The following is a 60,948-nucleotide window of genomic DNA, read 5'->3' as shown; positions in this document are numbered from 1 at the left end:
TTGGCAGGAAATAAGAATGAAAATCCAGTCTCAGCCCTGATTCAAATGATCTTAGAATATCTATTACACTTTTAAAAAGAGGGTCTATCTGAGTCATCTATTAGAATACACTTAGTGGCTATTTCATCGGTACACATGCAGCCTAGAGACAAACCCATTTTATCATATAACATGGTAAAGAAAATTTTGAAGGGTCTATTGAATCTTTATCCACCCACTAGAGATCCTGTCCCTTTGTGGAATTTAAATTTAGTATTGACTCAGTTAATTTCTGCCCCTTATGAGTCGTCATGAGATTGCTCCCTTTTTCACCTTTCAGTAAAAACAGCTTTCATTTTGGCAATCAATTCTGCTAGAAGAATATGTGAGTTGCATGCATTAATGGATGATCCTCCCTATGCTATTTTTCATAGATACAAGATGGTCCTTAGGTCATGTCCCAGATTAATTCAAAAGGTTGTTTCCAATTTTCATGTAAATCAATATATAAACCTGTATTTTTCCCAAAACCTCATATACATAAGCGAGATGCTAGATCACATTCCTTATATGAAAAAGAGTTCTCTCATATTACCTGGATATAATGAAGGTCTTCAGATGTTCTAAATTGTTTGTCTCTTTATTGGTTCTTCAAAGAGTAGGGCTCTTTCAGCTCAGTCACTATCTAGATGGGTCAGACTTGGTATTGAGGAGTGTTAAAGGTGAACTTCACTTTCCCTTCCTTCTTCTCTTAGAGCTTACAGTACTGGGGGGTGGCCATATCTACAGCATTTCGCAGACATGTTCCTATTGTGTTTTGCAAGGCCATTACATGGGCTCAATATGTACTAGATTTAGAATTTGTGTCCAGTGCTTGTTTTGGTAGGGCAGTACTTCAATGGTTGTTAAATGAGGGCTTCACCCCTCCTTCCTTATAAAGGTACTGCTCGCCAAACTTTCCCAAGAATAGGAATATTCAGACGGCACTGGAAGAAGAAATGGAGGTTACTTGTAACTGGAGTACTTGGAGATGCACTCTGCACATTCACATTCCCTGCCCACATTCCCTGCTTCTGCAGAGTCCTAATTGTATCTTTACTTGGTATTCTGCATTAGCATTTGGAAGGAACTGAGGCAGCAATGGCACCAATGCCTCTCCTGTAGCCACATCCCAGCTCTGATGCGAACTCGAGGGACAGAAAGTGAGGGGCAAGGTTTCTCTAATAGGCACTGTTACTAGAAGGTTCCACCATCCTTGCTGCACTGGATCGGCACATCCCCAAGAATATGAATATACAGAGTGCATCTTGAAGAACTCCAGTTACTAGTAACAGGTTTCAGAATGGTAGCCGTGTTAGTGTGTATCAGCAAAAAGAATGAGGAGTACTTGTGGCACCTTAGAGACTAACAAATTTATTTGGGCATAAGCTTTCATGGGCTAAAACCCACTTCTCTAAGGTGCCACAAGTTACTAGTAAGTACCTTCCATTTCCTATGACCACCCTTACGCTGGATCAGGCTGTAGATGTGATATATCTTGATTTTAATAAGGCTTTTGACACAATTCTACAACATATTCAAAAGGAAACTTGGGAAATGTGGTCTAGATTAAATTACTATGCTATATACTCAGTGCTTATCAGTGATTCATTGTCAAGATGGGAGGGTGTATCTAATGGGTCACGCACAGGTCAGTCCTGGGTCTGACACTATTCAATATTTTCATTAATGACTTGGATAATGGAGTGGAGAATATGCTTATAAAATTTACAGATGAAACCAAGTTGCGAGGAGTTGTAAGGACTTTGGAGGAGAGGATTAAAATACAAAACAATTTTAATAAATCAGACGGTCTAAAATCAACAAGATGAAATTAAATTAAGTGAAAGGAAGGAAAAATCAAAAGCATATATACAGAATGGGGAACAACTTTCTAGGCAGTAGTACTGCTGAAAAGGATCAGGGATTATAGTGGATCACAAATTGAATATGAGTCAATAATATGCTGTTGCTAAAAAGGCTAATATTATTCTGAGGTGTATTAACAGGAATGTCTTATATAGGACACAGGAGATAATTCTCCTGCACTACTTAGCTGTAAGTTTTGATTTCCAAATAGTTCTCGGTTTACAACAGCTTAATTTATAGAGCACTATGATGATTCATACTTCCTGCAATAGGCTATGAAGGCAATGTTGCCAATTATTGCCTGTATTCTGTATACATTGGCCAGATGGAAAGATTATGCTTTGGTGAAGCTGGCGCCATGGAATCCCTTCTTAGACACTCTGCAACCCTGAAAGAGTAGGAATATCTTACAAAGCAATCAGAATAGTCCAAATTTTGCAAGTCAGTGAAGGCTCATGCAGTTTTATGGAAGTACCAGCTCTTAGTCACATATTGTGGCCTGTATAATTTTTAAAGGTGAGTTTGTAGGTGACTTATTTTTATTACATAATGAACACCCAAAAAACCTACAGTAGAAGAAGGTTAAGATTCTGAAGGCAAGCACTCAAAAGTTAAGAAATTCTGGAATGTGCATCTTTAATTCCACAGGCATATGCATTATATTTGTGTTTAATGACATGATCACACACTATTTTTTCCATGGGACCCCTGCTCATCAATGAATGAGTAGTTCTTCAATATTTTATGTTTATCTGCCTATTTCAAAGTGTGCCCCCAGGCTTTATTTTACTGCCACCATCCCAATGCTGCCCTGAATACAGCATTATTCACTTCTTCAGGGACATTTCCATCGTCCTCTTGAAATAGGAACCGAGTGCTTCACATACAATAATGAATTTGTCTCCTCTGTAAGATTTGGTAAGGGTATTATATCCCCATTTTATAGCTGCATAACTGAGATAAATTAAGGCCAACTGTCCACTAATTTGGGATGCCCAATTTGTGGGAGACAGGGTCTAATTTTTCAAAGCCCTTAGCATTTGTATAGCACGTTACATGTTCAAAGCACGGCTCCAACTGACTTCAGTTGCAATAGTGTGTGTACTTCAGCACTTCTGTAAGTCAGATGCTAGGTGGACCCTTAAAATGAGAAACACAACTAATGGCCAGCTGTAAAAATGTTGGTTTACTGACTTGTCCAGCATCACACAGGAACTCTGTGGCAGAGGCAGGTGTGGTGTTCAGATTGAAAATCACTCTGAGCCAAGGAATCTGACAGTGTTTCCACTTCATTCGGTGTCTGACTTCTAACTGACCAGCATTGCACATGAGCCTTCTGCATAACACAACTTGTTCCAGTTGGCTCTTGCCAAACCCTCTTAAAGGTACACTTCCCCACAACAGAGATAGAATCCAGTTCTCCAGGGTGGCATTCAATTTCTATTACCATACGACTATCCTTTCTCTTTTTACAGTCACCTGCCTTCTTCACTACGTACCTTCCAACTTCTGCAACAAATGAGGCAGAGGCCCTACAGACAACAGCCTTTTTCATTACACAACCCTGATTTGTTCCTAAAGCACTGTTTATCCTGTGCACTGAATGAGGCAGGGGTCCCGTGGAAAAATGTGTAATCATGTAATTAAAGACTGCATCATAATGCATATGCATAAGAAGGCTGAATTAATGTGCTCAGTCCCTGCATTCCTGGGCTGGAGCGTGCTCAGTGCAGATTGATTTTCTGAGACTTTACCTGCCAAGTCTCTAATTAGGATGTGTAAACTGGAATATTTGAAGGCTTATATCTTGGATCCAATTTTCACAAGCATAGCAAAAGGCACAACTCTTGACAGCAGGGTGACCCACTTTGCCAAATTTCAAGCCCTTAAGAGCATAAGGGCTCCCATACTGGGTCAGACCAATGATCCATCCAGCTCAGTATCCTATCTCTGAGAATAGCCGCTACCAGAGCTTCAAGGGGAGTGTAAAGAACAGGGCAGCTGGAGTGATCCACCCTGTCTTCCCCTTCCAGCTTCTGGAAGTCAGAGGTTTAGGATTGCCCTGAGCATAGGGTTACACCCCTGACCATCTTGGCTAATAGCAATTGATGGACCTATCTTCCATGAATTTATTTAGTTCTTTTTTGAACCTAGTTATACTGTTAGCCATCACAACACCCAATGGCAATGAGTTCCACGGGTTAATTGTGCATTGTGTGAAAAATACTTCCTCTTGTTTGTATTAAACCTGCTGCTTATTAATTTCATTGGGTGACCCATGGTTTTTGTATTGTGGAAAAGAATAAATAATACTTTTCTCTGCACCATTCATGATTTTATAGACTTCTATCATATCTAGTTGGGTGAACAGCCCTACACTTTTTAGTCTCTCCTTAGCTGGAAGCTGTTCCATACCTTTGATCATGTTTGTTGCCTTTCTCTGAAACTTCTCCAGTTCCACTGTATCCTTTATGGGATAGGGTGACCAGAAATGGACACAGTATTCAATGTGCGGGCACACCATGAGTTGTGGCATTATGCCATATAGTAGCATATATGTGCCATATAGTGGCATTATGATATTTTGTCTTATTTTCTATCCTTTTCTTAACAGTTCCTAACATTCTTGCTCTGGCGCATGGAATGCTAGAGTTTCTCAATGGAAAAGTTGCAATAATTTTTTTGAACAAGGGCAAAACAATGTAGGCTTCCCTAATCTTGTTCCTTGAAATAACTCAAGCTTCCAATAAATAAATATTAGCCTGAGATAGACACCTTACATTGAAAATTTCAGCCTGAACAATGTGGAAAAGTTATAAGCAACTGAAAACAGGATCTTATAGTGGGAAGTGTGTGATGGGGTGTGCACCCTACATCAGTCCTGAAGAAACTGAATTAGGTGAGGGGGCCCAATCAGTCAGTTAAGCTGCAAATAGGGGAGATTTAGCTTGTGGGGAGGCCACTAATTCGAATGAAACTCACCTGTAAGGGAATAGGTGGGGCTTCTATAAAGTCAAGAAACTGACAACGGTGTGGGAGGCTGCATGGAGGAAGCCTGTAGTCTCTCTCTCTGAGGTTTAGTGAAGTGGGGAGGATAGGAACCCTCTGAGAAAGGATTTACTTAGTAGGCCTAAGAGAAAGGGGTCTGGAGAATGAAAAGCTTGGGAAAAGCACAGTAGGAAGTAGTCCGGGGTGAGAGTAGTAAGGTTGGTGTAGCCAATTAACTGCTTGCTACAGGGCCCTGGGCTGGAACCCAGCATACAGGGAGGGCCAGGGTTCCCCTCATACCTATTGGTAGAGCGGTGTTGCTTGGGGCAGTGAATGGGAAGACTGCCTGAGTCACTGCAGGATTGACATAGTCAGGGTAGTAGTGGGCATGAGGACTGCCTGATGCTGCATGTGCAGAGACTTGGAAAGACTTCCTCTGAAGGGGAAATCGCAGTGTGGCTTGGCTGGAGGGCTGAGTCACAAAGCAGCCATGGTGTGACTCCATCAGTGGGAGGAGAACAGCAATGGTGGAAGAGAAGAAAAGGGGCACTGAACCAGGCGGAGCGAATTGCCGGAAGGAGGTGCCACACTACACTGAGTAGAACACATGTGACAGTCAGTTAACCTTAACTACAGGTGGCATTATCAGCTCTGTCTATGATATTCTCATATACCAAAAAACTAGAACAGAAGCAATGATACCAAAAGAGACACCATTTTGTTAGATATGTTACAAGTGGGTTTTGTTACAAAAGGAGTAGTAATATCTAAGTAAGAAATTGTGAGGTATAAGCAACTAATAAATATTTATAAATTCATCAAAAATTAAATATGGACATATAATTAGTAAAATGCCAATATATTATTCTCTGAAAATACTCATACATATCTTAAGTCATGTCTGTTTTATGTTAAATACACTATGTAAAATATATACACTAAAGTCATCACAATTAATGTAAGCTATTCTAACTATTCCTGCAGCTAACTGTGATTACCAAATCCACAAAGCTAGTATTTTCTCCAGTCAGCTGATCTTCCTCATGTTCAGGAGCTACCCTTTTCTGTATCCACAGGCCTTACTCTGTCTTGCCTCTAGCTACTTCAGCAGCATCTGTGCTAGATCCCTCCAAAAATGATACCTCTCCCTAGGCTGAGTAAAAATAATTCATTCCCATACCTTTCCTGTGGCAGAGACCTGGTTTCATTTTTTTGGCCTTCTAAGCAGTTTGCAGATCCCATCAGATACCAGTACTTCAAATATTATTGCATCAGCAGAACTGGCTCAGGAGCCATTCTTAACTAGCATAACTGTTAATTTTGATCCATGATGTGGCTACATAAAACATCCTATTAATTTGACATTTTTCTTTCCTTGCAGTTTCCAAGGCAGTAGGCATCGCAGTAGGCATCTAAAAAGTTTCTTCTCACCTTAAAGTCATATAAAGGTACTCAAAAAACATGACCAAGTACTTGTAGATAGCTACAGAGTCTAAGTACTTTTCATTGTGTGAAGGTGGGGCTACAGCATTCTATTCTGTTTGTCTTTGCTTCCAATTGTGTTGTTAGCTTCCACTTCTTGTACTTCAGCAGTTCAATTTGTTGGTTTCCAATGGCTTTGTCCCCAGGAACAAGGCATAGGATCGTCTCATCAGGACTTTGGCAAAAAGTATTTACGTAAGCAGACAGATACACTTGAAGAATGCATGTAAAGTGCAAAGGTATCTAGCAATGGCACTTTGAAAAAACAGAAAGGACTGCATCTTAAGTTTTTTACCTAGCAATATCTTTTTCAAACTTATTCCAGCAGGATCTGAGACTAGATATAGTTTCCTTTAGTTCACATAATTCTTGGCAACATTTTTTCTTGGGGCCTTGTGCCCCTGTTGTGTCTTTGCTGGTTTGTGTAACCAATATGCAAACCTGTAAAAGAATAGTTTTTAAATTGTTAATCGAGATGAGCTTATGTTCCTTTCTGCAGAGAAATACTTTAAAACATAAAACAATCAATAAATATAATTAACCTAACTGAGCCAGAACACTGGGCTACTCACAATAAGGCCATAGAATCTTAGTCACTTGTGATCACAACCAGATCAAACCACTAGAGTAGGGCTGGGCAAACTTTTTTTGGCATGAGGGCCACACTGGGGTTGTGAAACCGTATGGAGGGCCGAGTAGGGAAGGCTGTGCCTCCATATACAGCCTGGCTCCCCGCCCCCTCCCACTTCCCGCCCCCTGACTGCCCCCCTCAGAACCCCCAACCAGTCCAACCCCACCCTGCTCCTTGTCCCCTGACCACCCCCTCCCTGAACCCCCTGCCTCTAACCGTCCCCCCAGGACCCCACCCCCTATCCAACCCCTTCTCCGTGTCTGCCCCCTCCCGGGACCCTGCCACCCCTAACCGCCCCCCCCGGGACCCCACCCCTTATCCAACCCCCCCTGCTCCCTGTCCCCTGACTGCCCCAACCCCTATCCACACCCCTGCCCCTGACAGGCCCCCCGGGACTCCCATGCCTATCCAACTCCCCTGTTCCCCGTCCCCTGACCACCCTTCCCCCCCACCTCCACCCCATCCAACTGCTCCCTGTCCCCTGGCACCCCCTGCCCCTTATCCAACCATCCGCTGCTTACCATGCCGCTCAGATAGGCAGGACTGGAAGCTGCGCCACCCAGCCGGAGCCAGCCGCGCTGCCCACACAGCGAGCGGAGGCTGCAAGGCAGGGGGGACAGTGGGGGAGGGGCGGGGCAGGACGGTCCCACAGGCTGGATGTGGCCCATGGGCCGTAGTTTGCCCACCTCTGCACTAGAGGCACAGTGGCTCTTTACACCAAACCAGAAAACTCAGTTTTGACTCCGAAGAAAGAAGCCACCTGCTGAACTACCAGCACACCTTCCTGTAGCATCCAGTGGTGCTCTGAAGGGTTCACATGCAAGTACTGAACTGGCCTAATCCTTGGTTAGTTAATGCGTATAAAAACCCCAAATCCAATTAGAGCAAAAGCTTTGTTATCCGGCATGTTGGGGGAATAGGGGGGTGCCAGTTAATCAAATATGCCGGTTAACTAAGAGTTATACATTACCAATTGTAGGGAGATGGGGTGTGGAAGGGGATATGGGCTCTGGGCTGGCAGTGTGGGGTCAGAAATTAGGGGTTCAGGGTGTGGGAGGGAGAGCCAGGCTGAGGACTGGGTGTGCGAAGGGATGAGGGCTCTGGCTGGGGGTGCAGGCTCTGGGGTGGGGCCAGGGCTGAGGGGTTTGGGCTGCAGGAGGGGGCTCCAGCTGGGGCTATGGGGTTTGGAGTGTGGGACGGGGTGTGGGTGGAAGAGGGGGTTGGGGTGGGGGGGGCATGGGCTCTGGGAGGGAGTTTGGGTGCGGGAGGGAGCTCACGGCAGGAGGTTGGGGCACGAGAGCGGTTTCAGGGTGTCAGATCTGTCCTGCACTCACCTGGGGTGGCTCCCCATAAGAGGCGACATGATGTCCCTGCTGCTCCTAGGCAGAGGCACGGCTGGGCGGCTATGGTAAGCACTAACGCTTTTCAAAATAAGTACTGTGATAATATTTTTGAATCATAATTTTTCAGTTTCACCCTTTAATAGTACAGTAAAAGCTGAGCTATCTGGGACTTTACCCACCAGAAAGCTCTATAGATGTCTGATCGTCATTGAAAGTCTGGTTGGCATGGGGCCGTCAGGCTCCCCACCTGGCTCCGTGTAGCTCCCCGGAAGCAGCGACATGATGTCCCTGCTGCTCCTAGGTGGAGGAATGGTCACAGGGACTCCGTGCGCTGCCTCCACCCACAGGCGCCGCCCCCACAGCTCCTATTGGCCGCAGTTCCCAGCCAGTGGGAGCTGTGGAGCCAGCGAGGGGGCCAGGGGCAGTGCACGGAACCCCTGTGACCATTCCTCCACCTAGGAGCAGCAGGGATATCATGTCGCTGCTTCCAGGGAGCTACACGGAGCCAGGTAGGGAGCCTGACGGCCCCGCACCAACCGGACTTTCAATGACGATCAGACATCTATAGAGCTTTCTGGTGGGTAAAGTGCCAGATAGTACAGTAAAAGCTGAGCTATTAAAGGGTGAAACTGAAAAATTAAGGTTCAAAAATATTATCAGAGTACTTATTTTGAAAAGCGTTAGTGCTTACCATAGAATCTTTCCATAGACGTCAATGGGCTTTACATCAGAGCCTTAAACTCTGTGTCAAGGGGCATACTATATAGGATGAGTTTTAGAACGTTTCATTTTGGTTGATGGTAGTAACCTTCTATTCTGAAGAGCCTTAGAGAGCAATGTACTTTCTTTTTTAGATAAAAATATGCAAGATAATTTGTAGGCTCTCCCAACAACTTACCTTTCTATTTTTGCTCCCCCTATCACATCTGCACTGTAGAATTTCTAATGTCATACATGAAACCACAGCAGTTTGCCATCTGAAATCTTTGTTGATCTTTTGTTTATTAAAGAATTTAAGCAAGTCACATGCCATATTCTGTAATGACCTTATTTCCTATGAAGAAAGAAATAAAGAAAAGAAGCCTTGAGTTTGAGTTCCCTTAGATTTTACAGTTTCAGTACGCATTAGCTTGTTTAGCTTGTTATGCTGTTCTCTTCCAATATATCATGTGACTAACCTGACTAAATTTTCAGATTCTTGTAGTGTATGAAGCATTACTAGATGTGTTGAATTCAGTCTGCAATTACAACTGACACTGGTGGGTTTTGACCTTGTCTAAAGCAAACTAATATATCAAATTTTAAAAAGTGATTCTGTGGTTATGACAATTACCTATGTGTGAATTTATAAATATTAGTATGTATAGTAATGAGATTTCCCCCCTACCCCCCATTAACAACTTTGGCTTCTACATGGGGACAATGTCTGCCACATTATTTTACAAATACTTCTTACTAGAAAGTGCAGATTATTTTGTAAAAGATGTCTTACATACATAGACTTAAAGATCAATATCTGAAGTGAAGGTTTAGTTGTATTGGTAACACCAGAAAAAATTCTGGTAGGAAAATAAAACAAAGCATTTGAAAGATTAACGTTTACTTGTAAGCTAACTGACACAAAGACGGCATCCTGTTCTTCATTCCATATTGAATGAAAATATTTTTTAAAAATCAGTATTTTGATAAGTGAATATAATCTCTGTAGTATGAGATATTGGCTTCTTTGGATACAGAATTACTATTTAAAGATTCAAATAAAAATCAAGTAATTATGTGCAGTATGCATAAATTTTAGGCCCAGAAAAGATTAAAAGGAAATTATTTTATTAGCTTTTAGGAGCCCACTATGCTTGACTCTGTACAAACATGGAAAAAAAGATGGTCTCTGACTCAAAGAGTTTATAAGCTAAATATAAGAAACTGATGGAGACAGACTGACAGGTATGGGAGGAGGAGTATAAGGAAACAATGAGACAATATTGGTCAATATGATAGGCTGTGGCCTCAGCACACCAGCAGTCTAACCATTGCAAGTTTTAAAATGAACAGTTCTATAATACAAATTCTGAATACCAGGACTTGCTGTGATTACAACATAACAGTACCCATCAACAGAATTTGTCACACAGGGATTGGATTATACAGAAAAGAAATCAACAACACACAAGGCAAGTAAACTCTGGGGGGAAAAATGTACTAACCTTTCTGGAACTGTTATTCTTCGAGATGTGTTGCACATGTCCATTCCAATGTAGATGTGTGTGCACCCCGAGCACAGTTGCCAGAAATTTTTCCCTCAGTGGTATCCATCGGGTCGGCTCTGGTGTGTTCTAGGGCCATGTGTCCTTTGGTATATAGGGCACTGCCAACCCCATACCTCCTGAGTTCCTTCTTTCCAGCCAACTCTGATAAGATGGGTAGGAGGGTGGGTCTTGGAATGGACATGTGTAACACCTCTTGAACAAGTTACAGAAAGGTTTTCTTTTTTGAGTGATTGCACATGTCCATTCCAACGTAGGAGATTCCCTAGCAGTTGTACAGGTGTCCCTAGCCTCTGTTTGCTGGAAGCTGGGAATGGGCGACAGGGAACGGATCACATGATGATTACCTATTCTGTTCATCCCTCTGGGGCACCTGGCATATGCCACTGTCAGAAGACAGGATACTGGGCTTTCTTATGCTCTTCTGTAGGTGGACGGCTCAGAGTTTACTGACATGCTGACTGCAACTCAGCTTGGCTAAATCCAGCATTGTCCCTAGCCTGCTGAGTAACGGCATAATGAGAAGCAAATGTGTGCACCAACAACCAAGTTGCTGTGCTAAAAATGTCGTGAATAAGGACCTGTCCTCAAAACGCTGCTGAAGACCCTTTGTGTCCTTGTTGAATGAGTGGTTAGGATGGGAACACCTGCTAGTTTGTTACACATGTGATCCATAATGTCATCCATACACGACATGATCCATAATGAAATTATCTGAGCTGAGATGGAGAGACCTTTCATCCCGTTTGCAACCGCTACAAACATCTAGGTGGATTTCCGAAACTGTTTGGTCCTTTCTATGTAGAAAGCTAGTGCAAACCTAACATCTAATGAGTGGAGCCTTTGCTCTTCCCTGTTTGTATGTGGCTTCGGATAGAAAACCAGTAGGAAGATAGCTTGATTGCTATGGACCCAGGAGACCACCTTTTGGAAGAAGAGCAGGGTGAGGACACAACTGCACCTTATCCTTAAAGAACACTGTGTACAGCGGCTCCAAAGTGAGGGCACAGATCTCTGAAACTCTTCTGGTTGAAGTAATGGCCACTAAGAAGGTCACCTTCCAGGAGAGGTACAGTAACAAGCAAGTTGCCAGTGGCTTGAACGGGGGACCTATAAGCTTTCATAAGACAAGGCTGAGGTCTCAGGGGAGGGGGGACTGGCTGTTGCACCTGAGGGTACAACCTCTCAAAGCCCTTAAGGAAATGGTTAGAAAGATGGATCGGTCACCCAAGGGTGAAAAGCAGAGATTGCTGCCAGGCGGACTCTAATCGATGCCACGCTTAAACTCTAATCGACTGCAGTTTCAAGTGCAGTAAGTACTCTAGAATGAACGGCAGTGACAATCACATAGGCGAGACACCCTTCTGGGAAGACCAAATAGCAAACCACTTCCATTCTGCCAGGTAAGTCACTCGGTGGAAGGCTTTCTGCTTCCTAGTACAACCTCAAGGACCTGCTTCAAGCAGGCTAGTTCTGTGGGGGTTAGCCATGGAGCATCCAGGTCATCAGGTGGAGGGACCCAAGGTTCAGGTGGAGCAGATGACCATGGTCCTGAGAGATCAGGTCTGGATGTAGAAGTAGTGGGATTGGTGACGCCACTGAGAGTCCAGCAGAGAGGCAAACCAATGCGGGCAGGGCCAAGCCGGAGCTATCAGAATGACCTGCACTTGGTCCCGCTTGATTTTCAACAGGACCTTGTGCACAAGTGGAATAGGAGGGAAAGCACAGAACAGGTGACCTGTCCATGGAAGAAGGAAAGCATCTGAAAGTGACTCGGGGCTGTGACGCAAAAGGGAGCAGAACTGGTGACACTTCCTGTTGTGCTTTGTAGCAAACAGATCTACCTGGGGAGTTCCCCACTGCTAGGAAATGACCCCAACATCTAGGCAAGGGATCACTCATGGTGATCAGACAAGGATCTGTTGAGGTGATCTACCAGCTCGTTTTGTGCTCCTGGTAGGTAGGAGGCTTCAAGATTAATCAAGTAGGTTATACAAAAATCCCACAACTGAACTGCCTCCCAACACAGGGGGGAGGAAGGCACAGAACATGCCCACCATGTTGTCTGTTAGAACCAACGCATTTTTGCCTGTAACATGAGGCAGGAATGCCCGACAAGCCACAAGGACTGCCCTGAGCTCCCTGATGTTGATGTGTAGAAAGAGCTCTTCTGGGGACCACAGGCCTTGAGTTCTCAGGGGACCCAAGTGAGTTCCCCAGCCCAGTGCTGATGATTCTGTGGCCAGGGATAGTGATGGATGGGGCCATGAAAATGAGATGCCCTTGCAAACCACCAGTGGGTCCTGCCACCGATCGAGCGAGTTGAGAACCAGGCGAGGAATTGTAAGGATCATATCCAGATGATGGCAGTTTGGTGAGTTCACCGAGGCCAGCTATGTTGGGAGAGGTCTGAGGTGTAGTCTCGCGTATGCACTACATAACTACATGTGGCCATATGACAACTCTGACAAACACAGATCAGATAAACTCTATTCTCTGAAACGGGGTAAGGTTGGATCTCTGTGTATTTATAAGCAGACCCAGGTCCTGGAAAGTCAACTGGATGAGGTGGATGCTGGACTCCTCCTGAGCCCTGGTTTGGCCTCTGACCAGCCAGTCAATGAGCTAAAGATACACCTGCACCCCTTGGATCCTCAAGAAGGCTGCTACTACTGCCATGCACTTTGTAAAAACTTGTGGGGTAGCTGACAGGCTGAACGGGAGAACTGCAAACTAGTAGTGCACATGATCCACTACCAATCTGAGGAACCTCCTATGTCCCTGAAAAATTGGTGCGTGAAAATAGGCATCTCTCAAATCAAAGGCGATGTACCAATCCCCTAGATCCAGGGAGGGGATGGACTCCAAGGAGACCATACAGAACTTTAGCTTCTTGAGATAACTTTTAACTGGCGCACGTCCAGGATAGGTCTGAGACCCCCCCATGTTTTTTCTGAATCCCAAAAGCCGGGAGTAGAACCCCCAACCCTTAAATTCTGTGGAACCTCTTCCATGGCTCCCACCTGTAGAAGCGACTGCACCTCTTGGGCCAGAAGTTGCTTGTGAGAGGAGTCCCTGAAGAGGGATGGGGAGAGGGGTGAGGTGGGAGGGAAGAACTGAATTGAAGAGTATATCCCACTTCTATTGTGCTCAGTACCCAATGGTCTGTAGTAATATGGGACCATTGCCTGGAGGAAGTGGGACGTTTGACAGAACGAGGAGTAATGGTCTCAAGTTGCAGTGGGGGAGGTTTAGATTGGATATTAGGAAAAACTTTTTCACTATGACGGTGGTGAAACACTGGAATGCGTTACCTAGGGAGGTGGTAGAATCTCCTTCCTTAGAGGTTTTTAAGGTCAGGCTTGACAAAGCCCTGGCTGGGATGATTTAACTGGGAATTGGTCCTGCTTCGAGCAGGGGGTTGGACTAGATGACCTTCTGGGGTCCCTTCCAACCCTGATATTCTATGATTCTATGATTCTAAGCAGTCCGCAAACAAAGGATAGGTTGGATCCAAAGTTTCTGTGACTGGTATGGTGTCCTTAAGTGCCACATCAAAAGGCCTACTTAGAGCCCCCTGAATATCTGGGAGGAGCGGGCACTGATGTTGAGGAGGACTGGGGTGAAGGCCTCTGCCTGAAGCCTTTACTCCTCTTTCTCTGAGAGTTCTGCAGGGCAGGCAGAGGGAAGAACCAGGAGGAATGTTGGAGCCTATTATGCTTCTCAAAGACACCAGGAGTGTAGAAGCCCAGGGACTTCAGAGTATCCCTGGAGTCCTTGAGGTCATGAAGCTTGAAGTCTGTCTGCTTTGAGAAGAGCGAAGTGCCCTCAAAGGGAAGGTCCTAGAGGGTCTACTGAACCTCATGTGGGAGGCCTGAGACTTGGAGCCAGGAACCCCTACACATGACCACTGTGGAGGCCATGGATCTGGTCTCTGAATCCTCAGCATCCAGGGCCACTTGTAAGGAAGCCCTTGCTACGAACTTCCCTTCCTCCACCAAAGAGGAGAATTCCCATTTGGTCTCTTGGGGCATCGAGTCCTTAAACTTTAACAAGGAATCCCAAGTGTTAAAGTCACATCTGCTCAGGAGTGCTTTTCATTAGTGATCCTGAGCTGCAAACCCTCAGTTGAATAGACTTTCCTCCCAAACAGGTCTAGCTTTTTTGTGTCTAGCTTTGGGGATCACCCTTTGTAACCCCTGTCACTCTTGCTCATTGGCAGCAGAGACCACCAGGTATCCTGTGGAGGTGAGGGTGGGATGAGGATGCAAAAACTCATATTCTCTAGCCAGGACAAAGTACTTCTTTTTCAGCCTTCTTGGCCATGGGAAGTAGGGACACCAGGGTTTATTGTAGGGCTTTTATTGGGTCCATGATGGCTTCATTGAGAGGAAGGGTCACAAGATGTCCACCAAAGAGTGGGAGGACTCCTGAACCCCCTCCACCTGAATGCCCAGGTTTTGGGCCACTCTCTTAAGAAACTCCTCTTGGGCCTTATAGTCATCATGAGAGGGTGATATGTCAGTTCCCGTCATGGCCTCATCAGGAGAAGAGGAGGAGGAGGCTTGCACTGGCAGGGAGCACTACAACTCTTTGCTTTTGGCACGAGCCAGGTCCCGTGATGCTGGCTCCTGGTACTTGGTACCAGAGCCTGGATCAGGCTCTGCTTGAAGAAGTGGCAGCACTCTACCCTCACAGCCACCGAGTATGAGCACCTCCATCAAGGACCCTGCATAAAGGGAAATGCCAACAGGTTCCAGAAGGACCACTGTGCAGGCACCTGCCACTAGCCAGCAGGCCAAGAACTCGATGGTATGGCCTGGCCCAGGTCCATTGCAGGATAGTGCCGACTTGCCTATTGGGGCTGGCTCCTGTGGGAGATATGTGACTCCACCTCTGACTCCAAGGACGAGAAGTCTCTGTCCAGAGACCACGGAGGAGCAGTTCCCATCGGTGCCAGTGACCAGTGTCAAGGCAGGGAAGACTGGAACTGGGCCCTCATGGCCAGCTTCCCTTTATACAGTACCAAGGGCTATGGAGTGGCCCAGTGCAGGTCACACTCTGTTCTAGTCTCCATGCCTGGCCATCCTAGGGGTCGGGGAATGTCCTCTCTTGAGTGGCATTTTCTTTTGTTTTTTCCTCAGCACTGGAGATGCTGAATGGCGCTGATGTGCCCGGACAGCGGCAGGAGTGCCCCTCAGTGACACCAAGGTGCTTGGTGCTGAGTTTGAATGGCTTGGCTCCAGTCGAGGTCTGAGCACTGCTCCTATTAAGATGGACTTCAGCCTAGCATCCTGGTCATTTTTGATACAGGGCTTGAAGTCCTGCAACTCTTGCAGCACTCCCAAAAGTAAGCTTCCCCTAAGCACTTAAGGCAACTGGAATGTGGGTAGGCCAGAGGCACAGCCTTGCTGCAGGAGCCACAAGGCTTGAAGCCCAGCCACCAAAGCATGCCTCAGTAACGGAAGCAGAGGAAACTAACTCTAACAACTACAAGAGAAACTATGAACAAAACTATATGTATAGAGAGAGAGGAAACAAAGTCCACTGAGAAAGACTTGCAAGAGAAGGACAGAGCATTTCCAGCGACCGTCATAGGTGGTAAAAAGGAACTGAGAGGACGTGGTCAGCAGTGCCCTATATACCAACACTATGGATGTGTAGCACTATAGGGCACCAGAGCTGACTTGACAGATACCGATGAGGGAGTATTTTCTGGTGACAGTGCTCAGGGCGCGCACACACCTATATTGCAACGGACATATTCAATCATTCAAAGAAGTTGTCTTTTACCTGAGTATCATTGCAGAAAATTGCACTGGGGTTTTCATGTCTTTTATTCCTGCAGCACCTGTCACGATACTCTTCAGACATATTTTCCTATAATAGATCATATGTTAAATAATGTAACAGTGTTCTAATCAAGTTGCCTTGGTTTCTCTTTCAACAGTTCATGAGCTTTACTCCTTACACTGCTTTTTGGGATGGCATCAAAAGTAGCAGTGGAAATAGAGAGTGCTGAATTTTTTCTTGGCAAGTAAGCTAAGGAGGAAATAATTTAACTATAGTTTGCAAGGGTAGCTGTTTATAATTTTGAAACTACAGATTCCACTTAATTACTTGATTCTTAACAGTGTTTTTTTTTTGTTTTTGTTTAAAGTTTATTCTCTTAAGAAATATACACAGGTTGAGATTTTCCAAGGCATCTAATGGGATTTTGGCATGCATCTTCTATTCACATGAAAAAAAAGTTGTGTCTAAATCCCCTAAATGTCTTCAGCTGTAAGTCTTTCCCCTTTGCTCCACCACTGTTTGTTGCCTTTGTTTCCTTCTTCATGTCACCCAGATGCTTGTAATACCTCTGGATCCCAATGGAAACACATTCTCTCTCACTCTTCTTTCTAACCCCCCTCTAAAGTCTCTCTGTACCTTGCAGAAGAAATGAGTTAATTCATATCAATAGTATGTCATCCTGTATTTTAACAAATACAAGAAAGGTTTAGTCATCTCCATCCTTTGGGTTTCCCTTTGTATTTTTGTTGTAACTTTGTCAGTGTTTCAGAAGCACACCTGAGCAAAACTGACTTCAAACTTTTGAGACAGTAGAAGTAGATTGTGTAAACAGGGAGGTACTCAACACAAAGCCCTGAAGAGTCAAATAGTCAAAGACATAAAACAATTAAGAGAGCATCAAACAGCTTTGTTTACTGAAGTGCTGAAATTCCATTCTAGACACAAGGGCCCGCCAGTCAGCAGGTCTGCCTGCCTTTTTTCAAATAGCTTCACAGTAATTGCTCTGGTTGGTAAGTAGGTAGGTAGGTCACTGGGTGGGACAAAAAGACAATGGATGAAACCCTAGCCCCACTGGAATCCATGGCAAAACTCCCCTAGACTTCAAGGGGGCCAGGATATAACCCACTAGCTGCCTGTAGTTAATGTCTCCAGCCACCAGATATGGAACAAAATCACAATGAGCATTGCCACATGTGACCTCTAATAGAAATCATAATTTACTCTTGCCATTCTTTTAAGCTCACCCATAATCTGGGGGGGAATGATCATGGGAACCTTGGTCCTTGAGAATTTAAGAAACGCATACCATAGTTTGGGCGAGAAATCAACATTATTCTCTCTGTGGGGTGACATTGCTTATTGACAGTCAAAGTTTTTATTTTATTCTTTAATATTTTTGCTCTATGAACCACTGCATTTACAGAAATCTAGATCAAAGTTAGCCTTGAGCATAACCTTGCAAATTCTGCTCCGAGTCAGACTAGACAGAGATTAGTAACTAAAAGGAAAGTAACAATATCTTACACACACTTCAGCAGCATGGTACTTATCAGAAGTATTAATTATGGTGGCTTGGTGAGGATAAGGAGGTAAAGATCCTTCTGCCTCTAGATTCCAGGTTCAAACCAGAACATAGGTTTTGTAGTAATGGAAAGTTATTTGCTATCACTCTATGATCTCAGGCAAGAGGTTAGTGGACACCTTCTACCACACAAACAGTATTACTAACAGTTATTGCTGGTAATCTAAACAGACAGACAAGCACTGATTAAACATGGAGACTGAACTAACCTCTCCAGAGCTGGGGTAACACACATTGGCTGCGAAATGAGGGAATCTGCTTAGTAGGTGCTCGTGCTACCCCTATTCTGTGAGATTTCAATATTCACAGTCCCATACCTTTCATGAGCACTAAATTCACAGCTCCTTAAATACAAGTTAAATAGCAAATACTTTCATTTTTTCCCAGTCTCCTGTGGAATTCTAACAACTAGGAATGATTCACTTGATGTAGAGAGCTGTTGACTTCAGCATTCTATTTAATGTGCTGGCACAAAGATATAAAATACTAGGTTAATAGTCTGGGTATGTCAGTCTTCTGGATTATTGTTATGATTATTATTTCCAAATGGGATCATTGTCAGCAATGAGAGGTAGAGATCAAGACTGCGGGCCAGTTTTTTAAATGTTGACTCCGGTTTGTGAATATATTCAACAGAGGGCATAAAACTTCAGGCAAAGTTATAAAGAGATGGAAATTATGGGTCAGATTATGTAGCTTCTATTCATATTGAATAGCATTTACAAACACAAGTAGTCTCAGTGACTTCACCACAACTATTGCATAAGTGCTCTCCAATGGGATTAGGTGTTATACAATCTAAACCTAAATGGTTTATATCTCTAACTACCTGTGGCAAGGACACAATCATCTGAGTCATATCATTCGCACCTGCAAATAACGGCATTCACAGCTAGGTGTGAGTGCAAAATTAGAGTCTGCATCGTTATATCCCGTAAAAAGAACTGCACACCCATTTTAATGTGTGCCTTTAAATGTGACATTTAGCATGAATTAACCTTAAAATTATTCACAAAAAGAAGACTTTTACTTTTTAAAAAAATTTAAAACAAAAGAATATGACTACCTACCAGCAAATCAATATCGTGGCTTAGGATATTCTCATACTTTTCACGTATTACAGTTGTATTTTCCATCACACAAGTAGATGAATTTACTGGCAACAGAACTATGAACAGTGGCAGAATCCCAAACACAGACCTAAAAAAAACTAGATTACAACAACATCAATTAAGTATATATTTAATACTACGGAGTATGCTTGATTAACTGTTATGTAATGAAGTCTCTTATAGTAGTTTATCTGGGATTTATTGTTCATCTCTACCAAATAACTGGTACATTACAGTCCATTTTGGGTATGAAATGTGAAAATGCCTTTAAACATACCTTGTCAGAAAAGTATCTTTTAAATGCGTTTTCAGAGTATGTTGCCCTCGGGGTATTAACATAAACTTCATTAATGCTAACAAAAACAATAACTATGTTGAGCGGACAATAATATCCTTTAGTGTATTGTTAGAAATCCTGAAGTACTACAGTATACAGCAGATGAAGTATACAAGTTTGCAAGTATAATTTTACTTTTAAAATATTTGGATTTGTGGGGGCATTTTTTAAAGTAAAGTTAGTGCTCATGAAAGACACTGTCTTATTTGCCCTCGGTTGGGAAGGTTGGGCCCCTCAGAGTCATGCAGGCTGCCAGTCCTAGAAACTAAAATAGCCATGTGCCAAATTTGCTTTGCATGAAGTCAATGCAGAAATCCAACTGAATTCAATGGGAATAGAGTTACAGCCATAGTCCATGTAACAGCTATTCTGTAACATACGTTTCGCCACAGCTCCCTGCCAATGGACCTTAATGCTGTCTTGGAAGGATTACCTCTAGGAATAAGAATATAGTTCAGTCTTCACGCCCCCTCAATCCCTCTCTGCTGATATTGTCAATTGTGTAGTGTTGATTGAGGATACTATAGAGTAGACAGCTACCCTGTAGAAACTGAATTGAGAAACTCTTTTCATCGCTATTAGTCAAATTTCACAGTCTTTTCTTGGGCAAGTTTCCCTTTGACTTTTAGTGAGAGTTTTGCTTGAGTAACAGGCAAATTCTTTGTCCCTGTCTTAGGTACTTCCAGGGCACCCATCACCAAAATCATAAGCCACTGAAAAGCCATCCAAGGGAAATAATTTATGGCCACTAAAAGTCAGGGCTGGATTTAAACAAGCCAAATAAAGGTGACAGGCTCAATATCTCATGACACATTCCCTGACCTAGTCAGGGCCTAAGAACGTATATACAAGAGCACATATAACACACATAGTACAGGAAGCCTGGGCACCTAATTTAGGGCTGTGGATTACACTAGCTGGCAGGGTGCGTAAAAGTTAGGCATTGCAATACTGAGTCTAAGACTCCTCAGTAGATCTAGCCCTAGGCACCTTTCTGCATCTTTAGGCTCCTAACTAACTTTGAAAATCTGGTCCAAAGAGCTTCGTAATCCCTTGAGAATAAAGACATAAATATAGTAAATATAAGGCTGTCAAAGCCTATAATTTATTAAGGCTGTATCTGCCATCTATGTATTACATAATATGTCCCTGATCCTGCACTTAAACCTCTGACTTCTACAGAGTCATAGAGTTTAAGGTCAGAGGGACACTAGATCATCTAGTCTGACCTCCTGAATATCACAGGCCACCAACACTGCCCCACACTCTATTCTAAATTTGGTTGTGAAGTTTTATAGCCCATAGGAAATTAGATGATTAGTATGCACCATTGGCAGAAGCCTTGTAATGGCAGGGAAATGATTAAGTGAGATGTACCCAGATAACCCTGGCAAGTGACTGGCACCCATACTCTGCAGAGGAAGACAAAGGAAACACAAGGTTGCTACCAATCTGACCTGGGGAAAAATTCAGTTAGACTCCGAGCATGTGAGCAAGAACCAGTCAGGCAAGCACCCGAGAAACAGAATGCTCAGTGACACCCCAGAGCCCTGGCCCACTCCGTCCAGTGTCCAATCTCCAGCTGTGGCCATCTCTGATGCTTCAGAGGAAGGCGACCAAAACAGAATGAAAAGCCGCAGCAGGTGGCCAGCTGAAGCCCTGAAGCATGTGCTCTTAGGAACATGAGACATAAACTGGAAGTGAGCCCCAGGGCTGCTGAACCCTATCCCATCATACAATCACACTTACACATTGTCCAGCTCTCTCCTCAAACTAATTAAGTTGTTTGCTCCCACAACTCCTACTGAGAGGCTGTTCCAGAACTTCATCCCTCTGATGGTTAGAAACCTTCTCCTAATTTCCAGCCTCAATTTGTTCATGGCCAGTTTATATCCATTTGTTCTTGTGCCAACACTCTCCTAAAAAGCTCTTTACCTGCCCTAGTGTTTACCCCCCTCTCCTCCCAATGTATTTATAGAGAGCAATCATAGCCCCTCTTAGCCTTCTTTTTGCTAGGCCAAATGAGTCAAGCTCTTCCAGTCTTCTCTCATATGATAAGCTCTCCATTCCTTGTTCATCCTAGTAAATCTTCTCTGCACCCATTCCAGTTTGAATTCAACTTTCTTGAACATGTATGACAAGAACTGTACACCATATTCCAAATGAGGTCTTACTAGTATCTTATATGATATTAATACTTTTCTAGCTCTACCAGAATATATCCAAAGATTGCAGTTGCCTGTTTCACAGCTGCATCACGTTGCTGGCTCATAGTCATCCTGTGATCAAGGAACACAGCCAGGTCTCTCTCCTCATCTGTCACTTCCAACTAATGAACCCTCAGCTTGTAGCAGAAATTATTATGAGACCTTAGGTACATGACCCTTGCACTTTGTATTATTGAATTCCATCCCATTTCCATTATTCTAGTCTTCAAGGTCATCCAAATCTTCCTGTATAATATTCCGATCTTCCTCTGTACTGACGTTGCCTCCCAACTTTGTATCCCCATCAAATTCCATTAGCATACCCCTACTTTCTGTGCCATGGTCAGTAATAAAAATATTGAGTAAGATTAGTCCTAAAACCAATCCTTGAGGAATGCTACTAGTAACCTTCTTCCAGTCACTTTTTGGCACAATCTGTTACATTCTCCCCCTTTAACCAGTTCCTTATCCACCTTACAATTCTTATACTAATCCCCATCTTCTCTAATATAACTAACAATTTCCCAGTTGTTTTATATTTCAAAAGACAAATAACAATGGTCTAAGTCTGTCATCTGTGCAACAAATTCCATCAGTAACCCCAAACAAGAATGGTTTCAGAGTGGTAGCCGTGTTAGTCTGTATCAGCAAAAACAATCAGGAGTCCTTGTGGCACCTCAGAGACTAACAAATTTATTTGGGCATAAGCTTTCGTGGGATAGAACCCACCCATGAAAGCTTATGCCCAAATAAATTTGTTAGTCTCTATGGTGCCACAAGGACTCCTCACCTTCTTTTATTAAACAAGGATGAATCACATCCCTTACACATATCAGTATATGGCAACAACACTGTAGCCATAGACCCACTTAATCTAGCAGTTTGTGATTAAAGATAACCTGCAAAGGAAAAAGAGTTGGGCCTATGCCATTATTATTATTATTTGCTTCTCTATGGTCTATAAAGAAGGCCTGAAAGGTTTGTCGGGGTGTATGTGTTTTTTTACATTAGTAAATTAGGTCCTAATAAACCCATAATACTGATACTATGAGAAGAGTTAAGAGAGAGCCAGACGATTGAGAAAGGAAAGGATTTTCTGTCAGATTGTTTATAATTAAAAAAAGTGAGCATCCATTTATCTGCACTGACTCATTGCTGTGTTGAAGGAAATGAAACTTTTAACAAAGTGAACATTCTGCTCTTCCAGTGAAAGTATATGAGTTCATAAATCCCAGTTCCCAAAATCCCCAGCCAGCAAGAGTTAACATTCATGGGAGTTTCAGGCAGAGGAAAAAGCTCATATTTACAAAAAGCAACCTTTAGTCCCTTCATGGTACAAGAAGGGAGCCAGGCAGGCACACTATCAATGTTCTACCACCCAGGGGCAGGAGATCACTTCTTATAATCACAATGTTATACCACCCTTGCAATATCTGTGGATTAAGCGACAGTAATAGAAAGCTACCAGGTTGTAGCATCCTTGCGGGGTTTCAATGCTTCCAAAAGCCTCCAAAGGAGGCTGTTCAGAAGCACCAGCAGGTCCAGTCTGGGCTTTCCCTGCTGTGGCTCAGACCACTGGGCAGTCAGGGTCGGCTGTGTCCCTCAGCCCCCCAAGCCATGGAAATGCCCCATTGGCCTGAAGGAGAGAAGAGCGTGTTACCTTCCTGCACCCAAAGCTTCCCAAAGCAGGAGCACGCGTGAGGGGGGGGCGCAAGCAGGGGCACAGCCCCCCTAATCAGTGGGGGCACAGTGGGGGGAGGGAAGCAGCTCCTCTGGCCGCGCAGGGCAGTGCCCTTCCAAAAGCAGCTGAATTTTTATTCCTGCGCAGGCCCCTGCCCCAGAGCAGGATTCTGCCAGAGCCTGCAAACCCAGGAGGCTTAATACATCTCCCTCCCCCTCGGCTGAGGTAGGGTGACCAGACAGCAAGTGTGAAAAATCCGGATACTTTTTCCCCCCGGGGATAGCTGCCTATATAAGACGAACCCCCTAATATTGGGACAGCTGGTCACCCTACGGCTGAGGAGCCGCTGGCCGGGCGCGTGGGGACCCTCCGAGACACCTGTTTGGTGCCTGCCTCAACTTTGAGCGGGGGTCGGTGCAGCGTGCCTGCTTGCCCCCGGCTTGGCACGGCATGCCGCGGGCAAGGCGCACGCCGCGGGGAGGGCGGCTATTCCCTGCTGGAGCCGAGAGGGGACGGGCGGCAGCGGACCCGCTCCCGGGAGGCCAGCCGCTGCCTGGGGGAGCCAGTTTCCCTGCGGGGCGTCCGCGGGCAGGGGTTTGCACCGGCCTTGCTCCCTTGCCCGCTCCCCAACTCCTGCAGTTCCCACCAACGCAATCCTGATTTCCCGACACCGGGCGGGCTGGGAACCGGGCGCTTCCACTTTCGCTCTGAAAAGCTGGGAAATTCCCGGCCGGGACACGGAGGATAAAAGCACCGTCGCGGGCGCCGCTGCTCCATTGCGGGCGGTAGCTGCCAGGGAACCAGCGGAGCCGGTGAGACGCGCGCCGCGGGGGCAGCGGGCAGCCTGGGCTGAGGTGCAAAATCCGCCGGGGCTGCGCGCCGGGAGGGCTGCAGGAGTCGCCGGCTCCGGGGAGGGAGCGAGGGTCCCCCGCGCGCGCGCGCGCGCCCCTTACCATGGAACATTGTCCGCAGGGAGAGGTGGAGAGCGCTGCGCTGGTGGCTTCTCGGTCATGGTGGTGGCAGAGGCTTGTGCATGGTGCGAGGCTGGTGCAGAGCGCGAGGGGAGGCTCTGGGAGTGCACAATCCGCCGGGCCAGGCTGCGCCACGCGCTGCTGTGCGAAGGAGCGGGAGTTCCCGGACTCACCAGCCCTCTGGCCGCATCTTCCCTGGGGGAGACCCGCTGGCTCCGCGGGGCTCTGCTTTTCCCATGGGACTTCCGCGTGCACAAGTTACTTTCACTTTCTGCTCTGCCTGTGTGGCCCCTGCTCTCCAGCCAAGGCTGCGGACTCAATGGCTGCACCGCGGCCAGGGGCCGAACGCGGGGCTGGGCAGGCGCTCCCGCCCCGGAGCAGTTAGCGCGCTTCCCCGCCCTCCGCGCAGAAAAGCGCCCCGCGCCCCGAAACCTGCCCAGTCAGGGGATCAGTCCGCGCGTCCACCCCGCTAGCTAGAGCCTGCGGCTAGCGCGCGGCTGAGGGGGGGCGGGGGGGGGCGCCGAAGGGGGGAAAAGGCAGCGCGGCACTCCAAAGGCCAGAGCCCCACACAGAAGTGACAGCTGGAGGCGCTGCTTGTGGGGCTTGTCCCGGTCCGGGGAAGAGGAGGTGGGATCACACATGCCTTCCACGCCCAGTCCTTCAGGGATCCCACTGTGCGGGCAGAGGCAGAAGGATGTACCTTGGCAAGGCGCATGGAAAGAACCATTCATTAGGAGTCAGAACATTGTGAAAGACTGGTTTTTGTTGTTGTTTGCTTAGGGTGGCCTTTTTATTTTCTATTTTTTGGTATGTTTGGGGTGGGCGGGCGTGCTGCCCGATCCCTGTGAGAGCCCCACACCCACCTCAGGGGCTGCCCCCACCCAGCTTGCATCCAAAAGCATGTGATTGAAATATGGAACGTGCCGCCGGGTGGAGAATATCTGGGGACTTCCTTGACTCGTTTTCAACGCTGCTGAAAGAGCGCGGGCCAATCTTTAGTTCAATTGAGTCTCCCGGGAAATTATCCACTAGCTTATTTTTTGGGGGGGGTGTAAAGTTCACATGGTAGTAATGACTGGAGAGTAATTGCAACGTGGGGAATACACTCTGATCGATGTGAAAGGGTTTGAAATGTTACATATCCATAAGCAATATCTCGGCCAGCGAGTCTGCTTTAGCAGAAAGGCCCGCCCAGGTCGTGCAAAGCGCTGTGCGTGCGTGGACTCTCACAGAGATCGTGGAGCTTTGCCCAGTTCCAAACCTCAGCGGTCTGTTCACTTGGATCTCCATGCAGGATCGGGGCCTAACTTTGGTCGCTAGTTACATGGGTCTTGAATGTGAATGAGAATTTTGCCTGACTAAAACTTCCAATATTTGGTCCTTAATTTGATCTGTTCATGAGACTGCTGAATTCATCAACAGCTTTTTATTGGTTCTACTGGGCAAGCATGCCTTCCACCCCACCTATATCGAAATCTGCCATCCCCTCTGGTCTAAAGAAGCCTGACTTGGTTGATATTCAATTTAAGGCATGCTGCAGGGCTTCTCGATGTGGGGAAGCAGCTTCTAGGGGGTTTTTGGAGGTTTAGTACAGGGCATGATTTAGCGTGTGAGCTGGCCTGGCTGTATTTGAAGGGGGTGGGGATTACCTTGTTCATGATTTGTGATTCATTTTAAAGAACTGGGAACCCTTGGGTGGATGAAAACTTTTGCATTGTAAGGCCAGAGTCCTCCAAACACTTGCGCATGTGCTGAACTTTACTTACTGAAGTAGTCCTATTGACCTCTGGTGGTACTACTTCTATGAGTCAAGGTAGGCATCTGTGTAAGTAAGTGATTGCAAAATCACAGCGAAAAGTTATACCAAAGTCATGTATGCATATGCTAGCAAACAGTATGTAAAACTTACAGGAGTACTTTATTTAGCTGGCTTTAGATGTTCTGGATAAAAAAAACTAGAAAATCAGCATATCAAAAAGACACAGATATAAAATATAATTATTATTATTAATAAAACTTTCCGTACTGTGACTCACTAGGCTGTGTTCCTTTAATAGCCATTCCGAAACTGAGGGTTAAATCCTGAAGTCAAAGGGCATTTGGCTTATATGACTCTGTAGTCAGAGTGACAAGCAAACTAATAGCTTAATAGCTTAGATCATTTTGGCCAGGGTCTGCAATTAGATTCATGGGTATGCAAGGGTTTACCAGTGTTGAAGGCCTTCCCAAGTAAAATATGAACAAATAAATACTTGAATGCCATCATCTACGGATATTATTTCACAAATGCTGCTTAATATGAAAACATCTCTCTGTAGTAGAAAAGCATCAAAAGTGTAAAGAAGTTTGGTTCCCAATGCATGTATATTTATTCAAAGTAGACTAGACAATGTAAACTTGTTTAATGGTCGTGTAAAAAATATATGCAGTACTTCTTTCATCTCTGTAATGGCTTCTCGTTTTTTAACATGGTCAAGTCATCTGTTAAAATTACTTAAATTATCCAAAGAGAAATAAGACTATTGTGAAATTAACTACTGTTTTATGACAGATTTATTCAGCAATAAAACAATCTGAATGTTAAAAGCAGCAGGGATTGAAAATTGTGGTTGCGAAGACTAAATGTAAATCAACTCCATGTATTATGGGAATATCTCAGCATTCATGAGTTCTGGATGAAAGAATCATTGGAGGATCAATGATATTAAAAAGGCTAACTGATTTGACCCTAACCTAGTTTAATTAACTGATAAAAGAAAAGGAGTACTTGTAGCACCTTAGAGACTAACAGATTTATTTGAGCATAAGCTTTCGTGAGCTACAGCTCACTCCATCGGATGCATTCAGTGGAGTGAGCTGTAGCTTACGAAAGCTTATGCTCAAATAAATTTGTTAGTCTCTAAGGTGCCACAAGTACTCCTTTTCTTTTTGCGAATACAGACTAACATGGCTACTACTCTGAAACCTCTAATTAACTGATATCATTTTTCAAATTTTAGGAAACATGTCTGATATATAGGGCCCAACAGTGCTCTGAGTGAAGTCAGTAGCAAAACTTATTCACTGGAATGGGACCAGGCTATCGTTAAACAGAAAAAATCTGAGGTCTTGATTCTGTCGTCTTTACTTGGGGGAAAACTTTAATTGACATCAGTGAAAATGTTGCCCGAGAAGTACTATAGAATTGGACACATTTATTGTATTGCCATACTAGACAGCTCCAAAAAAATCAAATATTTCAGTTTATTATTTATAATTTGACTAACTAAGCAAGAGTGGAGAGTAGGTGGCTTTCTGAAAGATTTAGGTGATTCTTTCTGTACATATAGAATTTTTTGTCTGTTCCTGTCTGTAAATGCATATGTTTCCTGTGTTCATTCACTGATATATAACCTTGATTTCTTTCAAGCTTTGAAAAATAAGCAGAAATAACTTTGAAAAACAGAGAAAGCATTGAAGTTTGTATAGCAAAGAGTTACAAGATACCAGTAACATTCTCAATTTATGCATGATCATACTCCATGAGTTTAGTATATGAATTTGTGAAGATAAGTGCTGTTCATCTAAATTACCTTCAGTAGGTATTACTAGAATGACAGACTAGATTACTTTTTTTAAAGTAGACCTGATAATGTCCTAACTTTCTGCAACGATTAAAAATAAATAGCTAATAGTCAGCAATTACTGCAACATATTAGTTGGAAAAACATTTAAGGGCCCAGTCCTTCAAGCTTTCTCTTTAGCGGGACTATTCATGTGACTAATGCTGTAGTCATGCTGAAGTAGTTTTTAGGGTTGGGACTTAAAATATAACATGTAATTGCAATAACTGCTTTTCAGTCAATGATACCGTCTTCTGTACATAAATGCATAAATTTAGATTATGGCCTATTATGTAAATCATATTTCTGCAGTATTGGTGAATGCTTAATTTAAAAAACTACGGTGTACTATCAAAATATATATGTAGCAGAAGAGCTCTTTTTAATTTTGTGGTAAAAAAGCTAAATGTTGTGACTGAGACACATACTGACAGAATCCAATAAATTGGGGTTTCTGTTATTCATATCCTTATATTTTAAGTATAAATATGTGACTGGTGATAGACTTAATTGAATTTTCTCATTCTCAGCTTGTTGCAATTTAATGTTAAATATTCTAGGGGTTTTCTATACATTACAAAAAGTCTTTGCTTACTTGGGATTCAATGTCAAATGCATGGGGCACCCAGAACTCCCATTGACATGGAGGTTTGGCCTTATTTTATAGTGCAGCTAGAACTAGGGTTCCAATCCTACAGTTACACCAAAACGTTCATTGACTTCTGTTGATGGATGATAGATACTTTTTTTCCCCTGCATACAGTGATTGTGATCTTTAGAGTTGTATGTTATAGGACAACAAGTGAAATGACTGTTTTTTAAAATGCACTACTGCTCTAATTGAACGAAATGTATATTTTTATGTAAGAACTCCAGCATAGTCTATCTTCCCCCCTCCATCCCGCACCCTTGGAACTTGATCCTATATTCCTTTTGCACCCCAAATAGATTTCATTAGGCATTTAGCATTTAAGAGAAATTCAGGGCCTTTAGAATGGCGTTTTTTCTTTCTCCCTGTCACCCACAAATGCTAGCTTTGAAAGAGTCTCTGAAGAAAATTTGTATTTTCATTATAGCCATAGTTGGACTTTAAAGCATAATTAAAAGAAAAAACAAAATAGTTGCTGTGGTGGTTTTTCATGGATCAAGCTAACTACACGGGACATAAACTATTACAAATTGCCATGCTAACATTCTGAATTGAATTAAATAGGGTTCCCTTTTAGTGGACACATTGTTTGGAACTACCTCTGCGTTTCGGAAGAGTAGGTACTTATATTATGTCTGCTGTCATTATAATCTGAAAAAAGAAAATATATGCATTTCTTGTTTTTGTTTTTAAGTTGGAAGCATTTATATTTACTCAACTTGCATAGAAATATTTAAGTAAGAAAATCTGAAGGCTGTAGGATTGAGCCCTTTTGTGTTTTGGAAGGGGGAAAACAAGAATTCGTTTCTTATGAGCTTTTTTTGTTGGAATATTCTGCAACTGTGATGCATTTTATAGTATGCAAAAGAAAATATATATGTTTAAAATTTTATCAAAGTTCATTTTAAGAATATCTCAAAATGGGGTTTTGGAGACCTAATTAGGAGAAAAACTGTAAGGATAAAGAAACAAAACAATAGACGTAAACAACTTTCTTCAGGATTGTTACTGCTTTGACATTATGGAATATATTTTTTTATTAAAGCTATCTACATTTTGAAGTTTCTGTAATTCACATGTCCCTGAAGTCGTTAAAGTAATAAACTTTTTTTGAATTTTGGAACATTCCTAGATTTCTAAATCTTATGAGGAATGCCCTATATTGACCTTTTGATAAAAACTGTTGTGGCGAACAAAACATACATACTTATAGACTGTGTGTTGATATCATTTGGAGTTGACTGGACAAATCAGAACTCTTTCATAATGTCACATTTCTCATAAAAACATCAGGGTATAAGTACTATAACACTTCAAAGTCCAGAATAAACCTCACTTGTTAGTTGTACACAGCATAATTATGCGGAAAGGATTGAGTTAGGACTGAAAAAAGTAGTGACCAAGCTTTTTAAAAACACATGTTTTATTTTAAACTGGATTATGTGTGGAATATGAATTCTGACTAAAATCTTACTAATAACTTTCTGAAAAGTGTAAGGATCAAGCATGCCTTATTTGACTCTTCCTTTAGTGCATGACATAAAGGATACTGCAGCTTTATAATGAAAAGATATATTAAGTGTTTGCCCAGGTTTTTTTTGGAATATTTTTTCAGTGAGCTCTCCATTGAACTCTGAAATTCATGCTTCACTGAAATATTTTCAGATAGGTTTTCTTTCCTGATTTGTATTTATTTCCTTTCCTATTCTCTAGAAGAAGTTTCCTGGAAAAGTGTATCATAATTTGTAAGGAGAGAAACTTCCCACATATTCCGTTAGACACAGAATGTATACGTACTTGGAAGCTGGTTCACAATTAATTGATTCAGCCAACTATTTCAAGTTGTTGACAGTGAGACGCTTTATCTGATTTGTTTTGTCAACAGAACTGAAGTTTTAAAGAAGCACAAAAAGCATGTTTTTCTGTCAGATGGTGTTGGGTGCCTTACTCAAAACTGTCAGATGTGGTAGAAAATAGTATCTGAATATTCCAAAAGACACTTTCTATGAAAACTCTGCAGCATGTTAAACTACTTTTACACTTCTTTTCCTAAAGTAACTATGTAGAAAAGTGTGTGTTCTTTGAACATGACTGATCTCATCTTTTTATGTACATTTCTCTGACTTTTTATTTGATTTAATTACTGACCTTCGGTAGTATTGGCACTTCCCTTCATGCATGCACGCATGTTTCTTCTCGTTTGGTTGTTTTTATGAAAGAGTCACTGCTTTCTGGTTTGGGGTCTTTTTTGCAAATTTTAAAAATTCTAAATGCCCTTCTACAACTTGTATTTCTACACTGTTGGTTGTAAAAATACATGATAGTGGTTTTCTAGCTCTTGCGTTCCTTAATTATTTATGTTTTAAAATTGTTTGCAATCAGAGAATGATAGAATCAAGGGCTTGGCGAATAATAGCTGTAATATAGAAATGTTGGAACAACCTGTTTTGAGGGAAGATCTTGTTTTTCAAACTGGGGGTTTATTCCCCTTCCTCACGGTTGTCTACCCTAAGAAATATGGATACTTTATTTGTATTGACCTACAGTTACATTCTTTCTTAGTCCCTGATTCTGCAAAGACATGCAAGTTACTTAACTTTATACACTGGGTGAACTCCAGACTCCACTGAAATGATGGAAGTTCTGCCACGATTCCACTCTGAACAGTCTCACTGAAGTCACTGGGACAACTCAGTGTGTAAAGGTAAACATGTATGTATGCCTTTGTATGATCAGGGCCTGTAGGTCTTAAGTACTGTCAGCTCTTAAATCTTGTTGGTTTTTTGCTGTGTGGTCTCTTGCAATTCTCTGTAAACATGCACTATTACATCATTTATTGAGCATAAAAAATTTATTCAAATGCAATCTTTGTATGAAATTTCAGCAAGCTTTAACTATAGGGGAAGATTTTGAAGTCGCTGTTATTGGGTTATTTAAAGTCATTCAGGACAAAAAGACTCCTGACAAAGGGTGTTAAATTTCTTGAGGGACCTTTTTTTAAATTAACTTTCACCTTATAAACTAAAAGATTTACCGAGTAAGTATTGTAATTTTGGGGAGGATAAGCAGTGTCTTTCATACATAACAAAGAGGGTGAATATCTGCTTTTGGTGCAAAATCAAACTCAACCTTACCTGTGCAACTACTATAATTTTGTAAATTTTAATTAGTTTAGTAAATTTGTCCTTTTTTTCCATTTTAACAATTTCTATTTGACTTGTCAAATTAATGGGCCAATCCTATATGTATCAAAAAAGAAGCAAAAAGGGTCCATAAATGCAGCATTTTACTGGAGTGTAATAAATTGTCTTGAATAAAAAAACACATTTCTTCACCTTCTGGTAGATGTGAGTAAAAGCCACTGTCACAGCAAGTCAGCCATTTTGAACTTAAAATTTAAAAATTATGGATCTGATCCTACCAACATTTAAATGCTTAACTTTACCTTTGACATGAATGGGACTACTTATGTGTTTAAAGTTAAGGACGTCCATTAGTGTTCACAGATTTGGACTGGTGGGTAACTGCACTGAAAAGATGGACCATCTCTATTGTGATGCTTTGATTTATTTTACTAAGTTTCCTAAGTGGTCCTTTTATTCTAAACCAAATATTTTATCTTCCTTTTTCTATGCAGTCTCGTTTTAAAAGTCCTGGCTGTAAATCTTCAGTGCACTGGGGTGGTATTAACATAGACAGCTTTTTCCTTTCTCTACTCTGGTTTTGTTCTCCTTTCCATGATTGTTTTAATAATCAAAACATACTATATCAATAAAACTTACTGATATAAACATGAACTCCCCAAACCACATTGTGCAGTTACCAAATAATTAGATCTTGGTATGCACTAGTGCACAAAGGCCGAAAGTTTAAATACTTGAAGGTCTAACAATAAGGGCAAGATTGCAGTTAATACCCCAAAAAGATTTGTGAAACTTAAAAATGTGTTAGAATAAATAATCAGTAGTATCTAAGGCGTTGATTCTGCAATCTGACCCCACTGAAGTTAGTGAGGCTTTGTATGGGCATGGGAGTTCAGCTGTGTGGAACTTGCTGCAGAAATGGAGCATGAATTAGCTCAATTCATGCTGTGTCTGTCTTTTTTGGCATATTGGCATCATGTAAATCTAAAAGAAGTACTCTTCTGGTGTATAGCTTAATGAGGGGGAAAAAACCCAACTCTCCTATAATACAGGTTTGGTTTTTGTTTTCGTTTGACTTTTGGCTGAGATCTTCACCCCAGCTCTGGTCCCTTTATTCTAGGTCAATAAGCTGGAACCATGTAAAGAGCCCCTAAAAGTCCTGGCTGTGACCAGGGCAAGATACCTCTGGCACTGTGGAAGATAGCCATAAGACTGCCTCCGGAGGACCCCATTACAAGCCCTTGCATATGGAGTGTGGGATGGGGTGTGTTCGAGGTAGGTCTACAGCACTGTGGACATTCTGAGCAGGGCTGGAGCCCAAAGAGACACCTTTATCTTAGGTGTATCTTAGGGTATGTCCATCCTGCAGCTGAGAGTTGTAATTCCTAGCTCCAGCAGATGTACATGCATTAGCTTTGCTGAGTTAGCTCGCTAAAAGTAGTGCTCTGGCCATGGTGGTTCAGACGAGCCACCCAAGTGTGTTCCCATGGATTTGGGCAGCTGGCCAAGGCCATCACCAGCCTAGCTGCGACTACGCTGCTACTTTTGGCATGCTAGCTCAATCAAAGCAAGCACGTGTAAGTCTACCTAGGCCAGAAACTCCACCCTCAGCGGCAGTGTAGTTTCTAAGATTGTATTGGAAAAAAGACGGGGGCAATGGAAAATCTTAACCTTTTGGGTCAAACTGTTTTTGGTAAAGTCTTCTAAAATGAGGATGAAAATACAAACTCACTGGAGTTCTTATTAAAGATAATAGTCTATTGTCTTGTAAAACAGAAACTCTGGAGAATATTGCAGCTACTAGAAAATGGTATCAGAGAGCATTCACTCAATTTTCCGTTATTCGTAGAATAGATTTTGCATCAATAATTTGAGACACTTTAATACGTTTTAATATTATGTAATTATTTTTTAGATCTTGCCCCCAAGTTGCTCATTCTGACTCTCCACAACCTGAGAATCCATATTGTCATGTTCATATTTGATGCAAAAAGGAACATAAGGGTGCTTGGAGATGTGAAGGAGATCTTAAATATATACATGCTTTATTAAGGTTTTAGTCACTCCTGCAAAATCTGCTCATCTATACAAAAAGAAACTTGACTTCATAATCACAGTGAGACACCATGATGCATTTTAGGAGGCACAGCCCAGAGCTCGCAGTGCAGTGGACATCTAAGGTTGCTTTAATCCACCCTTGTACCTTCCTGACCACGGACTGCTCTGGCTTTTGCGAAGCACCTAGCATTGCCCCTATCTTCTTTCCAATACAATCTTAGAAACTAGTGAATCAAACCTTGATTTAAAGAAGTCAGTGAGGTTTGGAAATGTTCTGCAGAAAACACTGCTTTGAGTGACATATCCAGTCATTTTTTAAAGGAAGGCTTATAAAGAGATATCTTTAATCTGAAGGAACAGCAGTGTGAGCAGCTGCACGCAACTAATGCAGTCTGGGGAATGGAAGGACAGACCACCAAATCTTCCTCCCACGCAACATTTTCCTCTCATAGAAATTTCTGAAGTAACATACTGTAGTCAATGATTTTAGTTTATTATCCATTTATTGTGTGATTTATGATTAATCATCTATTATATATATTCATTGTATGTTAATTAGAATGAATTTGTAGGATTACAAAAGTATAAGATTGATCAGTATTTAGAGGAACCAAGTATGAGGCATGAGTAAGACAAGCTGAAACAGAAGAACCTGTAGGTTGAGGCCTGCAAGACTTTAGCTTAGCTATTTTAGGCCTTGGAGACAAGAAATGATGATAGAAGTGACCAGAAAATAATCCGATACACTAAGATTATGGAAAAAGAGGCACCAACTGGTAAAATAGCAAAAAATTACCCAGAAGATTAATATTAGATCATAAAAATAATGTAAAGGCGCATCTGTCTCCAACATGTGTCTTAAACACAGGATACTGGTTATGCGTCAATGCTAATGACAATAAAGGGAACTTACATAGCCTATAGAAAATTTAGGTCCCTTAAGTTTCCAGGGGACACAGACCAATAAGAGAAAAGAGAGTTGACATTTTTATGGACATGTGCAGAATGTAGATATAGACAGAATCACATTATAAAAGGGGGATGCCCAGAAAAGGAAAATTGAGCTCCATATGGGATACTCCAGCAGGAACCATCTCTCTACTGATGATCAAGCCATGAGAGGCCGATTAGACCTTAACACTGTTGTTAAGAATGTGAATATAACTAAATTTGTTACTTGTGCATAGGTCTGTATAGAATTTCTATATGCTTGGGTAATCATAACTTTAATTGTAACTTTAATAAAACTCGTAAAACAGTCTAGACCAGTGGTTCTCAGCCTGTTTACTATTGTGGGCCGCATATGCAGCTCTCTGTGTTTTGTGGGCTGCATCCACACAATATATATACTACCTGTATGGCCCTGAGGATGTCACATGGGCCACAGCTGTGTGCTGATTGGGCTGCAAGCAGGCTGCGGGTTGAGGACCACTGGCCTAGACCTTGTACTTGTGAATGTATGTGTGGTCACTACCTTTGGTCTTTATGTGTTCCTAGAGACTCTAACTCTGAAGCAAGTAGCAGAGGTGACATTTACTCTGTTAAGCTTGAAACTGTAGCCACCAGAGCCGAACCCACTGTGGTGTAATACCACATTACAAAATTCACTTTAAATAAAATAAAAGGCTACAATACTGTTCTTCTCTGAGTCTGTCTCCTGCTTATTCTGTTGACTTCTCTTGGGAGACAACTTTTGAAAGAGGAAAAAATATTAAAGTAATAAAACATATAACATAAGTCCCTACCCAACTCACTAGAATGTTACTTAAAAAATACCATGCACACATAACAGCTGTTTATATAGTAGTAATTGCATCTTGTCCAACCCCAAAAGATTCTTAAGTGTGGTGTGCCACAGGTTTCCATGTTGCCAGACCTGTTATTCGGTTTTTATACAGGCCATGAGAAGTCATGAGGTGTGGAATTCTCAGTATGTGTGACATCCAGCATTGTCCCTTATCTCCTCCAACCCATAGGATGAAGTTGAGTGCTTTGCCAATGCCATGAGATTAGGGTGTGCTTGTGAGTAAGCTAGCTAAAGGTCAGTCCAGGCGAAACTGAGATGGTGATGATCATTGGGGAAGCAGCTGCAGAGATAGCAGAGATAAAAGATTGGCCTCTTTGAGAGTAAATCCAGTATGTGCCTCCAAGTTCCTAACGTAAGGGTAATGTTAGATATTGCTTTTAGACAATCATATGGCAGTGACCAGAATAACTTCCTCCCCCAACCTATTTGCATCTGGCCAGGAGATTGTGCCCTCTTCACTGGTAGCAGATCTTGCTTCACTACTGCAGTCCACTCTATTTGGGAGAGCTCAGAGGCACAATGTGAGCACATGATTGGATGCACAGAGCTTCTGACTTATTATCCTGGTTCTGAATCTGACTCCTGCTGGGCACTGGGGAAAATCACTCAACATCTTTACCTCAACTACTCCAGTTTTGAAAGTGGGATAATACTCATCTACTCAAAGGTGTTATAAGGATTATCAAATTTGTAAACAGCATTGAAGATGAACTGTACTACATAAATGCTAAGTATTTTATTAAAAAAAATTATCTTCTTGGTTAGCTACAGATGCTACTCACAAAACTATCCAGTCCTCTTCAAAAAACAAAAATTCCACATTTGCTGGTAGGTTGCTCTGGTATAATTATAAAGACCAACACAGGATAAAGCCTGACTGTAAGGGCTTATCTACAGGGTGTGACAAAGTGTACCAACGGAGTGTTATTGGTAAAGTGCTCTAATTGCTCCACAAAGACCTTGCTAGAATGCCCTAAAAGGTACATAGTTCACATGGATGCTAAATTAACTAGGTACCTTTTAGATCATGACAGCAGGAAGAACCTGCCTACCTGTGGGACAGTTAGAGTACAACATAGTAGAATACTTCACAAATTGCATCCCTCCAATGCGGTTTGCCAGCTCTATTTAGACAAGCCATAAGCCCCACCTTTCAGATCCTTCTTTCTCCAATCCATTAATGCTTCAGTTTAGCTGGTGGTTTGTTTAATGTCTGGTTTTCTTTTCCTTATGTAACCCTTCTGCCAGGCCAAGTTGATAGCAGCAAGGGCCGGGTTCAGTACACAGGGGTTCCCTCTCATTAAAGCAAATGCAAAACTGGCTCGAGCCCCCACCCAGTGACCTGGGAAAATCTTACACACCCCCCTAGGCGCCTCAAGGAGGCAATACTTCCCCTTTCGCAAGCACAGAGTCTTGGTGTAGTAGAGAATCTTTAATAACATGAGGCAAACAACATCAGCATTAAATTGGGGAAACACCACAACTAGTGTTCATTAACCAAACCATGAACACCGACCCACCCCAGAAAAATTGGGCCACATCCTTTCCCTCAGGCTCTTGAGTCCCAGAACCCAAACGTCTCTTGAGTCCAGCAATCCACAAATCACCCAAAGTCCAAAAAAAAGTCCAGCCCCGGAGTTCAAAAGTTCACCTGCAGAGTGTTACTCCCCAATCTGGCTAAAATGTGCCTGGGTGTGGGGGAAAGAGGTAAGGGGCACCTTACGTGTCCTGAAGCTGACTGCCCCACAGGGCTCTGCTCCGCTCCACCACGACCAGCTCCGCTCTGCACAGCTCGCTGTCTCACGACCGGCTCCGCTCAGCTCGCCGTCTCACGAACACACCGCTGTCTCACGACCGGCTCCGCTCAGCTCGCCGTCTCACGAACACACCGCTGTCTCACGACCGGCTCCGCTCAGCTCGCCGTCTCACGAACAAACCGCTGTCTCACGACCGGCTCCGCTCAGCTCGCCGTCTCACGAACAAACCGCTGTCTCACGACTGGCTCCGCTCAGCTCAGCTCGCCGTCTCACGAACAAACCGCTGTCTCACAAACAGCTCCGCTGCACACTAGATCTTCCGGCTCCCCACTACTTGACACAGTGCTCAGTGATTTCAGCTCTCAGTGATTTCAGCTCATAGTAGTGGTAGCCTTAGTGCTGGTGCACCATAAGGCTGAAGTGAATTCAGCATAGTACCTGTAACAAAACTCTTAATAGACCCAAAATTAGCTCTGACATTCCACAGTGGAGAGAGACAGAGGTGCAATTGGTGCTTCAGGCCCTCACAAAGGGGCCTACACCACCAGGCATTAATACCTGTCTCAAGTCTCTCTCAATTCACAGAGTTTTGGAACCCATGTCCCTTGCCTAGTGAGTGCTACTCAGTTGATGGTGAGTCCTCCATCATAACAAAAAGGCCAAGTACAGTTCCAAGCACAGTTCCCATAATCAGGGTACTAACAATTTATTCTTCCCGCCCCAATAACAGAGACACTGGGGATCCCACAGCAGCCAAAGTGACCATTTGGGCAGTTATGGCCTCATTCTAGGCGGGGTGGGTGTGCCTATGCAAATGAGATCAGCCCCTGAAGTTCTTTTCCACAACTTGCCACACCTCACCACCAGATGTCAGGGTGGAGCCCACCCTGTCTCTGCTTACACTTATAGTACCTCTTCATCCTTGCTCCTCTTCATCGGATTTTTAGACTCACCTCTCTAGATCAGATACATCTTTTGGTTAACTTTATTGTTCATTCAAGATCAAATTGATGTTGATGTGGTGGCTTTCTCTTTACAGTTAGTAGCTTTTCCTTTTTTATTCCCTTTTTAGGTCATCTAATCCCTTTTTATTGGCTACAAGACCAAAGGATTTCCAGTTGAGGTATGGAATTGGTAACCTGTACTCTGTACTTGCAGCATATATTGCAACTAATTAACTCAGGCATATTTCAGAATTCTAAATTGTATGTGCTTGTTTTGTATTTAACAAACTGAAGTGTGTCTTAAAAATAGAGCAGTGAAATAATCAATATAAAAGCAATACTTAACTGCAACATTTACATGGAGAGAACATAGAAATGAAGTTAAGCAAACCATACGTGTCCTGTCCCGGAGATTCCTAATCACATAGCACATGTGCACTCAAAGGCTCTCTCCACACCAGGAGCATAATTGTGGTACCTGCAAAGTTGACTAAATCTGTTTATTGGTAGGATGCTAGCCTGGTTTTCCTGAGGATCACCTTGGGGCATTACTACCTAGCGGCTAAAGGAATAGTGATAGAAACCTGCCAGCAATTATTCTGTTTTGCCACAGTTGTAACTAACTGTATTCTGATTCTAGTGTGGACCAAGCCTAACGCACTCATCTTAAGAACTTATTGTTCGTTAATACAGCAATAGTGCTAAGACCTACATAAGCTGAAGAATGTACAAAGGGTAGGAGAAAGGAAGAGTCATCCCCATTTTATAGTTGGGGTACAGAGTTATTAAATGACTTGGCCAAGCTCTCACAGGTAGTGTATAGAAGAGCTAGGAATTGAACATAGGTCTTGAAATCCCTATGCAGTGCCATTACTACAAGACCGTCTTTCCTCTGATCTGTTATTCCTGTGATATTTTACTCCAAACACTGGCATGACAACCACTTCTGTATTTTAAATATTCCCTTGTTTATTTTTAAAAAAAGCTTATAGAACAACTTTATCTAATTTCTGAATCCTGCATTGAATGACCCAAGCTGTAATGTTACTGTAAAATACTGTAGGATGTTTTGAAAAATCTATCTAGGATTCACAGTATGTAGTAACTCTGTTGGAGACAACTATAACTTCATAATTTAATTCTTCTCTTAGCCATTACTTTATGTAAACTCGTAAATAAAATCCTTTTATTATACTTATAACAGTTTTTGTCTTTGATACAAACTATTGTATTATATCTATAGAAATTCCATGAACACTTCCATTTTCCTCACATTTTGGACCCCCAGTGAGCAAGGGCACCCCAATTTCTTGGTGGAATCCAAGATATCCTAGGTTCTTTTGTGTACTCCCATTCCCAAATACATTCATATAAATGCAGATTTGTAGTAAGGCAAGAATGCAGTAGCATTGGTAAAACTAGTAATTTCTAACAGTATTTCAGTCAGGAGTGATATGGGATACAAGATAGCTTTGGAGAAAAGGCATTTTTCTCTTCCTTTTTGTGCCATATGAAGTTCATTTTGCTTAGCCTGACTTTCTGGTTGCTTTTAACTTCTTAGATCTTCATTTTCATGCTGAAATTTGGCATATTTGTTCTCAGTCTGGAAATAAATTTGTAAAGTTTGAATAAATACAGTCATGTAATTTTTTTGAGAATTAAAACAATTAAAGGCTGCAGGGAGAGGAATACTTGTCTTATTACATTTAAATGTAACTTGTGAATAGCTGTAGTGCACGCGTGGTAGCAGTTTGGCAGGCGCATAGCCCCTAAATCAGAGATATGTATTAATGTTCTGGTGAAAACTGGGTGTGATCTGTCAATGTTAGTAAATATATTTAGTAAATTAACACTTGTTTTTGTAAATCAACTCACATTGGCTCTGTACATGCAGACCGACTGGCTAAGCAGCAGTTCTGCAGAAAAGGACCTGGGGATTACAGTGGACGAGAAGCTGGATATGAGTCAGCAGTGTGCCCTCGTTGCGAAGAAGGCCAACAGCATATTGGGCTGTATTAGAAGGAGCATTGCCAGCAGATCGAAGGAAGTGATTATTCCCCTCTATTTGACACTGGTGAGGGCACACCTGGAGTATTGCATCCAGTTTTGATCCCCTCACTACAGAAGGGATGTGGACACATTGGAGAGAGTCCAGCGGAGAGCAACAAAAATGATTAGGGGGCTGGGGCACATGACTTACAAGGAGAGGCTGAGGGAACTGCGGTTATTTAGTCTGCAGAAGAGAAGAGTGAGGGGGGATTTGATAGCAGCCTTCAACTACCTGAAGGGGGGTTCCAAAGAGGATGGAGCTCGGCTGTTCTCAGTGGTGGCAGATGACAGAACAAGAAGCAATGGTCTCAAGTTGCAGCGGGGGAGGTCTAGGTTGGATATTAGGAAACACTATTTCACTAGGAGGGTGGTGAAGAACTGGAATGGGTTACCTAGGGAGGTAGTGGAATCTCCATCCTTAGAGGTTTTTAAGGCCTAGCTTGACAAAGCCTTGGCTGGGGTGATTTAGTTGGTGTTGGTCTTGCTTTGAGCAGGGGATTGGACTAGATGGCCTCCTGAGGTCTCTTCCAACCCTAATCTTCTATGATTCTATGCATGCAAATGTTAAGAAGGTCTGTAGAGTCCTGTGTCCTTCCATATGACACTTGAAGCTGTGTAGGGAAAGGAAGTGCAGAAGGACCCCTGCCTGCATCCACACAATGAGAGGAGGTGGGTAGGAAATGAGATAGCTTTGAGCATCGGCCTGCTAAACCCAGGGTTATGAGCTCAATCCTTGAGGGGGCTGTTTAGGGATCTAGGACAAAAAGTGGGGATTGGTTCTGCTTTGAGCAGGGGGTTGGACTAGATGACCTCCTGAGGTCCCTCGCAACCTTTGGATTCTATGATTTTCTTGCCATGCTGTATTAGGAGGAGAACATCACCCGACAGACATTTAAATTTTTTATTTAACTAAAACAACAATGTTATGTATTCTGGATTTTTTTCTTCAACAGCAAACATATAATATTTTAACAAAAACAAGCATATCAATTTTTGAATTTAGTTAAACATTCAAGTTTTTTAGAATCAGGTTTGTTTTTGTTAAAATTGTTTTTAACTAAAATAGTTAAATGAAATACTTTAAAAAAAAACAAAAATTAAATCGACTATGTCAGCTAGGTCAACATGAGAAACTTAAAATATTGGCTTCAGTCGTCTTCGCCTTCATTTTCCTGTTTGTTCATAATCTGGAAAAGAAAAATAAGCTTTCCTGCTTTTTCAGGTCCCAAATGATTTCTGTAGAAACCAACGTGGCAAGAGCTAGAAAACCAGGCCCATGGAGTAGATGGGGTTACTGCGTGGACTCAGCTCTGCACTCTCCATTGTGTGCTATGACTTTTTAAGCCCTGCCACTTGGTGCTAGGGACTCGCTCATGGGGAAACCAAGGTCAGTGGCTGGTTCCCAGAGGCAGTTTTAATGGGGCATGGCTGTTCCTTCATGTGATCCAGAGGCTGATCTGATCTGTCCTCTGGCAGGTGATCTCCTCCGTCATTCCCAATGATGAATACATCGGATTTAAGCCTCTCAGGCCACAGAGACAGGGCTTTTTACGAACTCAGTGTCAACGCTGTACGGGCTTCAAAATGGATTCCTTGAGGACCTGCTCCATGATTTTGCCAGGGACTGAAGTGAGACTTCAAAAACAGACTCCAACGAGAGACTGCTGAATTGGAATTAATTTGCAAACTGGATACAATTAACTTAGGCTTGAAAAAAGACTGGGAGTGGATGGGTCATTACACAAAGTAAAACTATTTCCCCATGTTTATTCCCCCGCTCGCCCCCTCCCCCACTGTTCCTCAGATGTTCTTGTCAACTGCTAGAAATGGCCCACCTTGATTATCACTACAAAAGATTCCCCCCCCGCCCCCCGCTGTCCTGCTGGTAATAGCTCACCTTACCTGATCACTCTCATTACAGTGTATATGGTAACACCCATTGTTTCATGTTCTCTGTGTATATAAATCTCCCCACTGTATTTTCCACTGAATGCATCCGATGAAGTGAGCTGTAGCTCACGAAAGCTTATGCTCAAATAAATTTGTTAGTCTCTAAGGTGCCACAAGTACTCCTTTTATATTTTGTTTGTGACCTCAAATTGTACAGCTATGTTCAGCGTTGCTGACTCTTTTGATATTTTGGGTTTTCCTTAAAGCTCCAGTTTTTGAAGTCAGATATAATTATGTGAGAATATCGGCCTTAATTATTTTTTAAAAAGTTTCTAGTTTCCTTATGGCTGTGGAGAAAAGCTGAAAATGTGAATCCTAAAGGTTCACAGAGCCAATAAATAGAAACCAAAATTCATTATTGTTTCTTCTTCAGCTCTGTGTAAGCTCAAAAGTTTCTCTCTCTCACCAACAGAAGCTGGTCCAGTAAAAGATATTACCTCACCCACCTTGTCTCTCTAATATCCTGGGACTGACACAGCTACACCTACACTGCATATAACAACAACTACATCAGGGTCTCTGTCTGTACAGTGTTGTTGTAGCTGTGTAGATCCCAGGATATTACAGAGTCAAGGTGGGTGAGGTAGTATCTTTTATTGGACCAACTTCTCTTGGTGAGAGAGAGACAAGCTTCTCTCTTACCAATAGAAGTTGGTTCAATAAAAGATATTACCTCACCCATAATTGTTGTTGTCAGTTAAAATGGACTACATTTGTCACTGAAGACTACTCCTGTTGAAATATTTGATTTCCTTGGCAGTCTGTTGGTTGCTCTGTAGGCTTCAGTGTTAGTGTCAAGGTTCCTCCCCGACTCTGAACTCTAGGGTACAGATGTGGGGACCTGCATGAAAAACCACCTAAGCTTATCTTTACCAGCTTAGGTCAAAACTTCCCCAAGGTACAAAATATTCCACCCTTTGTCCTTGGATTGGCCGCTACCACCAAACTAATACTGGTTACTGGGGAAGAGCTGTTTGGACACGTCTTTCCCCCCTAAATACTTCCCAAAACCTTGCACCCCACTTCCTGGACAAGGTTTGGTAAAAAGCCTCACCAATTTGCCTAGGTGACTACAGACCCAGACTCTTGGATCTTAAGAACAATGAACAATCCTCCCAACACTTGCACCCCCCCTTTCCTGGGAAATATTGGATAAAAAGCCTCACCAATTTGCATAGGTGACCACAGACCCAAACCCTTGGATCTGAGAACAATGAAAAAGCATTCAGTTTTCTTACAAGAAGACTTTTAATAAAAATAGAAGTAAATAGAAATAAAGAAATCCCCCCTGTAAATCAGGATGGTAGATACCTTACAGGGTAATTAGATTCAAAACATAGAGAACCCCTCTAGGCAAAACCTTAAGTTACAAAAAAGATACACAGACAGAAATAGTTATTCTATTCAGCACAGTTCTTTTCTCAGCCATTTAAAGAAATCATAATCTAACACGTACCTAGCTAGATTACTTACTAAAAGTTCTAAGACTCCATTCCTGGTCTATCCCCAGCAAAGACAGAATATAGACAGACACACAGACCCTTTGTTTCTCTCCCTCCTCCCAGCTTTTGAAAGTATCTTGTCTCCTCATTGGTCATTTTGGTCAGGTGCCAGCGAGGTTACCTTTAGCTTCTTAACCCTTTACAGGTGAGAGGAGCTTTCCCCTGGCCAGGAGGGATTTCAAAGGGGTTTACCCTTCCCTTTATATTTATGACAGTTAGTTTAAAAATTTTATGTTTGTTAAGAAAATATGTACACTGTAGATGCAAATAGTCTAAATATTTATTAATTAGATGACTGGCTCCCAAACTTCACAGCCACGGATTTAAGGTGCATTTGCTGATCGTCTGCAAAAAGCTGGTTGGTAACATATTGGCAGCCCTCCACCTTGTTTCCAGCTATTACATAACATTTGAGACAGCTAAACATTACATGAAGTGCTGTCCTACTATTGCATTTCCATATAAGCAATTCTGTAGTTGCCACAGAGATGCCCTGTGACTGTCTCACCAGCTACCTCCCCTCCCATTTGCAGTCTCTCTGTGGAGATACAATCCATGTGATAAAAATGTTTTTGAGAACTCCTGAAATACAGTTAGGCATTGGATAGAAGGTTGAGTTTTAAAATCAATCAACTGACATGTTCAGTATGTCTGTAGTATGAAACTATTTTTGAATGGAAATTTGACCCAATAACTAGTGTGGCAAGGCACCTCCTTTGCCTCATCTGCCTCAGTGATTCTCAGTGGTGGGGGGCCTAGAGTAAATCAGTCCTACTCTGGAGGTTTTTAATTCTTCGCGGCTGTTTATTTTTCAGTATTTACAAGATGGGTCTCAGTGTAGGCCCAAGTAGTTCTCTTAAGCAAAACAAAATTCCCTAAACAAGAAATACCTTTCCCTGCCCCCTCTCCGGCACGTTGCATTAGGATGCTGGTTTCTGATCACCAGTCCTTCCCCACACATCTATTAACTTGGTTGTTTCCCCTATAGGGAGGAGAGGAGCCTTCCACCCAGGCAAAGACTTTTTTCTCTGCTGCAGCTTGTGTCTCATCTCTCTTCCCGCTCTCTCACCGGAAGAGGAGTTTTTAAAGGTCACTCGCCATTAATGCTGGAACTAGGGGCGTTGGGGGTGCTGCTGCACTCCCTGGCTTGAAGTGGTTTTCATCATATACAGGGTTTACAGTGTGGTTCAATGGTTCTCAGCACCCCCGCCATACAAATTGTTCCAGCACCCTGTCACCAGCAGCCCTTAATTGGACTCAGGTGTCTCTAGTTAACCTGAGGAAACCTCTTTAACTCATAGGGAGAAGGGCTTTTACCATTCTAGGGCTGATATACCTGCCTTCCACCTGTCAGCTGTCAGGCCTCTCTTTGTCACATATTTCCCCCATCTCCCTCCACTCAACATGGTGGTGTTGGGCTAAGAAATGGTGTACCCTTAACAGGTCACCAGCGCTGACATATGTTGCACCCTGAAGTGGAATGGCTGTAGTGACAGGAACCATCTTGTTATCTTTGCATTTTTTTCTTTGTTCCAGTGCATCAACAACCACGGGCGCCGTGGTCTGTAATGAGGGTAAAGCGCCATCTGAGCAGGTAATACCAGTGGGTTTCCTTGGCCCATTTTACTGCAAGGCATTCCTTCTCCACTATGGTGTACTTTTGTTCTCTGGGAAGGCATTTCCTACTGAGGTGCAAGACTGGGTGTTCTTCGTCTCCTATCATTTGAGAAAGTAGAGCTCCCAACCCTGCTTTGGAGGCATCTGTTTATAATATGAACTTTCACAAAGTCTGGGGCTACTAACACTGGATTACTGCAAAGGGCTGTCCTCAGATCTGCAAAAGCTTCTTCAGCTGCATCTGTACATTTTACTATGTTTGGGCCTCTGGCCTCAGATTCATCAAACGGTATGCTCAGGTGGCGAATGAACACAGCAGAAAGCAAGCTCTTGGCCAGATGGGGAATGAACTGCCTGTAATACCCCACTATCCCCAGAAATGCTCTGACCTGTTTCTTCCTGATTAATGAAGGCCAACTTGGTATCACCCTCTATCTTGTTCAGTTGGGGTTTCACTACACCTCTCCCCATGATGTACCAGAGATTTTTGGCTTCCACTAGCCCTATTGCATCTTTGGATGGATTAGTGGTGAGGCCTGCTTTCTCATATTCCACCTTTTCTAGGTGTGTCTCCCAGTCTTGGCTGTGTATGACCACATCATACAAGTAAGTGGCTGCATACTTGGCATGTGGGGGTAATAGCTTATTGATGAGTTGTTAGAAGGTTGCTGGAGCCCCATGTAATCCAAAAGAGAGGATGGTATACTAGTGCAAGCCTTTTGGTGTAGAAAAAGCAGTCTTCTTTTTGGCCTCCTTTGCCAATACCCTTTGGTCAGGTCAAGAATATACAAGAATCTTACTTTTACAAAATGGCCAGTCAGTTTGTCTATCCAAGGTTTGGGATATGCATTGAATTGTGACACCTTGTTTAGTTTTCGGAAGTCACTGCAGAACCTCGTGGTACTATCTGGTTTAGATACCAGAATGATTGGGTTGGATCATTGATTAATGGAATTCTTCAATGACTCCCAGCTTCAGAATTGTCTTAACTTCTGATCTCCTTCTTTTTAACCTACAGGATCCAACATGGTTTAACCTTCACCTGTACTCTGGGATTTATGATGATGGGGTGATGAGCTTCTGTGGTTCAGCTTGGCTTCTCTGAGAACACATCATGGTTCCATTCAATCATTTTGATGACCTCTCTAAATTGTTCAGGGGTCAATTCGGGAAATATTTTTACTTCTCCCTGAGGTCTATTTTCTTTGGGTGCTGTCTTTTGGGTGACTGTTGCTCCAGCTTTTGGCTATAAAATTGTGGAATTCATAGAATCATAGAGTATCAGGGTTGGAAGGGACCTCAGGAGGTCATCTAGTCCAACCCCCTGCTCAAAGCAGGACCAATCCCCAGTTAAATCATCCCAGCCAGGGCTCTGTCAAGCCTGACCTTAAAAACTTCTAAGGAAGGAGATTCCTCCACCTCCCTAAGTAACGCATTCCAGTGTTTCACCACCCTCCTAGTGAAAAAGTTTTTCCTAATATCCAACTAAACCTCCCCCACTGCAATTTGAGACCATTACTCCTCGTTCTGTCATCTGCTACCACTGAGAACAGTCTAGATCCATCCTCTTTGGAACCCCCTTTCAGGTAGTTGAAAGCAGCTATCAAATCCCCCCTCATTCTTCTCTTCCACAGACTAAACAATCCCAGTTCCCTCAGCCTCTCCTCATAAGTCATGTGTTCCAGTCCCCTAATCATTTTTGTTGCTCTCCGCTGGACGTTTTCCAATTTTTCCACATCCTTCTTGTAGTGTGGGGCCCAAAACTGGACACAGTACTCCAGATGAGGCCTCACCAATGTCGAATAGAGGGGAACGATCATGTCCCTCGATCTGCTGGCAATGCCCCTACTTACACATCCCAAAATGCCATTGGCCTTCTTGGCAACAAGGGCACACTGTTGACTCATATCCAGCTTCTCGTCCACTGTAACCCCTAGGTGCTTTTCTGCAGAACTGCTGCTGAGCCATTTGGTCCCTAGTCTGTAGCGGTGCATGGGATTCTTCCGTCCTAAGTGCAGGACTCTGCACTTGTCCTTGTTGAACCTCATCAGATTTCTTTTGGCCCAATCTTCCAATTTCTCTAGGTCCCTCTGTATCCTATCCCTACCCTCTAGCGTATCTACCTCTCCTCCCAGTTTAGTGTCATCTGCAAACTTGCTGAGGGTGCAATCCACACCATCTTCCCAGATCATTTGTGAAGATATTGAACAAAACCAGCCCCAGGACCGACCCTTGGGGCACTCCACTTGATACCAGTTGCCAACTAGACATGGAGCCATTGATCACTACCTGTTGAGCCCGACAATCTAGCCAACTTTCTATCCACCTTATAGTCCATTCATCCAGTCCATTCTTCTTTAACTTGCTGGCAAGAATACTGTGGGAGACCGTGTCAAAAGCTTTGCTAAAGTCAAGGAACAACACATTCACTGCTTTCCCCTCATCCACAGAGCCAGTTATCTCGTCACAGAAGGCAATTAGATTAGTCAGGCGTGACTTGCCCTTGGTGAATCCATGCTGACTGTTCCTGATCACTTTCCTCTCCTCTAAGTGCTTCAGAATTGATTCCTTGAGGACCTGCTCCATGATTTTTCCAGGGACTGAGGTGAGGCTGACTGGCCTGAAGTTCCCAGGATCCTCCTTCTTCCCTTTTTTAAAAATGGGCACTACATTAGCCTTTTTCCAGTCGTTTGGGACTTCCCCCGATCGCCGTGAGTTTTCAAAGATAATGGCCAATGGCTCTGCAATCGCATCCGCCAACTCCTTTAGCACTCTAGGATGCAGCGCATCCGGCCCCATGGACTTGTGCTCGTCCAGCTTTTCTAAATAGTCCCAAACCACTTCTTTCTCCACAGAGGGCTGGTCACCTCCTCCCCATGCTGTGCTGCCCAGTGCAGTAGTCTGGGAGCTGACCTTGTTCGTGAAGACAGAGACAAAAAAAGCATTGAGTACATTAGCTTTTTCCACATCCTCTGTCACTAGGTTGCCTCCCTCATTCAGTAAGGGGCCCACACTTTCCTTGACTTTCTTCTTGTTGCTAACATACCTGAAGAAACCCTTCTGGTTACTCTTAACATCTCTTGCTAGCTGCAACTCCAGGTGTGATTTGGCCTTCCTGATTTCACTCCTGCATGCCCGAGCAATATTTTTATACTCTTCCCTGGTCATTTATCCAATCTTCTACTTCTTGTAAGCTTCTTTTTTGTGTTTAAGATCAGCAAGGATTTCACTGTTAAGCCAAGCTGGTCGCCTGCCATATTTACTATTCTTTCTACGCATCAGGATGGTTTGTCCCTGTAACTTCAATAAGGATTCTTTAAAATACAGCCAGCTTTCCTGGTCTCCTTTCCCCCTCATGTTATTCTCCCAGGGGATCCTGCCCATCAGTTCCCTGAGGGAGTCAAAGTCTGCTTTTCTGAAGTCCAGGGCCCGTATTCTGCTGCTCTCCTTTCTTCCTTGTGTCAGGATCCTGAACTCGACCATCTCATGGTCACTGCCTCCCAGGTTCCCCTCCACTTTTGCTTCCCCTACTAATTCTTCCCGGTTTGTGAGCAGCAGGTCAAGAAGAGCTCTGCCCCTAGTTGGTTCCTGCAGCACTTGCACCAGGAAATTGTCCCCTACACTTTCCAAAAACTTCCTGGATTGTCTGTGCACCGCTGTATTGCTCTCCCAGCAGATATCAGGGTGATTGAAGTCTCCCATGAGAACCAGGGCCTGCGATCTAGTAACTTCCGTGAGTTGCCGGAAGAAAGCCTTGTCCACCTCATCCCCCTGGTCTGGTGGTCTATAGCAGACTCCCACCACGACATCACCCTTGTTGCTCACACTTCTAAACTTAATCCAGAGACTCTCAGGTTTTTCTGCAGTTTCATACTTGAGCTCTGAGCAGTCATACTGCTCCCTTACATACAGTGCAACTCCCCCACCTTTTCTGCCCTGCCTGTCCTTCCTGAACAGTTTATATCCATCCATGACAGTACTCCAGTCATGTGAGTTATCCCACCAAGTCTCTGTTATTCCAATCACATCATAATTCCTTGACTGTGCCAGGACTTCCAGTTCTCCCTGCTTGTTTCCCAGGCTTCTTGCATATAGGCACTTGAAATAACTCGCTGATCGTCCCTCTTTCTCAGTATGAGGCAGGAGCCCTCCCCTTTCGCATGCTCTTGCTCGTGCTTCCTCCTGGTATCCCACTTCCCCACTTACCTCCGGGCTTTGGTCTCCTTCCCTCGGTGAACCTAGTTTAAAGCCCTCCTCACTAGCTGCTCTAACAGCTTCTAATACTTCATATAGCCCCTGCCATCTGGCCAAGAGCTTGCTTTCTGCTGTGGGCATCAGCACCATTACCCAGTCCCCTGTCTGGAATTGCCAAACCTTTGCTTGAGGATTGTAATAGGTCTTGTACTCTTTCCATGTATTCCCATACTATGGGGGTGACTTGAGCTATTCTGTTCCACATCTGTATCACATATTCAATGACATTCCTTCCCTGGTTAGGCTGTTTTTCCTAACCCTCCTTGTATGGGCAGCGGGTGAACCCCCACTTTGGGGAGGCTAGCCCGCTGGCCCCTCCACTTCTGCCTGAAGCCCCACCCCCCTGCACACCAGAGCCTCACCGCATGCCGAAGCCCCAGAACCTGACCCCTCATAACAGAAGGAGCCCTGAGGGCCCCCTACCCATGACCAGAGGAGCCGCGGCTCACCCACACTAGCCTCCCTGGGCCAGCCCCTGCAGTGCTGGGTTGAGCGCTGTGCCAGGCCGCTCCAAGCGCCGGACCAAGCGCCACGCCTGGCCGCTCCCCGGCCTGAGTGCCATGCCTGGGCTCAGTGCCTGGCTGATCTGCCTCACTCCCTCTCCCCCCAACTTTGATCACTCCCCCACCCCTGAGGAGAAGCGACGTGGTGAACAGCGGGGACCAGATGGGGAGGTAGGGGGCAGGTAGGCAGGCAGCAGCAGCAGCAGCAGGTGGTGGTGGGGGCCTTGGGGAAGGGGCAGGGTCACCACAACACAACCTCGGAGATGGCTGCACCAGGTAAGACTTTGCCTTTCCTGGCCTATTATACCCGCCCCCCATGCCTCCTTGGCAATGTACAACATGCTGCCGGGGGAGGGGGGGAGAGGAGGCAAACATCAGGTAGGATAGAAAATAGGTATCCCAATTTTTCCCTTCTTGACTCACTACTTTCCATATCATGCTCTTCAGCATTCTGTTAAAGCATTCGACCCATCTGTGGATGGTAGACTGAGGTTCATAAGGCCCATATTAGAAGCACTGCACACAGGTCCTTCCATCAGTTTTGGAATCTGATGATTCCGTCCGTTGATCTGTTAATCTCCTTAGGTATTCCTACCATAGAGAAAATTTGGATTAACTCCTTTGCTGTCATCTTCAGCATTGTGTTTGCAGGGGTATGGCCTCCAGGTATGGCGTAGAGTAGTCCAGAACCATGAGCATATATTTATGATCCTGCACTGACTTCACTAGTGGGCTTGTCAGGTCCATCGCTATCCTCTGAAACAGGACTTCAGCAATTGGTAGGGGTACTAAAGGGGCCTTTATGTGAGGTTGTGGGTCGTGCAATTGGCATTCAGGGTAGGACGTTCAACAGCAACAGACCTCCATATAGCCCCTTGGCCAAAAGAACCTTTGTAGGATTCTATGTAAGTTTTAACTACCCTCTAAATGTCCCCAAACAAAGGATTGTGGGTGAGGTCTAATACTGCCCTTTGGTGTCCTCAAGGTACTAAAAGCTGCTCCAGTTCTCGCTCCTGTAGTCAGACTATTCTATGTAATAGGTCTTTTATTATCATGAAGTACAGCCTTTGGTTTTCCCCGCTACTGGGACCCCATTCATCTCAACTTCTTCTTTTCTAATACTGTGGTATAGAGGATCATTGGCTTGGTCCTGCCCAATAATCTAATACAAGGGATTGATATGTCCAAACTCAAGGGGCTCTATTTCTGTTTCACCCCCAGGATCGGTCTCAGTGGAACTGGGCCCAGCCTCAGGTTCGCTAACTATCTGAGTTGCCTCCTTGCCTGTTGGACAAGATCGCTTACCTCACAAACATCCACCTTTTGATTCTGGGCCAAAATTTTGGTCCCCAGTATTTTGTGTCCTCTTTTCTTGTTTAGTCTTCAGGTACTTCCCAATTGGTGACAATAAGTCCTGGGCTAATTCAGAGAAACTGAGAAGAGGACTATTTTCTGGGGCCACAATATTGGCCCTTGGGTTACTGTTTTCCTCCCAGTAGAGTTCCAAACCTGCAAAGTTTCATCCTATGAGCACAGGATACAGAAGTTTAGGGATTACTCCCACAGACACCATTGTATTTCCCTGAACTTCAATTTGTATGGTGATGGCCGGGTAGTAATTAACTGCCCCATCTATGTGGGTCATTCCTATGCATTTGGCTGGAGACACCTGGTTCCCCTCCACCAGTTTCCCAGAGACCAGCATGACTGCTCTTCGTGAGTCTACTAAAGCAATGGTTTCTATACCATTCAGTCTAACTGCCTGTGTATATCTATATGGGGTCATAGCAACTCCTACAAGGTTGATTAGATCACATAATGAAGATCTATTACCCAGACTGCACTGCATGGGCTCCTCAATGTTGGGACATTGCCCTAGTTCCCAACAAGCATAACATCTATACACTGTCCAGGATATCCCCCTATTCTTTGGGCTATTATGTCTCATTCTATGGCCTTTTCTCCCCAGTTCCGTAAGTCACTTCACAGCCACAGGGCACTCTTTGGTGTCCCTCCTACCCAACACAGTCCTCCCTGAAGTTTTGGAGGTCCAGGCCTTTGGGACTGGGATTGGCCTCTTGGTCTAGCGCATCTCTTCTCCAGTTGTCTGAAAAAGCATTCTGGTCATTAAATGAGTCTATGAAGGACCAAAGCATCATAAGAGGAAAAGTCATTTTGGCCAACCCACCCTTGTAAGTCAGAGGTAGTCCTCTCATTAATCTGTCCCAAACCATGAATTCTATGATCTTTTCTGTTCTGTGGGTCTTGGGATGAAGCCACTTCCATGTTAGATGGATCAGGTTGAACAGTTGTGACCTTGGCACTGTGCTCTCCCAGTACCTCCACTTGTGGAATTCCTGGTCCCTTATGGCTGTAGTCACTCCTTATCTTGCCTGAATCTCATCTTTCAGCTGGGACTAGTCTTTAGCATCTTCTGTTGCCATGTCATAGTAGGCCTTCTGGGCCCTCCCATACAGGAAATGAGTGAGGATACTGGCCCACTGGTCTTGGGGCCAGGCCTCACATAGTGTTGTTTTTTGAAATATGAGGTGATATGCCTGAACACCTTCTTCTGTCGTCAACTTTTGCAGATAGGACCTGATCCCTGAGGGCCAGCAGTTATCATGGCCATCTCCCAGAGCAGTCAGGGCTTTCAGTTGTCTTCTGCCTCCTATGAGTTGCCTGGGTCTTGGGCCTTCTGGTTCAGCAGCAGTTGATTTGTCTGCCTCAGTGTTTCTCCCTCTGGCAGTGTTGGGGGGGCTGGAGTAAGTCAGTCGTACTCTGGAGGTTTTTAATTCTTCACCCTGGATTATTTTTTTACCTAGTAGAAACCTTGCTCCCTGCTGCTACTAACTATGATGAAGCTTGTTTCTCCTCCCTCCTCCCTCTCTCTCACCAGAAAAGGTTTTTTTAAAGGTCACCAGCAACCTTAATTGCACTCAGATGTCTCTAGTTAACTCAGATTGCTTGATTTGCTCCATTATCTTTCCAGGAACTGAAGTTAAGATGACTGGTCTGTAAGGCTATGTACACACTACAGGTTAAATTGGCATAAATTATGTCACTCAGAAGTGTAAATAATACACATCCCTGAGTGACATAAGTTACCATGACCCAAGTGCCAGTGTGGATAGTGCTATGTTGGCAGGAGAGGCATAGGTACCACCACTCACGGCGGCTGGAGTAATTAAGTTGATGGGAGAGTTTTCTCCAGTTGGCTTAGGGTTTCTGCACTATAGCTGCACTGGGGCAGTTGCGCCGCTATAAGCTCTACAGGGTAGCCATAGACTCACTCCCCAAGTTATCCTTATTCCCCTTTGTATAGATTAGCACTATATTTGTCCTCTTCTAGTCCTCGGGAATTTCACTCATTTTCCATGAGTTTTCAAAGATAATTAATAATGGCTCAGCTATATGATGGGTCCTGCAAGAGCAAGAAATTAAGTAACTTCTAGAGAAGACATATGGACTCTCTCACACAGTAACAGTAAATTGGTGCCAGAGACCTTTGTTCTTATCTAAGACATCAGAGCTCTGATAGATGCAACTGGAGATGAATTGCATTGTGCCTTGTCATCACTGGTTTCTAAATCCTGCCCTTCAAAATAAAGAAATTCCTATGGAGGTTGATATCTCTGAGGACTTCTTAGGTGGATCAAAGAGTGCCAAGACCTGTAGTAGAGTCTCTAGAGCTACAAGGCCTTAAAAAACACCTAAGGATGTCACCAAAGCACCTGTCATCTGGGACACTTAGTGATAACTATTACCTACTTTAGTCTGGGCATTGGTTTGTCAAGGCCTCAGACACAGCTTATGTTGTGGTTGTGACCATAATAGCTCATTGCTCTTAATCTCAACCTGTTCTAGGGGATGGGGGTGAAAAGAATCTCCCATGGCAGCTGCTGTTAATGTGCTCTCTCTCCTCATTGAAATCTCTTCATAAAACCCCGAATACTCTGACTTTAGTAATTATACCACAGTATCTGAGCTCTTCACCCTTTCTGAAGTAGATTCATAGGTTCCTTGGCCAGAAGGAACCATTGTGGTAATCTAGCCTGACTTCTTGTAGAACACAGGACATAGAATTTACTAAAAATAATCCCTAGAGAATAGCTATGAGAAAAAAAATCCAATCTTGATTTAAAAATTGTCAGTGATAGAAAATTCACCACAATCCTTGGTACATTGTTCCAATAGTTAATTACCCGCTGTGATGGGGCAAGGCCAGATGGCTATAGGAAAATAGTGGGAGTCAGATATATTAGCCCCAGGCTAAACAAATCCCTGTTACAAGGGTAAGCAAATGGCAGTTGCTCCAGGTCAATTAAGACACCTGGGGCCTATGAAGATCCTTCCAGAAAGCAGTGAAGACAGCTAGGTTGATTGGGACACCTGAAGTCAATCAGGGGCTGGCTGAAACTAGTTCAAAGCCTCCCAGTTAGTCAGGTGGGACCGTGTGTCAGGAGCTGTAGGAGGAAGCCGTGCTGCTGGAGAAACTGAGCAGTACAAACCCTATCAGGCACAAGGAAGGAGGCCCTGATGTAAAGGTGAAGTAGATATTGAGGAAGTGGGGGCTGCTGTGGGGAAGTGGCCCAGGGAATTGTACCCGTCCTGTTTCCAAAAAGTCAGCTACCAATAGCTGCTACTATTAGGGTCCCTGGGCTGGAGCCCGGAGTAGAGGGTGGCCCTGCGCTCCCTCCCCACCCCTGCTGATTAATCACTGAGACTGTGAGACAACAGAGACTCTGCGAGGGAGCATTGCTTCTCTTCACCTCCCGTGCTGGCTTATGATGAAAATGGCTCAGTAGGCTCTGACCCTTGCCTCTAGAGAGAGAAGGGCTACATGGAGGGTCACAGTGAGCCTCTGAGGCTACCGTAATCCGCCAGGAAGCGTGGGACCCACTGAGACAAGGTCAGAACTTTGTCACACCTCATTATTAAAAATGTATACCTTACTTCCAGTCTGAATTTGTCTGGCTTAAACTTCCAGCCATTGGATTGTGTTATACCTTTGACTTGCTAGATTGAAATGCCATTATCAAATATTTGTTCCCTTGTAGGTACTTATAGACAAATCAAGTCACCCCTTAAGCGTCTCTTTGTTAAGCTAAATCAATTGAGTTTCTTATAAGGCATGTTTCTAATCCTTTAATCATTAGTATAGCTCTTCCTTGAACCTTGTCCAATTTATCAACATCCTTCTTGAATTGTTGATGCCAGAACTGGACACACTATTCCAGCAGTGGAAGACTAGTCCAGTGTTCCAGCAGTCACACTAGGCATGCTGACCAAACAGACAACCCTGCTACAGGAGCTCATTCTGGGAACAAGTTTGTCCAAGGCTCATAGAATAGCAGACCTTCAACACAGTGTCACTTGTCTTAGGCTTGGAGGGATTAGCTAGGCCTGAAGAGCTATAACTCCAGTTCTGATCAGCAAGATATACTGGTGATATCATACACTTTGGCACTGACTTTCTTAGGCTGACATCTGCTCCTTGTCTGAAGACTTCAGTGGTGCACAGGCCCTTTGCCCAGGGGTGAATTTCCTTTAGATTTCAGTGGACTACAAGCCTTAACTAGATGTGCTTGTTAGGGCTGCTCTATGCACAAACTTGCCCCAACTGTGTCACTTTTATTCAAACCTCTGGTTAATTGGGTGCAAGTCTGATTTTGGACACTTTTGGTTTGGAAGAAAAGTCTGGGACAAAGAAAATCAAATTAGAATACTTATTCCCAAATAAGAGATTTGCACTGAATCGGTGTGAATTAAAACTGATTTAGTTACTTTGGTGCAAGTTTGTGTGTAGAGCAGCCCTTAGGTGTTTAAAAGTGTTAGACTTTTGGAAAAGTCTCTTTCTAGCCTGACTTTGTAAGTTCTATGAGGCAGGCTACCCTGGTTGGTGGTTGCATGGGCTGTAAGGCCTCTCTTCGGCCTCTGATTTTAGTGGAGATACTCGGTGGGTTTTTTGGATGTGGGTTGACTGATGGGGATGCAGTATTTTAAAGAGGGGTGTTTTTGATTACCTTCATTCAGAAAACTGAGATGGGGGTAGGGAAAACAAAAGCAAGTGCCACAGAAGCATACTGATAAAATGGTTATTTTCTTCTATGAACTGTTAGTGTAAGCCTTATGTCATAATGTGCAATGTTCCTGTACCATGTTTCTCTTTTTGTTCCATGTTTCTTTTCACAGTCTCCATTATTGTATTAAAGGCTTGTGTGTACAGTGAGTGGATCAAGAGACGCAGTATTACTCATTAGTTAAAAATGTATTTGTTAATTTTGGCTACATGCCTTTGGCTGACCTGTAGTGCAAACGTAACAAACTTCTGTAGTCTATAACATTCAGGTATTCTTCCCTACAAAGTCAAGATCCATTTAGACTTAATAGCAAAGTCCCCTGTGCTTTCAGAGCCTCCATGCTGAAGACTATGGTAGTTTACTACAAAACATACCTTCAGATTCTGAAAACACAAACTAGAACCACTAGCCAAGTTTGGCTTCCATAACAAGTTACCATGCAAAATCATCTACATTCAGCTGGTCTGCTTTTTAAAAAAAGGGCAGGGGAGAATGGTTTTAAGAATCATGGTAGGAATCTGAATGACAACAAGATCTATTTCTATATACCCTCATTCCCTGGACTCAACAACAACAGTGGTACAAACAAGCCTACACCAAACTGAAAAATACCCAAGATTTTAGATCAGCACTTAGAACTTCAATGCATGAAGCACTGTGAAGAACAAAGCAAAGACATAAGCAAGTTAGAATCCTGCAGATCCCTGCACAGAACTATTGTATTAGGAGACTCCCTTACTATGGCAAACATGTCCTGTAGTAGGGACCAATTTGAGAGATTTAACATGGGTAGCAGAAGTTGGGGCAGTCCATAATGGCAAATGTGTTAATAGGCTTTTCCAGACCAAAGTGCAGAGGCCCATTCCTCACCTCTCTCCAAATCTAGCATCTTTTCCTCTAGCACTTTGAGTCTTTAAATTCATGGGGGATTTAAATGGAAGATTACCAAAACCCGTACCAGATAATGGATCAAAATGTGAGTGAAAGAGGACAATAAAAAGGTGCTCTCTTGTCTTCTTACCATCCAAATGCCTTTTTAGCTTTTATTCAAAGGGTCCAGGAACCCTTGAGAAGTTCTCAGTTTACTTTGCTTTCATTTCTTTTTTTAAAAACACCTGTGTGGGGGAAAGAGTTCCTTCCTGGGGCTGGGCTATTTTGGATCCCTGAATGAGGACCAGACTTCGCCGGGGCGCTGATTTGGGGCAGATTCTTTGCTGCACTGTACGGAGCTGGAGGAAACTGCATTGTGCTGAGCCTCCTGTTCGTCTCCTCCCCTTTTCAGAGGACAGATGGGCCTCTCAGGGAGAGTACAGAACAGCGGACGAATCCATGGTTCATTTTGAAGAAGCGAGTGTGTCACTGGAGCCAGTATAATTTTCATGAGAGGGAGGGGAACAGTAGTGGGCCCTGAACTAGTGTGCTCTTTAGTCTGTGGTTTTGTCTTCTTTCCCTTCACTGGTTCCTTCTCACTCTCTCTCTCTTCCTCCTCCCCTCCTTCCCTTGCCATTTATGTCATCCTCTTTTCAGACATCTGGAATATTTCTCCAGTCCTGACCCCACCCCCACATGTCTCCTCTAGATTGTGCTCTTACATAAAGGGCAGTATCTCCCTCCCTCCAATTGGGTTCCTACTGTCCCCTTCCCAGGTCAAGCTCTCTCTGTCCTCTTCATTTCTTGACTTCACTCCCACTCAGTGATAAATTAAGGGCTCCAAGAGACAGGCTGAACTGCTACTGCTATGGGCTTGCAGCCTCATTAAGACACTGTTCCTTCTTTCCCTGTCCTCTCCTTCCAGCTCCTCTGCTCACATTTTCTAGTAGTGACAATCTACAGTCATTGTTCAGAGGGAGTGAGGGGAAGAGATCCTGACCCAGTGATCAACAGCACTAGCTGATGCCATTAGTGCAGTGAGAAAGAAAGCTGGGTAAAGAAGAAGGCCACAGTAGCTGAGGGATTACTGGAATCAAGGTATCTAAGCGCCCCTCCCCGTGGCTCCTTTGTATTGTCTCACCATTCCTAGCACTGCGGATGTGGGACTTCAGCCCCTGCTGTCAGTGAACAAGTCAATTAATTCCCCCACCCACGTGCACACGCGCCCATGAGTGCAATAGAAATGTCTGTAAGCAAAAAACTGTTTTTAAAAGTGTATGTGTCCTGACACCCTTCTCATTTACTCTAATCTGAGAAGTGTTTCATAAAGTTCTCTGATCTGGAGAAAAGATGTAAGGATCTGTAATAATAGGTGACTCCTAATTTAAGATCTTGACATGGACTATTCTCTAACAAGTTGAAAATTCTAATAAAACTTGCCAAAAATAGTGACTAATTGATCACAAATTTCAAGGTATAAAATTAATGTTAGTTCACAGTAGACCCACCCACTTCAAGTCATTTTATTGTGCTACTTTGTCACCTCTCGTATATCTGCAACCACAGATCTATAAAATACCTCTGAGGCCACTATTAAATTTCATGTAGAAGAATACGTATCTAATAATCTCTTTGTTTCTAATCCTTTAATCATTCGTATAGCTCTTCCCTGAACCTTGTCCAATTTATCAACATCCTTCTTGAATTGTTGATGCCAGAACTGGACACACTATTCCAGCAGTGGAAGACTAGTCCAGTGTTCCAGCAGTCACACTAGGCATGCTGACCAAACAGACAACCCTGCTACAGGAGCTCATTCTGGGAACAAGTTTGTCCAAGGCTAATAGAAGAGCAGACCTTCAACACAGTGTCACTTGTCTTAGGCTTGGAGGGATTAGCTAGGCCTGAAGAGCTATAACTCCAGTTCTGATCAGCAAGATATACTGGTGATATCATACACTTTGGCACTGACTTTCTTAGGCTGACATCTGCTCCTTGTCTGAAGACTTCAGTGGTGCACAGGCCCTTTGCCTGTATTCTGAGAATCTGAGAATCTAAGTTCTTTACAAACACAACTAACCCTCTTTAAACCCTTTGAGGTAGGTGGTGTTATGCCCATTTTATAGACACGTAAACTGAAAAGATTACGTGCCTTGTCACATAGTGAGGCAACTGCAGAGTTAGGAATAGAAGCCGGGAGACCTAAGGCACAGTCCCTTGTTCTAACTAGATATCACTGTATCTCAAACTATTATAATGTAAATGTGATTGAATGCTTGTCTTCATAAATCCATAATGAGTGGGAGCAACTGAAAGTTTATTTTTCAAAGGTGCTGAGCACTAGTTTTATTTCAACGTGAGTTGTGAGTGCTCAGCAGTGACCAAAAATAGCCACCTTAAAACAAAGTATCGTTTAATCTTAACAGTAGGAACAAAGCATAGCATAACAGAAAAGGATTGTTAAAACATCAAAGGATTTAGATGCATTGCTCTCTTACCTAGGGTCCTAGGCAGGTCTGTCTTACCCCTAGATCCTTACCTTTGGAGTCTGGATCTTAGTTTGTTCCCCTTAGCTCTCCCAGGGCCTGTTTTTAAATCCAGCCAAACTTTTTTGTTCTCTTGGCTCACATGCTTCAATCTGCTGCCCAAAACCAGTTTGATGAGCTTTGCAGAGGCTCAGAGCCAAAGCATTAAAGTAAATGGCTCTTACCTTGTCTCCAAAGTGTTCACTGGGAAATGTATATCTGATTCTTCCTCTTTCCTGCTCTCCCCCACCCCACAACTTCCTGGATGCATATCCTAACAATCCAGCTACTGAAATAACTTATTGTGATGTCTACTGGATGCATATATTATCTACATCAGTGCATAATATTCAAAAATTATTACAGGCAACTTCAAATCCCTCATAACACCACAAATCACATTCTTTTATTGCATCCTCACTCAGTGCCAGATAACCTCCTTGAAGATATTAAGTTACTCATATGTTGTCTTTGTAATAAAATCCTGACTTAAAAATAACAGCCTCTGTTCTTGGGAGAATTTAAGTCCACAAATATTTACATTTCTCACAAAAAGTTTGTACAAGGGTAAAATATTCAATGTAGTGCAGAGTATAACTGTAAATAGTTAGGAACTGAAGAAAAATTGACTGACCATTGAATATATTTTCCTCTTTGAAACTTTTGTCTTATAATGAAACAAACCATTTGGTAGAGGAACATATCTGGTCCTTATGTTAGTGGAGCATTTAAGATCACTGTAACATAAGTTAAAATCACATCCATGTAGAACAGGATCACAATGGTCTGAAGAGAGTGTTTTGTAGAGTAACTGAGTCATGTCAAACATCAAAATTAGTGATACCATTCAGCAAATGGGTTTCACGTCTTTTGTGGATACATTTTAACAGCAGGTCCATCAATCAGAATAGAAATCAAAGGGGGGGGATAATATTAGGGTAAGATTTTCAGAAGTGTCTAAGTGACTTAGGTACCCCAGTCCCTTTTGAAACTGGAATGTCGGTGCTTTGGAAAATTTTACACTAGTCTACTCCAGCCATTTGTTAAGGAGAGGAACTCCAGTCCACCCCACACGGGCTTTTCTCTGACATCCACACTTTGATATATGGTATTTTTAAATTTAATTATGAAGAAGGATTGAATTAACACCCCATCACTGTATTCTTCCTTGAACAACTTTTCATGCCCTGAGGAAGATAATGTGATTCTTAGAAAAATTTGACCCACTTGTTTTAGGGAATTCACTACAAGGGATCATCAACATGCTTTTTAGTTTTACTTTATTCTTTGCCTCTCAGAATTGATTACTGAACTAAAAATTGATGGTTGCCTAGATACTAATGATCATAATAGAATT

At 43.4% G+C, this 60,948-nt stretch overlaps 1 protein-coding gene across 1 annotated transcript; it reads right to left on the bottom strand.

The window, feature by feature from the left end:
- Window positions 1-5,782: 5,782 nt before the first annotated feature.
- On the bottom strand, window positions 5,783-24,594 carry IL7 (interleukin 7). The gene is made up of 5 exons (XM_084622034.1): window positions 24,261-24,594; window positions 19,041-19,180; window positions 16,389-16,475; window positions 9,230-9,385; window positions 5,783-6,798 (listed from the first exon to the last, which is right to left on the bottom strand). The coding sequence occupies exons 1-5, from the start codon at window positions 24,268-24,270 to the stop codon at window positions 6,649-6,651; spliced, it is 543 nt and encodes a 180-aa protein (XP_084478160.1). The 5' UTR covers window positions 24,271-24,594; the 3' UTR covers window positions 5,783-6,648.
- Window positions 24,595-60,948: the final 36,354 nt, after the last annotated feature.

The sequence above is a fragment of the Lepidochelys olivacea genome (genome assembly GCF_965140295.1).
Source record: "Lepidochelys olivacea isolate rLepOli2 genome assembly, chromosome: 2".
Classification (NCBI taxonomy): domain Eukaryota; kingdom Metazoa; phylum Chordata; order Testudines; family Cheloniidae; genus Lepidochelys; species Lepidochelys olivacea.
This window is presented reverse-complemented; position numbering and strand designations above follow the sequence as displayed.

Excerpts from the sequence above, each read along its gene's own strand:
- IL7 (XM_084622034.1), bottom strand. Across the intron at positions 16,476-19,040 it reads GCCACGATATTGATTTGCTG|GAAAATATGTCTGAAGAGTA; the intron begins GTAGGTAGTCAT and ends GATCTATTATAG. Across the intron at positions 6,799-9,229 it reads GGGGGAGCAAAAATAGAAAG|GTTTGCATATTGGTTACACA; the intron begins GTAAGTTGTTGG and ends ATTCTTTTACAG.